A 68002-nucleotide genomic window follows, 5' to 3' on the forward strand; every position below is an offset into this window, starting at 1 on the left:
CCAAATTATAGGGGTGCCAGAAGAAGAACAACAACAGCAAGAAATTTAAAACTTATTTGAACAAATAATGAAGGAAAACTTCCCCAATCTGGCGAAGGAAATAGATTTCCAGGAAGTCCAGGAAGCCCAGAGAGTCCCAAAGAACTTCGACCCAAACAGGAACACACCAAAGCACATCATCATTAAATTACCCAAGATTAAAGACAAAGAAAGACACATTTACAGCCAAGATGGAGGCATAGGTAAACACACTGTGCCTCCTCCTACAACCAAAAGAAGGACAACAACAATTTAAAAACAAAAAACAACCAGAACTGACAGAAATCAAACTATATGAAAGTCCAACAACCAAGGAGTTAAAGAAGAAACATTCATACAGACCGGTAGGAGGGGTGAAGTCAGGCAGCTGGGGCAGAGAGGACTCCTTGCAAGGCAGTGGCTGGAGGACCCAGTGAGGCAGCTGATTGTGGAACATGGCACAGCGTGCAAGGCTGCAGCTGACCAGCAAGGCAGAAGCTGGCGGACGGACAGTCCCACATTTGCGTGCAGATAAACCAGGCGAAACTGAGGAGTAGAACAGACTGCACAACCCAGGCTCCCAACACAGGAAAATAAAGCCTCAAAACACCAATTGAAAACACCTGTGTGGGTTGAGGCAGCAGGAGTAACTCCCAGCCTCACAGGAGAGTTTGCTGGAGATACTCACAGGGTCCTAGAATGTACACAAGCCCATCCACCCAAAAATCAGCACCAGAAGGGCCCAATTTGCTTGTGGGAAGTGATGGAAGTGACTGAAATCTGGCAGAGAGCAGAGCAAGAGCCATTATTCCCTCTTGGACCCCTCCCCCACATACAGTGTCACAACCCAGCAATGTGGTTTACCTCTCCCAGGTGAAAACCTAAGGCTCCACCCCTCATATGCAACAGGTGCATCAAGACAAAAAAAAATGGCCCAAACGAAAGAACAGATCAAAGCTCCAGAAAAAATACAACTAAGCGATAAAGAGATAGCAAACCTATCAAATGCACAGTTCAAAACACTAGTAATCAGGATGCTCACAGAAATGGTTGAATTTGGTCGCAAATTAGATGAAAAAAAATAAAGGCTACACTAAATGAAATAAAGGAAAATGCACAGGGAACCAATAGTGATGGGAAGAAAAGTGGGACTCAAATCAGCGGTTGGACTAGAAGGAAGGAAACATCTAATCAGAAAAGAATAAAGAAACAAGAATTCAAAAAAAATTAGGAGAGGCTTAGGAACCTCCAAGCACATTTAAATGTTCCAATATCTGAATTATAGAGGTACCAGAAGGAGAAGAGGAAGAGCAACAAGTAGAAACGTTATTTGAACACATAATAAAAGAGAACTTCCCCAGTCCAGCAAAGGAAATAGACTGCCAGAAAGTTTAGGAAGCTCAGAGAATCCCAAAGAAGTTGGACCCAAGGAGGAACACACTGAGGCACATCATCACTACATTATCCAAGATTAAAATGAAGGAGAGAATCCTAGAAGCAGCAAGACATAAGGGGACAGTCACCTACAAAGGAGTGGCCATCAGACTGTCAGCTGACTTCTCAAAAGAGACCTTACAGGCAAGAAGGGGCCGGAAAGAGGTATTCCAAGTCATGAAATCCAAAGACCTACAACCAAGATTGCTCTATCCAGCCAAGTTTTCATTTAGAATGGAAGGGCAGATAAAGTGCTTCTCAAAGTCAAGTTCAAGGAGTTCATCATCACTAAGTCCTTATTATATGAAATGTTAAAGGGACTTATCTAAGAAAAAAAGATCAAAAATACAAACAGTAAAATGACAGCAAACTCACAATTAGTAACAACCATACCTAAAACAAAAACAAAAGCAAACAACTAGAACAGAAACAGAACCACAAAAATAAAGATCATATGGAAGGTTATTAACAGGGGAGTGAGAGAGGGAATAATAGGGAAAAGGCACAGGTAATAAGTAGCATAAATGGTAGGTACAAAATAGACACAAGGGGGTTAAGAATAGTATAGGAAACGTAGAAGCCAAAGAACTTCTATGTATGACCCATGGACATGAACAAAGGTTGGGAAATGATGGTGGAAGAGGGGGTACAGGGTGGAGGGGAATAAAGGGAAGGAGAAATGGAACAACTCTAATAGCATAATCAATAAAATACATTTAAAAATGATAGAATAGAATAAAAGAAAAAGGACATGAATCACAAGAAAGAAAACTGGAATGTAGGTAATTTTATGCAAACTACATCACTGAATTTCCAGGAAACTGAAACATGGCAGAAAAAGGCCTAAGTTAAATTTGTACAAAATGAAGCAGCTAATGTGGAAGCTGATTTGCCCTCCAAAAAATAGGGGAGGCTCAGGATTTCAAGAGACTCAGTGTGTTGGATGGCAAGGTTACCAGGGACTGGGGGTGTGGGGGTGATTGGGGAAATACTGGTAAAAGGGTATAAACTTTTCATTAAATGTGAATAATTTCTGAAAAACTAATGAATAATACAGTAACTATAATTCACAGGACGGTATTCTGTACTTGAACATTACTAAGAGAGCATATCTTCAATGTCCTCATTACAAAACAGCAATGGGAATTATGTGATATGATGAAGTTGTTGGCTAAAGCTACAGTAAAAATCATTTTGCAGCACACGTGTATCAAATCAACACACTGTACACTTCAAAATTACACAATGGGCCCTAGCTGGCATAGCTTGGGATTGAGTGTGGGCTGCGAACCACATGGTCGTAGGTTTGATTCCCAGTAAGGACACATGCCTGGGTTGCGGGCCAGGTCCCCATTGGGGGCCACACGAGAGGCAACCACACATGGGTGTTTCTCTCCCTCTCTTTCTCCTTCCCTTCCCCTCTCTCTAAAATAAATTTAAAAAATCTTTTTTATATATTTTATTGCTTATGCCATTACAGTTTTCCTATTCCCCCCTTTCATTTCCCTCCACCCTGCAGACCCCTCCCCCACCATTCCCCCCTTTCATTTACGTCCATAGGTCACAAGTTCTTTAGATTCTATATTTCCCATAGTATTCTTGCCCTCCCCCCTGTCTATTTTCTACCTACCATCTATGCTACTTATTCTCTGTACCTTCTCCCTGCTTCTCCTCCTCCCACTCCCCTGTTGCTAACTCTCCATGTGATCTCCATTTCCATGGTTCTGCTCCTGATCTAGCTGTCCTCTTAGTTTGCTTTTGTTTTAGGTGTGGTTGCTAATAACTGTGAGTTTGCTGGCCTTTCACTGTTCATATTTTTAAACTCCTTTTTCTTAGATAAGTCCCTTTAACATTTCATATAATAAGGACTTGGTGATGATGAACTCCTTGAACTTGACTTTATCTGAGAAGCACTTTATCTGCCCTTTCATTCTAAATGAAAGCTTTGCTGGATAGAGCAATCTTGGTTGTAGGTCTTTGGATTTCAAGACTTGGAATACCTCTTTCCAGCCCCTTCTTGCCTGTAAGGTCTCCTTTGAGAAGTCGGCTGACAGTCTTATGGGGACTCCTTTGTAGGTGACTGTCCCCTTATGTCTTGCTGCTTCTAGGATTCTCTCCTTCATTTTAATCTTGGCTAATATAATGATGATGTGCCTTGGTGTGTTCCTTCTTGGGTCCAACTTCTTTGGGACTCCCTGAGTTTCCTGGATTTCCTGGAAGTCTATTTCCTTTGCCAGATTGGGGAAGTTCTTCTTTATTATTTGTTCAAATAAGTTTTCCACTCATGGCTGTTCCTCTTTCCCTTCTGGTACCCCTGTAATTCGGATGTTGGAACGTTTAAAGATGTCCTGGAGGTTCCTAAGCCTCTCCTCATTTTTTTTGAATTCTTGTTTCTTCATTCTTTTCTGTTTGATCATTTTTTTCTTTCTTCTGGTCTACTCCCTTGATTTGAGTCTCAGTTTCCTTTCCATCACTATTGGTTTCCTGTGCATTTCCCTTCATTTCAATTAGTTTAGCCTTCATTTGGTCCTCTAATTTGTGACTAAAATCAACCAATTCTGTGAGCATCCTGATCACCAGTGTTTTGAACTGTGCATCTGAAAGGTTGGCTATTATTTCTTGGTCACTTAGATTTATTGGCTCTGGTGCTTTGAGCTGTTCTTGAGCCATAATGTTTCAGTCTGTTCACACCTGTTATGTATGAGGGGCAGAGCCTTAGGTGTTCACCAGGTTGGGGCAACCCAGTTGCTGGGTTGTGACACTGTACGTGGGAGCGGGGTCAGAGAGGGGCAATGGTGTTTGTTCAGCTCTCTGTCAGATTTCGGTCTTCTCTGCTGCTTCCCACAAGCAAATTGGGCCCTTCTGGTGCTGATTCCAGGTGTGTGGGCTTATGTGCCCTCCAGGACCCTGTGGGTCTCTCCAACCAACTCTCTATGAGCCTGTGATCCTCTCCCGGCACCTCAACCCCGAAAGTCTTTCCAATTGGTGCTTTCAGACTCTAATTCCCATCACTGGGGCCCTAGGCTGAGTGGTCTGTCTCACTGTTCACTCCTTTGCTTGGTTTTATCTGCGCGCAAATGTGTGACCGAGGTCTGCCAACCGCCTTGGGTCCCCACTTGGTCCGCCCATTGCCACCCCGTGCCTGGGATCTGCCAACCGATGCCTGCACTCCTGGGTCGATCCAGCGATCTTTTCTGCCCGACCCCACTTTGCTGCTGACTCCACCCCTCTTACCAGTCTGGCTGAATGGTTTGTTGTTGTTGGACTTGCATACAGTTCAATTTTCTGTGTCTTAGCTGAGTTTTTGTTACTAAAAATTTGTTGTCTTTAAATTTTGTTGTGCGAAGAGGCACAATGTTTCCACCTATGCCTCCATCTTGGCTGAAAGTCCTAAAAAAATCTTTTTAAAAAAAATTACACAGTGGTATATGGCAATTATATCTCAATAAAGCTGGCAAAAGTATGACATATTGCAATATAAAGGAGATAGGCAATAGAACATTTGAGTTGAAATATTTTACTCCCATACTTGAAGAAATAGTGATAGGCCTGAGTCTATCACCAAATTATCTATTTCATCTGTACTCTCTATTCACCCATCCATCATTTATTCATATAAATATAGATTTTTTCCAAGATTTTATTTATTTTATTTTTTAGAGAGGGGAAGGGAGAGAAAAAGAAAGGGGAAGAAACATCAATGTGTGGTTGTCTCTCACATGTCCCCTACTGGGGACCTGGCCTGCAACCCAGGCATGTGCCCTGACTGGGAATCAAACTAGCAACCCTCTGGTTCGCAGGCTGGCACTCAATCCACTAAGCCACATCAGCCAGGGCAGTTGTTGTTGTTGTTGTTGTTATTGTTTTTCCATTGTCTTCATGTTTACCTAATGTCCTTCATCTGCAAGGATCCCATCCTATGTTATATTCAGTTGTTAGTTCTCCTCAGCATCCTCTTGGCCATGGAAGTTTCTCAGACTCTCTTTGTCTCTGATGACCTTGACAATTTTGAGGAGCAACAACCAGATGTGATGTTGGGTGCCCCACTATTAGAAGTTGTCTGACGTTTCACTTGTGATAAGACAGGAACTGTGGGTAATTGTGAGGAAGGCTACCAAGGCACAGAGCCATTTTTTCATGTCAGACCAAGGGTCCATACTATACAAATGAATGTGGGTGTTGACCTTGAGCCCCTCTCTGAGGTCGTGTTTGCCAGATTTCTCCACTGTAAACTTATTCTTTCTCTCACCTACCCTTCCTAAATGAAAGAAAATCACTGTCTACAGCCCACATCTCAGGATTGGGGAAAATATTCTCTTCCTGCATGAGTTCTCAGTGTTAAGGTTTGTTTTGGGGGTGGCCTGGACCCTGTGTTTCTAGAAGGGTGTACCCCAGATTTCCAGGTTCTTCTACCTGCTGACCTTCTTACACAGTGTCACCTACATCCTTCAGCCCCTGGCATAGCTTCCAAGTTCTCAGGAGACCATCCTCTGCTTCCCCAACAGACAGCCGGTGATATTGTGGTTTATAACAAAAAACCTATATTTGGTCTCTACACAGTTCCTGGCACAACACTTTTAAAACCCTTTGGATTTCCTAAAGGGTAAGAGTGACTAAGGTTTCTTGATATTCCCAATAAACCCCTGCTCAACCACACCTAAGTTTATGTTAATGAGGTAAATTTTAGAAAGCACCCAACAATAGGGACTGGTTGCCAGGGGGACCAGCCTTGTGATTGGAGGGTTAGAACTTTCAGCCCCACCCTCCAACCTCACAGGAGGAGAGAGGGGCTGGAGGTTGAGTTCACTCCCCAATGGCCGATGATTCAGTCAACCATGACTATGTAATGAAGCTGCCATAAAAATCCAGGAAGACGGCTCCTTGGTTCTTTTTGGGAGATGTTCAGGGTTGGTGAACACGTGGAGATTTGGGGAGAATGGCATGCTGGAAGGCATGCAAGCTTCCAGCCCCTTTCCCCATACCTGGCCCTATGCATCTCTTTCATCTGGCCATTCCTCAGTTGTATCCTTTTAGAGTAAACTGGCGATCTAGTGAGTAACGTGTTTTTGTGAGCTCTGTGAGCCACAAAATCTGAGGATGTGGTCATAAGAACTTCTGATTTCTAGCTGATGGGTCCGAAGCACAGGGGCCAACCTGGACCAGCAATCAGCAACTGAAGGTGGGAAGAGGGCCATCCTATGGGGCTGAGCCCCTAACCTGGGGGATCTGACATTGTCCCCAGGTAGACAGTGTCAGAAGTGAGTTGAATCATGGGACATCCTGCTGGTGTCCCACATGGTCACTGGGAACAGAATCATGTGGCTTTTCTCACTTTAGAGACCAGATCTCTATCTCTTGAAGATGGTATCTCATCCGAGCTTTGTGGGCTGCTTGTTTTCTCTGCCCTGTCTGCGAGAGTTTGTCACAGAGTCCCAAGGCTTGTGACCGTGAAATGGGATGCTCCCAGGTCCCATCCCCAGGCAGTAGGCAACATCAGCCTCTTCTCTTCTCTTCTCTTCACATGGATCCAATATCAGTCACGGAAATAAAATCTTCCTTAAGGCTCACTCTTCTTTCTCTTTTAGGCTTGTATGGCAAACCCATCCTCTCCATTGATCAGGGGTTTTTGATGACAGCAGAAGATACTATTTCCTTCTGGTCTGGTTCAGCACACATCCTGTTTGATGGATTTTATACTGACCAAGGAAGGACTTGCCACCATGCCCCAGGACCAAAGTGGAGGACCCCAGGGCAATTTCACTCTGCATCCTGTGAATCGCAGCTTCTCAGGGAACCACAGCAACCTCTATGCGTGGTGATCCCCCAGGGACACCCTGGAGCTTGTGGTCATGGTAGGTGCCCCTCCTCTGAGGGGCTCCAGCTGGCTGTCCAGGGCCTTGGCATTGAGCAGGAGCACAAAGAGATGCATGAGGAAACAAGAGTGGGGCAGTAGAGAGTCATTGCTCAGAAGACTGTGAAGAGAGAAGCACTTGTCACCTTCACCACATTTGACTTTCACATCCTCTCCTACAGTTCTCCACACAGTGCCCTTTGAAAGCACGGGGTCTGCTGAAAAAAGGAGAAGCCAGTGTTCAGAATTACCTTAAGGGGTGCTGTTGAGACCACAGATACCTGACACATCTTTAGACGGACCCACCTCCGATTTTCCTTAATTTTTTTAGATTTTATTTATTTATTTTTGGAGACAGGGAAGGACAGAGAAAGAGAGGGAGAGAAACATCAATGTGGGGTTGCCTCTTGAGCACCCCCTAATGGGGACTTGGCCTGAAACCCAGGCAGGTGCTCTGGCTGGGAATCGAACCAACGACTTTTTGGTTCTCAGGTTGGTGCTCAATCCACTGAGCCACACCAGCCAGAGCTAATTATGAACAGCATTCTGGATGTCACTTAGCCTCCAAATGGTTGAGTCATGACTTGACATTCATCATTTCCAACAGAGCTTATGGTCTGTATATGAGGATGGTATCAGCAAGGATAGATGGTGTGGTTGACCTTAGAGTATGGTGTCCAGGAAAGACACTCAGGTTTAGAGGTGATCACCAGATGCCTCTAATCCACTGGGTGAGACATGACATGGATTTATCTTCTTTGGGCCTGGTTCCTTATCTGCAAACTGGTGGAACAAATGCTACCACCTTCATCAAATTAGTATGAGGATTCAGTGAATGAATCATTGCCAGCCCCCCAGAACAGAGCTTGACATAAAGAAAACAACGTTCAAGTCTGTTTAACACAAATATGCCTTGAAAGATAGTTTTCTTTCTCTTCAGGGTTTTACACATTGTTGGAATCTGTTGTTCCACCTTGAGAGGCCCCAGATACCCAAGGTCTACGTTGCTAAGTTTTGTAGCAAAAGTTGGGCAGGACTAAGAATTATTAATAATATATGCTCTCTCCATTTCCACACCGACATTAAAGACTTACTATAAAACTACAATAATCTAGACAGTGTGGCCCTGGATGCTGTTGCTCAGTGGATTGGGCACCAACCTGAGAACAAAAGAGTCACCAGTTCAATTCCCCATCAGGGCACATGCCTGGGTTGCAGGCCAGGTTCCCATAGGGGGCGTGCGAGAAGCAACCACACACTGATGTTTCTCTTTCTCTTTTCTCCCTCCCTCCCTATCTCTCTCTCTCAAAATAAATAAATAAAATCATTTTTTAAAAAGACAGTGTGATGTTGGCAAAAGAATAGACAAATAAATGAATCGAAAAGAATAGGAAGCCCACCAGCAGACCCACACAATGTAGTCAACTGGTGTTTGACAAAGAAGCAAAGACAATGTAATGAAGCAAAGATAGTCTCTTCAACAAATGGTTCCAGAACAGCTGAATATCCACCTGCAAAAAAAAATAAGAAGAATAATCTACACACAGACCTTACGGCGTTCACAAAAATTGACTCAAATTAGATCAGAGACCTAAATTTGACATGTAAATTATAAGGCTCCTACAAGATAGGAGAACTTTTTACTATTCCAGGGTGTCTATTTCTTCACATCTGACCCAGACATTCATTCCCTGGTAACCTTACCTTCATGCTATGGATGAAGTTTAGGTTTAAAAAGATGAGAAATTTGGCAGGAGGTAGAATGAATGTGGGAGGTTGGGGTGGTGGGTTGGGTGGAAGAGAATAACAGGAGGGGGAAATGGAGACAACTGTAATTAAACAAAAAATAAAAATAGAAAAATAAAAAGATGAGAAATTGGCCCAGGCTGGGGAGTTCAGTTGAAGTATTGCCCCATACACCCCCCCAAAAAAAAATTTGTGGGTTCAATCCTGTCAGGGCACATACCTAGGTTGCAGTTTCGACCCTGGGTCAGTGTGCATATGAGAAGCAACAGATCAATGTTTCTCTCTCTCTCTCTCTCTCTCTCTCTCTCTCTCTCATCAATAAGCATATCAGGTGAAGATTTTTAAATAAAAATTAAAAATTAATTAATTAAAAATCAAAAGATGAGCAGTTGTGCTGGCTGGGTCACTCAGTTAGTTAGGGTGTCAGACCGACACACCAAGGTTGTAGGTTTAATCCTCAGTCAGGGCACATACAGGAATCAACCAATGAATGCATCAATAAGTGGGACAACAAATGATGTTTTTCTCCCCCTTCCTCTCTCTCTCTCTCTCAAAATCAATAACAAAATTTTAAGATGAGCATTAAGATATCTTATGGGGGAGGAGAAAGACAAAATGTCCTATGGGTCTGGAGATATCTTTCTCATCTACAAGAGAGCTTGCCCCATCATCTCCCTCAAAGGAGCTACCCCTGCCTCCCCACCCCCCATGAATTGGTATATAACTGTTTGCGCAGGCTGAGTGTGATTGAAAACTTAGCACATACGTAACCAGCTTCCTCACACACGCAACCTGTGGTCAACATGGAAACTGGTGGGTGGCCCCGGGTTCTCACTCACTACTTCCTTCATGAGCACTTCCTGTGTACTCATCAAGGCTAAGGTTTCCAAATCATGGAAAGTTGGCTTGAAGCACTCAACTTTATTCTTAGCAAGTCCTATAGATTGGAGGCCCGAGTATGGAAGGATAAGACAGTAGCAATCAGACAGGGACCCTGGACCCAGGGAGAGCAGAGCTTCCAACTTCAGGTCAGAATATGCCAAGGAGTTTGATTGACATCCAAGCTATCATTTAAATCAAGAGTGGACATCGTTGCAGAGACAAGTATAAAGGATACATGGACAATAACAAGGGAGGGTTGGAAATGGGAGAGAGTTGGGGAGGGCTGGGGGCGTGGGCTGGGATGGGGGTAAAAGATAGAAAACTGTACTTAAACAACAATTAAAATAAAATAAAATAAAGAGTGGACATCCCACTTTAGCATTTCTTTTCCAGGATAGCTTCTTTTTTTTTAGTTTTTAAAAAATTTTTAAATTTTATTTTTAGAGAGGGGGAATAGGAGGGAGAAAGAGAAAGAAAGAAAAATCAATGTGTGGTTACTTCACATACACCCCTACTGGGGACATGGCTTGAAAATCAGGCATGTGCCCTGAGTGGGAATCAAACCAGCACTGCTTTATTTCACAGGCCAGCGTTCAATCCACTAAGCCACACCAGGGCTCCAAGGTAGCTTCTGACTAAAATGTTATACACACATGAGAATGACATCTTCCCTCAAAATGTTAGAAAACAGCCCTGACCCATACTACTCAGTGGATGGATCTGGAGATTAATTTGCTCAGTGAAATGAGCCAGTTAGAAAAAGGCAAATACCATATGATCTCACTTATATACGGAATCTAATGAGCAAAATAAACTGATGAACAAAACAGTAACAGAGGCATGGACACATGGGACAGACAGACAACTGTCCAGGGAGAGGGGGGTTGGGAGACTGGTTGAAAAGAAAGCTAAGGGATTGAGAAAAATATGTATATGTATATATAAATACATAGACACAGCCAACAGTGTGGTGATAGTCAGAGGGAAAGAGGATGAAGGCATAGGAGGAAGTGAGGAGGTGGAAGTGGAGGGGCGGGTAAATGGGAACAGAAACAGACTTTGCTTGGGGTGATGGGCTCATGATGCCCTGTGCAGAAAATGTTTTATTGAGTTGTACACTTGAAACCTGCACCCCTAAATTCAAGGTGGATAAAAGACTTAAATATAAGCAGTGACACCATTAAAGTCCTAGAGGAGAACATTGGCAGGAAAATCTCAGATATTTCACGCAGCAACATTTTTACTGATATGTCCCCTAGAGCAAGGGATATAAAGAAAAGAATAAACAAATGGGATCTCATCAAAATAAAAAACTTCGGCATGGCTAAAGAAAACAGCATTAAATAAAAACAAAGATGTTTCTCTCCCTCTCTCCTTCCCTTCCCCTCTAAAGATAAATAAATAAAATCTTAAAAAAAAATAAAAAGACAACCAATTGTATGGGAAAACATCTTTGCCAATGATATCTCAGACAGATTTAATCTCCAAAATATACAAAGAACTCAGACGACTTCACTCTAAGAAGACAACTAACCCAATTAAAAAATGGGCAAAGGACTTGAACAGACACTTCTCCAAGGAGGACATACAGAGGATCCACAGACACATGAAAAGATGTTCAATGTCACTAGCTATCAGAGAGATGCAAATTAAAAGCACAATGAGATACCACTTTACATCAGTCAGAATGTCTGTCATAACACAACAAACAACAAATGTTGGAGAGGTTGTGGGGAAAAGGGGTCCCTAGTTCACCGTTGGGATTGCAGACTAGTACAACCACTATGGAAAACAGTATGGAATTTTCTAAGAAAACTAAAAATGGACCTGCCTTTTGACCCAGCAATTCCACTGCTGGGATTATATCCTAAACCAAAACCAAAAAAAGGCAACGAAAGAAAAAAAAGAACCCTAAAACACCAATCCAAAAGGACCTATGCACCCCAATGTTCATAGCAGCACAATTTACAATAGCCAAGAGCTGGAAGCAACCTAGGTGCCCATCAGTAAATGAACCGGTCAAAAAATTGTGGCACATATACACATGGAATTCTATGTAGCAGAAAGAAAGAAGGAGCTACTACCCTTTGCAACAACATGGATGGAACCGGAAAGCATTATGCTGAGTGAAATAAGCCAGGTGTTGAAAGACAAATACCATATGATCTCAGCTTTAACATAAACCTAAACAACAAAACAAACAAGCAAGCAAAATAAAAACCAAGACACTAAAATAGAGAACAGGGGGACAGTGACCAGAGGGAAGAGGGGAGGGAATTTCAGGGGAAAAAGGGGAAGGATTTACAGGAACTTATGTATAAAGGACACATGTACAACAACTAAGGGGGGTGGAAATGGGAGAGAAGTGGGGAGCACGGAGTGGGGTGGGCTGGGATAGGAGTAAAAAACAGAAAACTGTACTTGAACAGTAATTAAATTTAAAAAAAGAAAAAAAAGAAACCTGCACCCCAACAAATTCAACAAAAAAAACCACTGCTAATAATAGACACACTCAAGTCAAAAAAAATTTAATATGAATGTAACATTTTAATCCTAATTTTTTATTTTATTATATTTTAATATTTAATTTCTCCTGTATAACAGACTAACGCAATGTATTTATGCAAGAAACAGAACAGTTTTTTGCTTAAAGAGTTGCATTTTATTGAAACACTGTAACAAATCTTTATCTTATCATGGTCCTCTCACTTTTTTCATTTTATTTACTCTGAAAAAAATTGTTATTGTTGTCACAAATATTTTTAGAAGATGGAGTTGTCACTCTGTTCTGATGAAACCAATTGACTTACCCAAGTACGTACACGTTGTACACAGGGAGCCAAGGTTTTCTTTTTCTTTTTCCATGATCCTAAGGTTTTTGCTGGAACACTGCCCCATTCCTTCCCTGGGCATAATGTCCCCATTTCAAACTTTAGACACTGAGGTTCAGGCGGGGCAGATGATTGTCAGAGGCCCTGGTTTGGCCTCAGAGAGGATCAGACTGGTCCTGAGCACCCTGCCCCTCCTCACGCCGCCAGGTCAGAGCTGGAGGAAGAGCTACAAACCTTCTCATAACACAATTCACAGCAGAAGTCCCACGGCGACTTGTGCTGGGCTTCGCACACCACATCCTGTGCTGCATGGGCTGCCAAGCTCAGTCCCCACCCTGCTGCCCCACATTCACCGGCAGACTCTGCTATGCTTTCCACACTCGCTGCCCTGCTGGGTGAGTGCCCACGTGGAAGGGAGCTGGAATCCAGGGCACCTGCTTCGGTAACGTGTCTCATTATTCCTGTCTTCCAGGGCTGTGTCTGTGCCAGTGGATCGGTGCCCAGAAACGTGAGTTTTTTCCTCCAAAAGCCCCCGAGTCCCTCTTCTGGGTTCAGACTGGGCGTGCTGTCCCCATTTCAAAATGTAGGCGCCGACCCGGAAATGAGTTTCAGGTGGGGCAGACAAAATGCACCCACTCGAGAACAAGTGTCAGAGGAGACAGGGGCTCTGGCTGGCTAGGAGGGCTTGAGGCTATGGGCTGGGTAGAAATGAGAAGGGAAGGGGCTCCATCTAGAACCCCAGCCTCCAATCCCCTTCCAGAGACCCTCTCGAAACCCATCATCTGGGCCAAGCCTGGTTCCATAATTCCAAATGGAATGGCGGCGATCATCTGGTGCGAGGGGACTTACAGGGCCATTGAGTACCAACTGCATTTTGACGGACATCTTTCCACCTTGGAGAGACCAAACCCCCCTGGAATTACAAACAAAGTCAAGTTCTCCATCCGGCCCATGACCTCACACACTGCAGGGCAATACAGGTGCTTCTACAGAAAGGGGGAGCTCTGGTCAGAGCCCAGTGACCCTCTGGATCTGGTGGTAACAGGTAACTACCCTATTCTCTACCTTTCTGTCTCTTCCAAGCCTCGCTCAGATACTGTTCATCTTGGGGGTCAAGGGTTTGATCGTTTCCTGTAGGCGTTATCTATTGAGAGTTATCTGTATGTCCTGGGGCAGAATTTGTCTTAGGTCACGTTCTTTAGGTAAGAGACTCTGAGGTGGATGTTTGTGGGCAGGGAGGATGACCCAGGGAGTGGCCTCAGAAACAGCACCTGTCACGGATGAGGGACACAGACTGGGCAGAGGAGGCTGGACTGTGATACTTAATCTGAACCCAGCCAAGCACATGGGAAACTCTAGATCAGAGATGGCCCTTCAAAGTGGTCTCAGAATGCTGCTAGGGGACCCCCAGCATCAACCAGTGATTGGATGAGAACCATTCCTAAGGAAGTTCCAGACAGAGACCCTTGCTCTTGTAGCGTTCGTAGTCTTCATTCTTTTAATCCTCAGCTGAGGGTGTGTTCATCGATTTTAGAGAGAGAGAGAGCAAGGAAGGAAGAGAGAGAGAAACATCAATCTGTTGCCTCCTGTATGTGTCCCAACCAGGGATTGAACCCATGACTTAGGCACGTGCCCTGACTGGGCATCAAAGCTGCAAACTTCTGGTGTATGGGATGACGCTCCAATCAATTGAGCCACCTGGCCAGGGTGGCACTGGCATTCTTGTAGGAGGAAACAGGCCACCAGTCAAACTCCAGATACATAAATCACTTAGATAGAGCATGAGGAGAAAATGGCGGCATAAAAGTAAAGACAACATAGGATGGAGTGACAGGGACTGGGAGGGAGAATACACTCAGGCTCCCTTCACCTGAGGCATGTTTACAAACTTAGGCAAACATGGGGTCACCTGGAGTGCTTGTAAGATACAGGTGATGCTAGAACACTCACATGCATGGGATCTCCATTCTCAGTCCCAAAAGGGAGAATTAACCCAAGTGTCTCTTGACAAATGAAGGGGTCAACATTGGGACCTACTCATACAATGAAGTACTATTCAGACTTAAAAAAGAAGGAAACTCTGTCCTGGCCAGTGTGGCTAAGTTGGTTGGTCTTCCAGTAAACCAAAGGTCATGGGTTCAATTCCCAGTCAGGGCACATGCCTGGGTTTCGGATCTGGTTCCCAGTCAAGGCACAAATAGAAGGCAACCAATTGATGTTTCTCTCCTGCATCAATATTTCTTTCTCTCTCTCTTTTTCTCTCTCTCTCTCAAATCAATAAACATATTTTTGAAAAGGAAGGAAATTAAGAACAAACTGACAATAACCAGAGGAGAGGTAGGAGGGGATAATGGGGGGAAAAGGGGAAAGGGTTTTCAGGAACATGTATAAAGGACACATGGACAAAACCAAAGGGGGGTAGGATGAAGGGTGGGAAGTAGGAATGGCTGGAGTTGGAGGGGAGTGGGGAAGGGAAAATGGAAACAACTGTAATTGAACAACAATAAATTATTTTTGAAAAAGAAGGAAATCCTGACACATGCTGTAATGTGGGTGAACCCCCCATTGAAATAAGCCCGTTGCAAAAGGAAAATTACTGAATGACTCCTCTTGTTGGAGGCACCTAGAGTCATCAAACTCACAGAGACGGAAAGTAGAATGGTGGGTGCTAAGGTGGGGGAGGGAAGAGGAAATTATGGTTTAATGGGGACGGAGTTTCAATTTCACAAGGTGAAAACAGTTCTGTGGCTGGATGCTGGTGATGGTGGCACTTAACACCACCGAACTATACACTGAGAAGTGCTTAAAATAATACATTTTATGGCACATGTATTTTACAACAATTAAAAATAACGATTTTTTTTTTTACAACAAGGATGGCTGCCCCACCCCTGAGTTTCTGATGCAGTAGGTACAGGGCAGAGCCTGAAATTTTGCATTTCTTTTTCTTTGTACCCTCAACTGAGGACATGCTTATTGATTTGACAGAGAGAGAGAGGTAGGGAGGAGACATAGAGAGAGAGAAACATCCATTAGTTGCCTCTCTCAGATGACCAAACCCACAGCCTAGGCATGTGCCTTGACCAGAAATCAAAGCTGCAAACTTTCTGTTTATGGGGTGACACTCTAACTAACCAACTGAGCCATGTGGCCAGGCCTGAGGATTTGCATTTATAACAAGCTTACAGATGATGCTGATGTTGCTGGTCCCAAGGACCAAACTCTGTAGGGAACCGCTGCTGTAGGGCAATTCCCAGAGAGAGAGAGACTTGCCTGTACACCCCTGCAAGCTACGGGAGTATCTCAGTCCTGAAGGGAGAGATCCTAGTGGGTACATCTACGACCGAGACAAATTTAGGACACAGAAGAGACCAAAATTCTGGGGAGTGACTCCTGGCCTTAAAGACAAGGGGTGGCAGGAGGTGTAGGAGGCAGGTAAAGATGCCCTTCACCTTCCACAACCTTCTCTCACAGGAATGTATGACACACCCACCCTCTCGGTTCATCCGGGGTCTAAGGTGATCCCGGGAGAAAATGTGACCTTCCATTGCCATCTAGAGACTACAACAGGCACATTCTTTCTGCTCAAGGAGGGGAGAGCCAGCAGCCCACAGCGCAGTAATGGAAAATTTCAAGCAGAGTTCCCTGTGGGGCCTGTGACCACCGCCCATTCAGGAACATACAGGTGTTTTGGTTCTTACAACAACTACATGTGGTCTTTCCCCAGTGAGACTGTGGTGCTCCTGGTCACAGGTGAGGAAACCCCCAATTTTACCCCGTGGTTTTTTGTAGAGAAGAACAGGAGAGAAATAAGGAGGGGAGGGCACACAGAGGAGGTGGGAAGACCCAAGGAAGCCCCCAAACCCTTACTTGTGTCCTTGTCCCCATTGTCAGGAGACGTCGAGGACACCAGTCTTGTACCCACAGGACAGCCCTCTTCTGGTGAGTAACAGGGAGGACATCAAAGCCCCCCAACCACCATGACCTGTGGGTCCATCGGTCAACCACACAGACACCCTTGCCCTTGAAGCACTTGTATTGTTTTGCAGAAGATAGACCATGAGTCAAAGTCAGGGGATGTAAATCAATCAGGTAGTTCATGAGAAAGACACGGTAGTGTGGGGGAAAAGTCCAAACAGAACGCGTGGCGTTGAGGTGATGGGGAGGGCAGGTGGCAATGTCCAAAAGACAAGGAGACATCTGAGTGAATACTGTGGCTGTTGAAAGAAATAAGCTTCCTTTGTAAAAAAAAAAAATTATTTTTAGACAGAGGGGAAGGGAGGGAGAAAGAAAGGGAGAGAAACATCAATGTGTGGTTGCCTCTCACACACCCCGCACTGGTGACCTGGGCTGCAACCCCAGCATTGCCCTGACTGGGAACTGAACAGGTGACCCTTTGGTTTGTGGACTGGCACTCAAGCCACTGAGCTACACCAGCCAGGGCGAAAGAAGCTTTCAGAGAGAGGGAATAGCCATGCATATGCCCTGTAGCAGGTAGGTGGCCAATGGGATTTTTAAAAACAAACAAACAAGGAAGGAAGGAAGGCAGTGGGACTGGAAATCATACCAGGTGGGCATGAGAAGGGGTCAGAAAAGCTCATTTGGGACCTTGAAAAAATGGAAAGACTGAATTCTACTGTGTGTGAGGAATAAGTGGGAGAAGAGGGAATAATTTTCAGGAACATGGATAAAAGACACATGGACAAAACCAAAGTGAGGTAGGATCGAGGGTGGGAAGTGGGGATGGTTGAGATGGGTGGGAGGGGGGGGAATGGAGACAATGGTACTTGAACAACAATAAGAAAGTTTAAAAAATAAAGGGAAAGATTAAGAAAAGAAGTGGGATTGATTGGCCTAGTGAGGAAACTGAGGCTCATAGAGAAGACAGGCCTGGCGTGAAGACACACATGTATTAATCCCAGTGCTGAGTTCTTGCTCACACTCATCTGCCTTTTAACTCTCCCATTCTGCTGGTCCAGTCAAGCCACTGGGCCCCGAGGGTGGGGTGGGGACCTTGAAAAGCAATATACAATGTCGTGGGACATACCCCAGGGACAGAGAGGTTGGAGTGCAAGAGGCCAACACCATCCCTTGTCCTCACTTACCCACTTTCTTTACCTTCTGCAGATGCTCGGGAGCCCTCCTTGTTCACCACAAAGGTGGTGGGATTCCAGAAAGGTAAGCAGGCCCCCAGGCATGTGGCCAGGACAAGAGACAGGATCTGATGACACCGTTAGGCTCTGGTCAGTGACCACTGTTCTTCTGGTCTCAGGTGGTGCCATCTGGAATCAGCGAGCTGACACTGTCCTACGGGTGGGTCTCATGTTCCTGGTCCTGGTGGCCCTTGTGTGTGTCCTGACTGAAGACTGGCTCCGCAGGAAGATGACAGAAGAGAGAGCCAATGAGGCTTCGAGTCAGGAATGCAGGGTGAAGTTCAGGACCCAGAGAGCCCTGGAAAAATGACCGAGAGATGCAGTGGCCATCGGTAAAGCTGAACTCTGACCTTGACCTTGGGCCACATGACCTCCGTGTTTGGGGGAAACCAAGGGGTGTGTGCGTGGAGTTCGATGCACCATCCTGGGGGCAGCAGGAAGGGAGGATGAAGATGCTAAGTTCTTCTGCAGGCAGATCCCACTGTCTCTTAGAACTCTGGGTTCTAAGTATTTGTATTGTTGTTGAATTTATTAGGTTGATATTGATTAATTAAATTATACAAATTTGGGGTATACAATTCTACAATACATCACCTGTATGTTGTACTGTGTGCCCACGCCACCTCAAGCCAAGTTTCCTTCCATCACCATTTATTCCCCCTTTTCCCTCTCCTACCTCCCAACTCTCCCCTTTCCCTCTGGGAATCACCATACTGTTGTCTGTGATGGGTTGTTTGTTTGTTTGTTTGTTTGTTTGTTTGTTTGTTTTTGCTTAATCCCTTCACCTTTTTCACCCAGCCCCAATCCACCCCCCTCTGACAGCTGTCAGTCTGTTCTCTGTATCTATGACTCTGTGGAATAGTACTTGGCTGAAAAAAAAAAAAAAAAAAGAAGAAGAAGAAGAAGAAAGTCCTACCCTTCGGGACAACATGGATAGACCTGGAGAGTATCACGTGCCATGGAATGAGCCAATCAGAGAAAGACAAACACCACGCAATTTCACTTTTATGTGGCATCTCACATGTGGCTTTAATGAGTGCTTTTTTCTATCACTTCCTCCTGGGTCCCTAGAGGGGGCAGGGAGGGAGGAGGAAGTGAGAACGGAGGGGCTGGCTGATTGTTTGTTACAAAGGTTTCTTGGGAACATTCACGTAACATTTCTGTTAACTTCTCAATGGTCAGAACTTAATAGCTTAAGAAGCAAGCTATAATGGGAGGTTGAGCAATGTAGCCTTTGTTCTGGGTGGCTCTGTGGCTGGCTCAACACCAATAAAGTCATGAGTAATGTCATAGGGTCTCCCTAGACTACCGCAGTCTCTGTTACAAGCCCCTGCTCTGCGTTGGGCCCTGTCGAAAGTATCACACACTGAGGCAAACATGATCCCTGACATGACAAGACACTGCCAGGAGGAGTACAGACCTTAAAGAAGCAAGTCAATAAAAAAGGGGGTAAGTCTTGTGATAGAGGAAATACAGAATGCGCTTAGAGCCCATTCCTATGCAATATACCATTTAGTAGACCTGGAGAAGCGGGTAGGGGTGATGTCTGTTGATGCAAAAGGTGTCTGTTCATGATCCCAACTCATGCAAAGGCTGAGGTGCAAGACAAAGGGTGAAAAACATTCAGTGTAGCTAGAGGTTTGTTTGTTTGTTTGTTTGTTTGTTTGTTTGTTTCAAATACAGTTGTCTCCATTTTCCTCCCACCACTACCCACTCCCACCCCAGCCATCCCCACTCCCCACCCTTGATCCTACCCCCCTTGGGATTTATCCATGAGTTTGGATTGTGAGAGAAAGAGTGGGAGATGCTAAGCAAATGCAGAAGACAGATCAAGCATGGTCACGGGCCCCACCTAATAAATACACATTTTATCCTGGAGGCAATGGGAATTCATTAAGCCATTTTTATCAAGGATGTGATCTGGTGAATAGTGCATGGTGTAAAGAGCCTTCTGGGGGAAATAAGAATGTGGGAGAGGAAAAAAACATGAAGAAAAGGGAGAAGAGTTGAAGATGGATCGTCTATTTCTAGATTTGACAACCAGGGACATACGGATGCCACCAGTAACCCAGAGGGATGTCCAGCTAGGGGGGATGGGTACACAGTCTTAAGAGTTGGCAAATATATATTCTCCTGTTCTCATACTGCGAGATTTCCTTGATAATTTGGGGAGCTTTAGGTTTCAACGTTCGCTTTAGAATTAGCCAGTTTTCACAAAATACCCACCTAAGTTGCGCATGAGATCATATTAAAGCTACAGATGAATTTAGGGGAAGACCATCATCCTGTTGATCTTTCTGTCCATAGAAGACTCAAACCAGAGAGGTGGTATGTTTCACCGTTCAGTTACATGTTCACTGATTTCTCCAAATAATATTGTGTTGTCTTCCATGCAGAGAATGTGCATGTCTTTTGTTAGCTATCCACCAGGTATATCCACACTAACATGATTCTTTTCTTAAGATGTATTTATTTATTTTTAGAGAGAGGGGAAGAGAGGGAGAAAGGGAGGGAGAAAAACATCAAAGTGCGATAGAAACATCAATTGGTTGCCTCTCGTATGCACCCCAGTCAGGGACCTGGCCTGCAACCCGGCATGTGCTGTGACTGGGAATCGAACCAGCGACCTTTTGGTTTGCAGGACGGTGCCCAACCCACCGAGCAGCACCAGTCAGGGCCACAGTGCTGTGATTCTTATTTCATGAGTGGTATCATTCTTTAAATAATGTTATTGCTATGGGTGGTTGCTGGTCTTATAAAATAAAATCTACTTGTGTCTGTTAAAGTTCACATCTTGATTTTAGCAGTTTTAGGTTATGTTTAATTCAAAAATGTTTAGGGTTTTTTGTTCTTCTAACATTGATTTTTCACAGTCTTACTACTTAGAACATCTGGGACATGAATAAAGTAGAAGTAAAGATAGCAGATACCTTTTTCTCAGTACCAATATTGAGGGGAATATTTTTAATATTTCACCATTGTGTAAGCTAGTCACTCTAATGTCTTGTCAATATTGTCCCAGTTAGAAAACACCTTTGTATTCTTCTTGTGCTAAACTTTTTTTCCATTTGAAGATAACAAAGACATCCAATGAGACTAGTTGAGAGGCCCCTGCATTATTCCAGGTAAAAGTTGATAATTACTCAGAGAAGGTGGGCACCCCTGACATATTTTAGGCACAGAAGCCAAACTTCATTTTATTGTTTAGAAATAGCTCTGGCTGGTGTGGCTCAGTGGATTGAGCACCGGCTGGCAAACCAAAGGATCACTGGTTCAATTCCTGGTCAGGGCACATGCCTGGGTTGCAGGCCAGGTTCCTGATGGGGGTTGCATGAGAGGCAGCCACACGTTGATGTTTCTCTCCCTCTCATCTCCCTCTCTTCCCCTCTGTCTAAAAATAAAATCTTTTACAAAAATTTTTTTTAAAGAAATGATGGCTGAGCATGTGGCTGAGTCAGAAAAAACTCTGAAGTTTGTAAATTGGGCAACTGCATGAAGGAAAGGGACATTTTCCTCTAATTCACACTCATACCCATTGATGTTAATACAGTGGATAAACCTTGAGAGCTATGGCAGGAAAAAGATATTTGGGGGCAGAGTCAGAGACACAAAGTAGCGATTCATCTTCCCAAAGTGAACTATGCTTCAATTGAAATAGGACTGACCTGTAACATTGTGTAAGTTTAAGTTGTGAAGTGTATTGATTTGATACATTTACATATTATAACATGATTGTAGTGTTTGCTAACCCTTCTATGGTGTCACGGAGTTACTCCTTTTTTGTGGTGAGACAAATTAAGATCTAGTCCCTTAGCAAAAATAAAATATTGTTGTCTGTCTCCCTTGAACTGTGCATTCGACCTCCAGGACTTATTTATCTACTACTTGCAAGCTTTTACCCTTAAACATCATCTCCCCATTTCCCCCACCCCCAGCCCTTGGTAACCACCATCAACTGTGTTTCTACAAGTTCAGCTTCTACAGATTTCACATACAAATCTGCAGATCATACAGTGTTTGTCTGTCTTTGTCTGACTTATTTGACTTTGCATAATGCCCTTCAGGTTCATCCGTGTCGTACCAAATGCAAGATTTCTTCCTTTCGTATGGCTGAATAGTGTGTGTGTGTGTGTGTGTGTGTGTGTGTGTGTGTGTGTGTGGCAGGCACAGTTGTCCCTTTACACCACAACACTGCTCAAGCCCATCTCCTTTGCTGAAGGACCATCTGGCTTTGCAGGCCAATGCTACTGTACCTCAGTATCATGGATATAGAAGAGGTGACATGTAAAGACTTAGCAACTGTATTCGAATACCAATAAAATTTTTTGTCTTTTAAAGGAAAGAAAAAAGAAAAAAACTTAACACAGCATCTCTTTCCTGGCCTCACCCAGCCTCTTTTCCTTCTGCATTGACCTCAGGTTCTTGTGAATTCCCAGTTACAACAACAAGACAGGATCTCCAGTCTGCCTTCCTGGTCTTTCTTCATCCCATTTCATACAACAAATCTATTGCAGAATCAGGAGGCCCAAATTTGATCTCTGTAAAAAAAATAATAAAAATAAAAATAAAAAACTGTGTGCCTGTGGCAACCCATGTCCCCTCTATCCCCCCTTTCCATTTGCCAAAAGGAAGGAATGTAGATCCTTCTTACCAATGTTATGAGGACAAGATGGCATCCCCACCCCAGGGCAAAGTTTCCCAGCTCTGACTTACAGACAGGGTTTCAAGCTTCGGATTATTGAGCCAATTCTGCAGATGAAGGTGCCTCTCTCTGGTCTCACTGGCCCATGGATGTGGAGACCCACTTCCCCCGAGTAATTTCCCGACACCTCCTGTCCCTCCTCAGCCCCTGGGAACTGGTTTCTCACCCCCTGGTTGTTTTCGTGACAAACGCTATGGGCTTCCTGAAACTTGCAGTGGACATTTCTGAACCTTTTTATCTGTGTTCCTCTGCTGGCTGCCTGTGACCACTTCCTCCCTGCCTTGTCACTTGGCTGGCTTCCTCTTCTCATTTTATGACTGTTCTTACAACACCAGGGTTGCAGCCTCTCCAACGCCAGAGCTCTGGGGGGTTTCGGCCAGCAGGCCCTCCTTTCTCCGGACACAAGTCTGGGGGGATCTCATTGAAGTCCGTGGTTTTAATTTCTCCAAGATGCATACCCAAACCTGTTTCACTGAACGCTAATTTTTTCCCCTGGAACTTCAGGTCATTTTATGAGGTGTTTTCAACTAATCTGAACTCACCAACTTCCTACCCACAAAACTTGTCCTCTAACTTGCAAAACTCCCCACCGTGTTCATGGTCACTTTGCTTTCCTCTCTACACCTACACTTACGCTTCTGATCACTGTGAGGAAAATGTGTCACACGAATCAGCAGGTAATAATACAGTTGAATATTTATGGGTTGTGGATACAAGTGTATAGTTTTATCATTTCTCCCCACAAGTGTTCTTATGTCTATTTATCTTTTGACATTCTGGTCAGGTACAGGTCATAGAAAAACATTATTTTCCAGGAGGTTCAGTACAAGAGTGTGTGATGCATATTTTTTTTCACTTTTGTTCTTTAAGTTGATAGAATTTAGTGAGCTAAAGCTTGCATCATCTTATTCACCAATGTCACCCCAATACATTTAATTAAAAGATAAATGTTGATTATATGTAAGCATTTTAAAAGATTATCTGTCTTCTGTAGGAGTGTATTATATATAATACATATAAGACAGTATAATAGTTTATTTTTTAATGTCACATGTTTTCTGTGACACACATATGTAACACTTGCAACTCCCAGTATTTTTACTGACATGCAGACATTGGTAAATACTTTTGCCTTCCATGTTCCTGCATGTCACTTGCAAGATATCACAAACCCTAACATGTATTGTCCTCACCTTTTCCATTAATCTTTTTCTTTAGATTGGCTACAACATACATATCGCATATGTTTATATGGTACAAGTTATTTATTTAATGTAACAATGTAATTGTTATGCAAAATGTTGCATTATGTAACAGTTAGTGTAAGAAAACCAAGATGAGTCAGTTATGCAGGAGGATATCTCTCTATTTGCACATTGGAGATTTTGAAAATCAGCATGTTAGCAGGGTGTCTCCACTCCAGCACTAGTGCCATCTGAGGCCAGGTAACTCTGTTTTGTAGAAAGCTCTCCTTCCTGTTCAGGCGGCCATAACAAAATCCACAGGTGGAGGGCTAACACAACAGAGATTTATTTCTTCACTGTTCTAGGCCTGTGCAGAGCTGAGCCCTGCAGGGGTTGGTGCTGGAAGGTCAGGTAGGGTTTCAAGGGTGTGAGGCATGGGGAGGGGGGCAGGGCTCCCCTGACAGGTGAGGCTGAGGTTGTTAACACCTGCTGTGCAGAAAGCAGATGAGAAAGCATAGCCCCTTCCTCTGTGTCTGTAGTTGCCCAGCAGGGGACCCCAGGGAAGCTGTCCATCTCGAACACACCCCATCAGACTAGAAGCCTCACCTGCTCTCAGCAGTGGCGTTTTCAGCCTGGGGACGCTGGAACTGCTAAGGAGGAAAGACAGAGAAAAATCCTTTAGGGGCCAGCTGTGTTTTCTGTCCACGATAGCCTGAGATGGTTACTAACAAGCTATGCTGTTACAGAAGACAGCTCAGCCTCTTTCGGGTGTACAGAGTGGAACTTTATTTTATGCTCGCGGACCCAGAGGAGTCAATCTCCAAATTCTGGGCCCCGATCAGTGGGGAACAATTGTCTATAGAGGGTGAGGGGCGGTCTGACTCTCTAACTGTTACTTCTGGCGTGAAAGCAACAAAGCAGAACTGCTGAGAAGAGTTAATATGAATTTCTTTGTTCTTACTCCTCAGTTACTTGGTTACTTGCTCTCCCCGATCCTGTTGACTCAGCTGCGAGCCCCCTCCTGGGCAGGCCACTACAATGCCACCAATTAATCAAGTGGATATGTGTAACCCTAACTCAAGTGGATATGTGGAAGCTGATCCGAGGCGTCGCAAAAACACCCAGAAACACCGGGATGACGCACACCAGACCACCACTTCACTGGCTTTGAGAGGCTTATCAGAATCCAGACCCTTCTGCTCCAGGAACCAGTAATAAAGATGTTCGTCCAGACCAACACCCCCACGAGGACTCAAATTCCAAAGACCGAACTTCATCAGAACCCTTTCTGTGCCCTTTTCCAAATTCTCTTCCCATGCTGCTCCAATAGCGACTTGCTCCTGACAAGCTTGAGGGAAGGAGGATGTCAGGGTTTGTACCCGCCACCTTCTCAAATTCCGGCATCTGATATTCATAAAGGCGCAATTACAATCCAGTCCAGGTCTCTCCTTTTGGCTGAGTAGTGACGGGCGGCACCAGCCTGTGGACATGGCTGATCCCCGGTTTCAGGGTGACTTATGGGGGCTGTCGTGTGTGTCATGGGGTGCTTAGCAGAACCCTGGCCTCTCTGCACTGAACGCTAGCACCACACTCAGTTGCCAACCTAAAAGTCCAGAACTGTTTCAAGTTCACAGACAGGAAGTACATTTGTGGCTTCTGGGGTGGGGGGCAGAGGGGGCAGGGCAGGAGGGAGGAGGACTGAAGAGTGACTGCTTCATGGGCAGAGGGTTTGTTTGAGGGGAGGGAGGTGAAAAAGTTCTGGAAACTAGACAGTGGTGATGGTTCCACACTACTGTGACTATTCCAAATCCTGCTGAATTGCACACTTTAAAATGAGTAAAAATAGTACTTTGATGTTCTGTGTGTTTTGCCACATTAAAAACAAAAAACAAAACATATCTCCCACCCTAGGTCAAGTCTCCTTCCATCACCATTTATCCCTCCCTTTCCCTTCTTCGACCTGAAGATTATCATGCTCAGTGAAATAAGCCAGTCAGAGAGACAAATGCCGCACGATCTCACTTATACGTGGAACCTAATGAATGAAATACGCTGATGAATAAAATAGGAAGAGGCATGGATACATGGAACAGACCAACAGCTGTCAGAGGTGAGGGGGGCAGACTGGATGAAAGAGGGTGAAGGGATTACCCAAGAGCCGATATGCATGACCCATGGACACAGACAACAGTGCGGTCATGGCCAGAGGGAAGGGGAGTTGAAGGCAGGAGGGAGGTGGGCAAAGGGGGTTGGGAAATGGAGGAATCTGTCATAGTGTCAACAATAAACATAAATAAATAAACAACAAATTGACAATAATAATCAATAAACACCGCTTGGGAGAGGGGGAAATAAAGCTTAGCAACTCCTGCATTAGAATACCTTCATTAGAAAGCTGATGAAGAAAACCACAAACCACACCCATCATGTAGCTTCATGGGGCTATAATTAAGTTAGGCCAGGAAATACCTGAGGTAGGGCAGAACACTAGGGGGCAAAAATCAACAATCATCTATAAACGTGGGGCCTATTAATAAATGCAGCTTCAACCCTGGCTGGTGTGGCTCAGCGGATTGAGCGCCGGCCTGTAAACCAAAGGGCTGCTGGTTTGATTCCCAGTCAGGACACATGCCTGTGTTGAGGACGAGGTCCTCAGGTCTCCAGGTCCCCAGGAGATGCAACCACATGCTGAAGTTCCTTTCCCTCCCTTTCTCCCTCCCTTCCCCTCTCTCTAAACAATTAAAATCTTTAAAAACATAGTAAATGCAGCTTCAAACATAATGCTTTGCCTTTTATTGTTCTGTATCCTCATGAACAAAAACAGACATTTGACATAAAGTGGGTGTGTGAGTTGTGCCAAATTTACTGTAAACCAGAGGGTGTAAGCCAGTGCTCAATTCTCTATTTTGAACCGGTGATTAACGTGTGACCATTTGGTCTTCGTCAATGTCAGAGAGACAAGTAATTTACTGGAACGTTTTCTCAGGATGTCCAGAAAATGAAGTCACCATAGGAGGGGTCCGGTCAACCCGGCATTCTGATATTCGATTGTCAGCCCGGGGTTGCTGTCTTTCAGTTCCTGCAGCAGCTTCTGGATTTCCCCATTGGGCTCATCCATCTTCAGCCTGAGGATCATCAATGGACCATGACTGTGTTTCAGCGCTTCCAAGAGCACCATTATTCCATCCCGCCCCAATGTGTTCTGGGCCAGGTCCAGAACCTCCAGCCTCTGGTTGCTCGGGAGAGCAGAGGCAAGATCCTGGCAACAGAGAGTCGAGATGGAACAGCCACGGAGCCTGTTGAGAAAGAGAACGGGTGCCGAATCGCTGGCTGAACAAGTCCTCATGCAGAACCTACCAGTTGCTGGCCACATTCTGACTTGCTAGGGACCTGTAGTGAAGAAATGGGTGGAGGGGGGAACCTTTCAAAGAAGCAAAGCACCTACCCCAGGCATTTTAGGCTGCAATCTGGCTTCTTCAAAGCCTCACAGAGAAACCGCAATCCTCTAGCTATGGGATTGAGACCCAGGTCCAAGTACGTCAAGCAGGAGTCTCCTTGGAGAACTGTTGCAATATATTTGCAGCCACGTCTGGTTATGTTGCACTTATACAACCTACCAAGACAGTCATACGGTGAGAAGTCTTGTATCCATCCGTGGCACGTGCCTGGTGAGGCAGCTGTTACACCCAGTACCATGTAGCTTCTACCTCAAGCGTCCTCATTTCAGGCAGGTTTATACATAGCATACACATGGGATGATGGTTACGTTATCTCCATGTGCCTAGGTGGTGGGGTGGGGGATGCAGGGGTGGGGCTGGCCCTTGACTGTTGCCTTTTATCATGAATAAACACACACACACACACACACACACACACACACACACACACACACACACATCTCCTAAGATACAGATGTTCCTGAAATGGCAGCATAGCCTAACTCTTTCATATAGAGCTGTCTACCTAGCAACATCATGTATGAAATTTCATTTTCTTCTAATGAATACTTGTTTTGAAGATATAGAATCTTTCTTTTCATTTTTCTTCTATCTACCACTATAACCAGAATACTTGTTTTTCCTTTGAAAAGGAAACTAGTACCCCAGACTTAAACTATTGGGGTATGTCTAGATTAGCATATATCATTTGTTTCGTTTTCTAATTTTTTTAATTTATTTTTCAATCACAGTGGACATACAATATTATGTTAGTTTCAGGTGTACAATATAGTCAATAGACATTTATATGACTTACAAAGTGACACCCCCAGTAAGTCTGGCACCATACATAGTTATTACCATATTATTGGCCATATGTCATACTTCAGTCCCTATGATACACATGAGACATCAGGTGTTTCTAGAACCCACTAGAAGCCATAAAAATAACTGGCAGACAGCAGTTTTCTAGGAGAGCAAAAACCCCAGAAAAGTCAAAACCAGATAGAATTTCTGAGCAGAAACAGGCCTCCAGCCCTACACAATCTTTTGAACATTACCCTACCTGTGATTCTAATGGGCACAGGTAACCCGTGCTGGGCTTGTGCCCAGGTAACAAGGTCAGAAAACTCCAGCCCATAGGTCAAATGCATCCCACTACCTGTTTGGGATTTTTTATAAATAATGTTTTATTGCAACACAGCCACACTCATTCCTAGCCTACCCGTTTGCAGGACAGTGCCCGAGTTGGATAACTAGAACAGAGATCAGAGAACGGGCCCACAAAGCCTAAAATATTTACCATCTGGCTCTTTGCAGAAGAAAAACAAATTTTCTGCAAAGAAAACCCTACGCTATGCTCTATACCCTATAACTCAATGCATTCCCAACTGCAGGAAGAAGTATGTCATGTGACCTCAAAGAAGATACGTGAAATGCCAGACCTGAAAACCAGTCCGGCCAAATTCCCAAAATACAAAGAGGCCAGAAGGTAAACTCAGCCCTGAAAGGCAGGCAAATATTAACATCTATTTTTGTCTACCCAGTCTTTCCCTCATTTCCAGCAGGCGGTTGCCAGATTCATTCAACAGGAATCGCTAAGTGGTCTCCTATCTGTTCTTTGCATCCAGCACGCCCACACACACAGCCCATAGGGACTTACACCAGGATCTGTAGTTGACAGTCAGGGTAACTCAAGCCCTCACACAGCAGCTGCACTCCACCATTCCCAAGGTCATTGTTGGCCAAGCACAGGTGTGTCAGCGTTTGGTTGACAATCAAAGCAGAAGAGAGCTCCTTGCAGCAGGCTCCCGTCAGGTGACAGTTTTCCAACCTGCCGAAGCACGCCACCCATGGCCAGACAGTGAGAACATTTCCAAAGCCCAACCTCCTCAGCTGCTAGCTCTTCTTGCAAACTCCCCACCTATTCTATCTTGCACCATGAAGGACCAGTGATGAGAGAAGGGTGTGCGAAAATGTATGCTTCATCTACGTGAAGCAAAAACGGAAACCCAGAGTTGTCTACCTCAGTAGGAGGTCCCTCACCAATTGCACTGTAAGTCCAGCATTACCACTGTTCTCTGTGTGACCCAGAACTAAACAGAGATGGGCCACAGAAGAGAGACTTACGACAACCTCTGCAGGAAACACTTCGGGTGTTTCAGCGTCGCACACAGCAGCGTGACACCCTTATCCCAGAGCTCACTGGCGGTGAGGTCCAGAAACTGCAGGGACTGGTTGATTATTAGGGCCAAGGAGAACTCATCCCACTGTGGAAGGATGTCAGAACAAGACCCCAACCTATGGAATACATGGAAGCAAGTCATTCTCTCGGGAGGACAGAGAGAGACCCTATCAGCTTAGTACGCTTCCCCAAAGATTGTATCCTTGATCTTCATCATATTTTGCTCCAATATGTGTGCAAACTTGGCCTGAACTATTGGAGATCATTGACCTCCTTTGCTTCTTCAAGTATCCCCATGGTCATTTGATCAACATCCAGCCTCATCTCACATTTGTAATACAATTCTATGTGAAGTTTCAACAACATCATTTTTTTTAATCCTCATCTGAGGATAAGATTTTTTTTTTGCATTGGTTTTAGAGATAGAGGAACAAGGGAAGAAACATTGAAGTGAGAGGAAAAACATCACTGGGTTGCCTCTCGGACATGCCCTGACCAGGGACCAAACCCACAACCTAGGTACATGCCTTGACCAGGAATCAAACCCATAACTTTTTGGCATATGGAACAATACTCCAACTAACTATCAACAGACTCACCTAGCCAGAGCATCTGCTCAGTCTCACTTAGGTCTAGATATGTGATTCTATAGAGTAAAAAATGATGCCTGATACTCAAAAAATCTAACTTCATAAATTATTAGGGAATATTCAAATTTAAACAAGGAGGTACAGCCCTGGCCATGTAGAAGATGGTACATGTTCTGTGTCAGCCATTTCTTCTTTTGAAACCTCAATGTATCTTTTAGAAACATCAGCCCTGGCTGGTGTGGCTCAGTGGATTGAGCACCAGACTGCAAACCAGAGGGGTCACCAGTTCAATTCCCAGTCAGGACACATACCTGGGCTGCGGGCCAGGTCCCCAGTTGGGGGCACATGAGAAGCAACTACACATTGATGTTTCTGCCCCCCTCTCTCTAGAAATAAATAAAATCTTTCAAAAACTTTAAAAAATGAAACATCATTTATATCAGCAGTTTTTCCAATTAAATGAAAAGAGCACCATCATCAATTATCAACAGTGGTAAGAGCTACCCTTTGTGCCTGGCCCCTAGGCAAAGCATTTCACACATCACGTTTCATTCAATTCTCAAAATCCATTTTATGGATAAAGAGATCGTATAGGTCATTAATATCAGTAAAAAGATTTTAGCTCATTTCCAAATTCAAAATCCTGCCCTGTCAGCCACTACCTCAGGTTGCTACTGTACTGAGTGGAGGAGGGGATGGTGTCCTAAAGACGGGTAATGATAATCAGAGCCTTTGTTATGGGCGTTCACTGAGGAAGCGGGAGTGTCTCAAACCAGTGGGCCACCAGGAACCAGGACCCTCGAAGCTTTACGGGGATCACTGAGTGGCCAATCTAGGTCAATGGCTGCTCCGAAATTATAGCACAAAGGCAACATGCCATCTGAAATACCACGTCCCAAACCCAGAGGCTGACACAAAATTTTGGGATTTCTTTGCATTTAGGACTCATGATTCCATGCAGGAGATCAGGTTCTACCGGAGAATACACTCGCCCCTCCCCCATGTGGCCGGATGCAATGTCCAATCAGAGCAGCTCCCTGTTGTGTGTCGCTCACGCAGCGCACAGCAGTGATGTGAGATCTACCTGAGATACTGCAGGTTGCATGTCTTGTGCTTCAGGACCTCACACAACAGCAGGAGCAGCATCGTATTGCTGTGGGCACCACCTTCCAGGGTCAAGTGGGTCAAGGTCTTCTTACCAACGAAAGCCAGACAGAAGTCCCGATATGCATCCACAGGGCAGATGTTCTTAATCCTAGGAAACATAGAAGAAGGGAGGGATTCCACCTTGGGTACCCAGGGGGTTGGGGCTCTGAATGCCTAGTGAACTGAGAGGTCTCCAATCAGGATAGAAATGGGGAGGGTGGTCAATACACTGACCTGAATTGAAGGACCAGTCAATGGAATGACAGATGGAAAAGAGAAAAATGAGGGCTATGAATAGAAGAAGTACATGGTGTTGCATGGAAGGTGGAATCAGATGAGGAGCTTAGCACACCCTTCTCTCAGCTCATGCTTTTCCCTAGATCCTTATGTTTTGTATTATATCATTTCCTTCCACATTCATCTCACAAACTTCTTCAACACCTCAGTGCCTACTGCCTTTTTCTAATAACAAAAAAAATCACTTATCCCTATACCCCCATATAGAGAGACATGTGGTCTCTATTTCTGCAAAGCACTGCTGATGTAGGCTACTGTAAGTTCTGGTTTTGAAGTTAGCAAATAAATTGCAGGCTCCTTGATGATATGGATCAAGAAGATTTTTTTTTGTTTTCTTGTCAGCTAGCATGATTGTGGAATTTTTAAATGCAATTAAAATAAATTCTAGATAATGTATAACATGGAAATTTTTTCTAATCAAACTCTGGGCTTCAAGAATGGCAAAAACTACATACACATCCATAATTTCTTTGAATGTAAATGAGTTAAATGTTCCAATCAAAAGACATCTTGATTGGGTAAGAAAACAAGACCCAAGTGTCCACTGATAGATGATTGGATAAAGAAGATGTAGTACATATATAATGGAATATTACTTAGCCATAAAAAAATAATGAAAGCTTACTATTTGCAACAGTATGAATGGACCTACAGGGTATTAATGCTAAATCAAATAAGTCAGTCAGAGAAAGACAAATGCCCTATGATTTCACATATATGTGGAATCTAAAAAAATAAATAAATGAACAAACAACATAGAAACAAAAAAAAAAGAGAAACAACTCTGTGTTTAAAATATTGTCGACTCTTCCAAAACCAGCAACTGGTCTTACAATTCTTTACCCTTCATTGTTCGATAATGAATATTCCTGGTGGCTCATCCAAAAGAAGCTTTGAAATTAAATTTTCAGCACAGAGAGACTCAGAATAGGGAAAATGCCACCTGTCCAGAGCCCCTCTTTAAATTGTCCTAAATGCTTAATGATACAAATTAGAGGTGTCTTCTTTCTCTTTTTTAATTTATTGATTTTTTTAGAGAGAGACAGACATTGATATTTTTGTTCCACTTCCTTATGCATTCATTGGCTGATTCTTGTATGTGCCCTAGCCAGGGAGTGAACCTGAAACCCTGGCATATGGGGGCGATGCTCTAACCAACTGAGCTACCCGGTCAGGCCAAGAAGTGTCTTCTAAGCCTTGTTTTCTGTAGTCCCTTACAAACCAGGGCAATGTAAGCCTTTGAAGACCATATGGAATAAATTGACACCTGTGCCATCATCAGTCTGTGTCAGGTTTTGTTGCTGTTTGTCACCTGACATCAGCAGGTACAGTCCATCGCTGTAGGGCACAACTATTGCTACATTTTCAGTGACTTCATTAAGGCTTCCAAGGCATGATGGTTGAGGGGAAAGTTTCAGCAACAGAGAAGGGGTATCCCTTTATCCTGCATTGGTTGAAAAGGGTGTCCTCATAGTCACCTGCCCAGGTGGCCCACATCACAATTCACATTCACCACCGCCTACCTTACTCAGACTCACTTCTCAATCCCAGTCCACATGCAAGTTTTAAGGTCATTATTACCTCATCAACACATTCTCCTTTCTTACTTTCTTCATTTTTTTTTGCTTATGTTTTTGAAGTTTTCTATTACAGAAGACATTCATTAGTATATTAGTTTCAGGTGTGCAACACAGTAATGAAACACATGTGATTTATGAAGTGATTCCCCCAATAAGTCTACCACCACCTGACACTCTACAGAGTTATTGCAATATTGTCTACTAAATTCCCTATGCTGTACTTCACATCCCTGTTAACTATTTGTACTTCTCAATCCTTTCGCCTTTCTCACCAATCCTCCCAACTCCCCTCCCATCCATGACTATCATTCTGTTCTTCTGCATCTGTGAGTCTGTTTCAGCAACAACTTCTTATCTGTGTATTTGAAACTTTTCTCTCTCGAGTATTTCCACAAACCCACCTAGGTCTACTTCAGTCATTCATGTACCTCTATTTCCCATGGGCCAAGTTTCAAGCAGCCTCATAGCAAGTGTATGGAAGGATCCAAACTCTTGGCCAAGTTTCATGAAAATGACTTCATGTTGCATCACTCAAATGTATCCACAGTGGATGTTTGCAAACATCCAAACTCCTGGACAGATTTCATAAAAATGACTCAATGTGATAGATGATTCTCCCACTGGACACCTTTAAAGACAGGAATCATTTCATTTCTTTGTATCCTGAGCACCTGGCTGGTCAGAGCCTGGTAAGATAATAAAATATTGATCTCCCAATCAAAACGCTTGGGGACAGCCCTGACCAAGTGGCTAAGTTGCTTGCATGTCATCCCATACACCAAAAGGTTGCTGGTTCGATCCCCAGTCAGCGCCCATATGGGATGCAACTGATTGATGTTTCTCTCCCCCACACCTACCCTGCTCTCTCTAAAAATCAGTAAACATATCCTCAGGTGAGGACTGAAAAAAACAATGCCTGGAAACAGCCTTTGTAAGGTTAGCTTCTACTTACACCACCTTCTGGAGATGACAGGCGGCACGGGTTATCTGGTCACAAAGAATCCTCACAGAGGAGGAACTCAGGAAGCTTTGACTCACATCCAGAGAGCTCAAGTTCTCACTGGAACTGAACACAGAGCAGAGATCCATCCAGAAAACAAGAATATGGTCATCGTGCTCATACCTGGGAGGAAAGAACCAAAAAGAGCACCTGTTAAAACTACACATAGGATTCCACATATGAGGCAGACTGTATTGTATTTGTCTCTCTCTGACTGGCTTATCTCACTGAGCATAATATCCTCCAGGTTCATCCATGCTATTGCCAAAGATAAGAATTTCTCCTTTTTTACAGCTGCATGTGTAAACGTACCACAGCTTTTTTATTCACTGATCTACTGATGGGCACTTGGACTGTTTCCAGATCTTGGCTATTGTCAATAATAGGAACATAGGGATGCATATGTTCTTTTTTTTAATATTTTATTATTTATTTATCTTTAGAGGGGAAGGGGGGGAAGGAGAGAGGGAGAGAAACATCAATGTATGGTTGCCTTTTGTGTGTCCCCTGCTGGGAACTGGCCTGCAGGGAACCGGCCTGCAACCCAGGCATGTGCCCTGACTGGGAATCGAACCGCGATCATGTGGTTCGCAGGCCTGTGCTCAATTCACTGAGCTACACCAGCCAGGGCTGCATATGTTCTTTCTGATTAGTGTTTCAGGTTTTTTAGAATATATTCTCAGAAGTGGGATCACTGGGTCAAAAGGCAGTTCCATTTTCAATTTTCTGAGGAAACCCCACACTGCCTTTCATGGTGGCTGCACCAATCTTCATTCCCACCCTTTTCTCCACAGAATCTAAGGAACCAAAAAAAAAAAAAAAAGGCATGGATACATGGAACAGACTGACAGCTGATAGAGGGCAGGGAGTGGGAGGACTGGATGAAAGAAGGTGAAGGAGTTAGCCAAAAAAACAAATACATAACCCATGGACACAGACTACAGTGTGGTCATGGCCACAAAAGAAGGGGGAGAGGGGCAGATGGAGGTGGGCAAAGGCAGGGAAATGGTGACTGAAAGAGACTTTGCTTGGGGCAATGGGTGCCTGGCACAGGGTGCGGTGATGTTTAATTGAGTTGTGCACTTGAACCCTGTATGGTCTAACAAACCAATGTCACCCCAATAAATTTAATTTTTTGAAAAATTGCATATGGAAAAAGCAATGAGAATTAATAGGTGGTCCTGCAAAGGGAACAATAACAAAATGAAAAAGGAACCTACAGAATGGGAGGAAACATTTGCAAATCATACATCTGATCAGGGGTTGACATTCAAAAATATATATCTAAAGAATTCATACAACTGAACAGAAAAAAATGCAATTATAAAATGGGCAGAAGACCTGCATAAACATTTCTTTCAAGATGACATACAGATGGCCAACAAGGACATGAAAGGGAGGTCAATGTCAGTAGTTTTATCTAGGAAATAGTCAAAACCATGATGAAATCTCACCTAACACCTGTTAAAATAGCCACTATCAAACAAGATGAGATAGCAAGCATCAGTGAGGATGTGGAGAAAAGGGAACCCTCGTGCACTGTTGGAGAAGAATGTACATTGGTGCAGCCTCTATGGAAAACAGTATAGAGGGTCCTCAAAAAAATTAAAAATACAGCCCTGACCAGTAGGGTGGGGTGTTTTCCTGCAAAGTGAAAGGTCACAGGTTTAATTCCCAGTCAGGGCACATGCCTGAGTTTTGGGTTCAGGTCCCAGACAAGGTGCGTACAAGAAGCAAATGATCCATGTTGCTCTCTCACATTGATGTTTCTCTCCTCTTTCTTCCTCCCTTCCCTTCTCTCTAAAAATCAATAAACACATCCTCAGGTGAAGATTTAAAAAAAAAGAATTTGGAGGGAGGGAACATATGTGAAATGTTGAGAGAGTCTAGGAACTACCTGAACTCATTCACTACATGAAAACTTAACACTAAAACAGAAGGAGGCCGATTCCGGGTGGTGAGCGCACAAGGGTGTAGACACTTCGTACTATAAAGGTGTACACCTGAAGTTTATATCATGTTATTTTTAAGCATTTTTTAATTTAATTATCGTTCAAGTACAGTTTTCTGTCTTTTGCTCCCATCCCAGCCCACCCCCCCCAGTGCTCCCCACCTCCCTCCCATTTCCACCCCCCTTAGTTTTTGTCCATGTGTCCTTTATACCAGTTCCTATGAATCCTTCCCCTTTTCCCCTGAAATTTTCTCCCCTCTCCCCTCTGGTCCCTGCCAGCCTGTTCTGCATTTCAGTGTCTTTGGTTATATTTTGCGTGCTTGTTTGTTTTGTTGCTTAGGTTCTTGTTAAAGGTGAGATCATATGGTATTTGTCTTTCACCGCCTGGCTTATTTTATATTGTGTTATTAATCAGTTACTCCAATATACTTCACAAAAAACTTATAGGTTCCAAAGCCCCCATTGCTAACTTGAACATCGTACTATGTGTCTTGAATGGTGAAACTGGTGGGGGGTTGGAATTCCAGCAAGAAGGAAAGACTGACCTTAAACCCCATGGAGCAGGCTACTGTCTTCTTCAGCAAAGCATGGAGGAGGTGAAAGGTGGAAAAAAGGGAGAGTGAGAGGGGACAGTTCTTACCTCTCCTCCCAGGTTTCTGATTCCAAGATTCTCTCATCCTCCAGGAATATCCACCTCTCCACCTGCAGCGAAAACTTCTGCACGTACTGACAATGCTGGAGACAGAATGCTGAGTGCACAAGGTCCACTTTGCTTTGCAAATGCAGGGACATTTCCCTGACATGAGCCATGGCCTCCTTCACGAACAGCTCATCCTGAGATTCATAGAGACAGTAGAGCACCTCCTTCACATCCGTGGTCGAGGAGAAGGGTTCACTCTCACCAGACGATGACCTCCGTAATTCACCAGACAATGACCTCAGTAACTCCTGCTTGACCCACAAGGACACTGGGCAGCCAAAGGTCATCTCCAGCTCCCTGGATCTCTGCTCATTGGAGAGGCCAAATAAGAAGTAGCCCACATGAGTCAGGTTGGGGTTCTTCAGTCTTTCTTCCTTGGAGAGCAGCATCTGCAGATTCCCTATGTTTGGCCTGCGGCTGCCCCCATAGTTCTGCTTCTCACTGTCCAGAATGTAGAACACAGCAGCCAGAAGCTGCTGGACACTGAGGTGGATAAAGGTGTAGTAGCCTTCACAGTCTAGGTTCTCCTGGATGATGTTTTTGTCCAGGAAAGGCCGGAGGTCAGACTCCTTGAGCCCCAGACTCCTGAGATCTTCTCTATCCAGCACGGACGTCTGCTCCCAGAGGCCCTCAGCAGCCAGAAGACACGCTGACCTCAGTGCAGCTTGCAGGGGCCCTTGGGGGCAGCTGGCAGAGGTGGATGTGAACTGGCCACACAGGAAACGCAGGAAGAGTGAGGTGGTGGTTTGGCAGGTCAGGTCTAGGTCTTGTTCCTGCTCCATCTGCTGGCTCAGGCAGGTGCAGGTGACCCAGCACACAGCAGGCATGCAGCCCATGTGGAACAAAGCCGGGTTGCTACTCATGGCCTCGAAAGCTTGCAGGGCTTGGTCCTCATCCGCAAAGTGCTTCAGGAAGTAGTTCCTCCTGCCCTCCTCCGAGAGCCCCTCCACCTCTATGAATACAGGTTGCTCAGTCAGGAGCCGGAGGTCTCTCAGGGCCCTGGGGCGTGTGGTAACCAGCAACGTGGCCTTGGGGAGCAGTTTCCTCTTCAGCAAACTGGCCAGCAGGATGGGCACTGGCTTCTGCTTCTTCCAGTCACAACAAATGTCATGGATGAGTGACTCTGAGGGGACCCTGAGCTCATCAAAGCCATCAATGACAAACAAGATGTTCTGGGCTTGGTCTGGGATCTCGGCTTCCTGCATGTCTACCCTGGTCTTAGATACCAGCTCTGCAAAAGTGCAGGTGCCCTGGCGGTTCATCTCCTTACAGCTGAGATAGAAGGTTAACTTGAGTGTATTGGGGAGCTTGTCCTGTCTCCACTCGAGCATCCACTTCTTGGCCAGTGTGGTCTTCCCAATGCCCGCAGGGCCATGCAGCACCACGGTCAGTGGCCTTAACTCTATGGGTGCTTTGGGACTCCAGAACGATGTGAACTTTTGGCTCCTCGAGGTGACTTTGTAGTGAAAGTCATCACCATCTCCAGGCCAAAATGTATGCTTCCAGATAGTATAAACTTTCTCCATGGTGTTTCTCTCTCTCTCTCTCTCTCTATTTCACCTGTAAGGGTATGCAATAGGCAAAAGTTGGGGCAGCCCATGATTATGCTTAACTGGAAAATGAGAAAGACCAGGAAGAAACAAAGTATCTTGCACTGTACCAAACATCAAATGTATGACTCTAAGACAGTATTTACCCACCTGGGGTTTTTTGGTTATTAATTTTAGAGAGAGGGGAAGGGGGAGAGTGAGAGAGAAAAGCATTGATTTATCATCCCACTTACTTATGCATTTATTGGTTCATTCTTGTATGTGTCCTGATGGGGGATTGAACCCACAACCTTGGGATATCAGGACAGAGCTACCCGGCTGGGCATCCACCTGGCTTTTCTCACCTCCAAGAACCCTTCTTTCTCACCCAGCTTCCAGTTATCTACTTTTCACACTTGTGTGCACTTTGTAAAATACTCATAGCTGCAGCTTGGCCCACGGGATTATTTGTACTCCCTAGAGCAGACACTATCGCAGACAAAGAATACTACAAATATCCTTCAATCTACTTTCTTTGTATTATGGTAAGATACACATAACATTTTTTAGCTGTTTTAAAGGGTATGATTCAGTGGCATTGAAAATATCCACAATGGTGTGCAACCATCATCATGAGCTAGTTGCAAGAGTTTCGCCACTCCTAACAGATACTCAATGCCCATTAAACACTCACTTCCCTCTTCCTCAGACCCTGGCAACCACTAATATGCTTTCTCTCTCTGTGGGATTACCTATTTGGGACATTTCACACTGCTTGATTAAAGGAACTTCTAATGTCATAGGGGCTGAAGATACATAAACACCTTTCAATGTAATGGAATCAAGTCTATGTGCCAGGGGGTAAGTTTTATAAAAATACCAGACACCTAAGAATAAGTCTAAGACATGTCATGTCTCTCCCCAGAGATCCCCAAGTTTGTAAATAACATCAAAGAAATTAGCAGTTAATGGAGAAAGAACATCTGTGGGTTGGGAGGCTCTGTATGATAATATCAGTTCTTTCCAAATTGTTCTACAGTTCCCATGAATTTCTGTCCAATATCCCAGCATGTTTGGGTGCTTGATTGGCTAAGTCTGAAGTTTACATGGCCTGGTCAGGAGCTCATTTGGTAGGGGCATCATCCCATGCACCACAAGGTTGTGGGGTCAGTGCCCAATCAGGGCACATACCTAGGTTGCAGGTTTGATCCTCAGTCAGGCATAAAACCAGGATGACAAAAATCGAACCATTGCTTGATCGGTTTCCAGGTCCTTATCCGAATGTACTGTGCTCATCTGCACAGAGAACTTTTCAACCCCCTCCCTCAGTCTCTTTGCTCTGCCTTCCCTCTCCCTCCTTGTAAAAACCTCTGCCTGCACTGAAATATTAAGATGGGCTTTGGGACACGAGTCCCCTACTTTCTCAGGTGACTGGCACTTAAATAAACCACTTTCCTTTTCACCAACACCTGTCTCCTGAGCATTGGCTTTCAAAGCAGCAGGTAGCTGAACCTGGGTTCAGTATAAATGACATACATGGGTATACACATATGCATGTAATCACTAATCAGATTGCTGGTGTTAATGACGCTCCATGTGTAAAACTAGTAAGAGATTATATGTATGTACAAGGTGAGCAAAAATAGGTCTACAGTTATGAGAACATGAAACAGTTTATTCTTGTGTTATTTATTAATTATTGTATTATATTCCATATGAACAACTATAAATCTACTTTTTATTGAATTTCTTGGAGTGACATTATATAGGTTTCAGAAAATAAATAAATATTAAAAATAATAGTAAAGACCACATATAATAACCTACAGCCAACATCATACTCAATGGGCAAAAACTAAAAGCATTTGCCTTAAGATCAGGAACAATACAAGGATGTCCACTTTCACCACTCTTATTCAACATAGTAAAGGAAGTTCTAGCCACAGCAATCAGACAAAAAGAAATAAAAGGTACCCAAATTGGAAAGGAAGAAGTAAAACTGTCATTATTTGCAGATGACATAATATTGTACATAGAGAACCCTAAACACTTCGCAAAAAACTACTAGATCTAACAAGTAAAATTGGCAAAGTAACAACCTGCAAAATTAATTTAGAAATTGGTGGCATTCTTATATATTAATAATAAACTCTCAGAAAGAGAAACTAAGAAAACAGTCCCATTTACTATTGCAACAAAAAAAATAAGGTAGTCATGAATAAACTTAACCAAGGAGATAAAAGACCTGTATTCAGAAAACTGTAGGATATTGAAAAAAGAAATTGAGGAAGATACAAATAAGTGGAAGCATATACCATGTTCATGGATTAGAAGAATTTATATCATTAAAATGTCTATACTACCCAAAGCAAGTTATACCTTCAACACAATTCTTCTTAAAATACCAATGGCATATTTCACAGATCTAAAACAAATGTTCCAAAAATTTATTTGGAATCCAAAGAAAAATATCTCGATTAGTCTCAGCAATTTTGAGAGAGAAGAACAAAGTTGAAGATATCACAATACTTGTTATCAAACTCTACTACAAGGCCATGGTCATCAAAACACCTTGGTACTGGCCTAAGAACAGGCACACAGATTAATGGATCACAAGAGAGAATCCAGAAAAAATCCACACCTTTATGGACAATTAATATTTGACAAAGGAAGGGAGAACATACAATGGAGTAAAGGCAGTCTCTTCAATAAGTGGTGTTGGAAAAATTGAGCAGGTACATACAAAAAAAATAAAACTAGACCAGCAACTTGCACCATACATAAACTCAAAAATGGGTTAAAAAACTTAAACGTAAGTCATGAAAACATAAAAATCCTAGAGAAAACATGGGCAGTAAAATCCCAGACATCTCTTATAGTAATATTTTCCCAGGGCAAGGGAAACAAAGAAAAAATAAACAAATGGAACTACATGAAGCTAAAAACTTCTGCACAGCAAAAGAAACCAACAAAATGAAAGGGAACCCAGTGTATGGAAAAACATATTTGCCAATAAAACATCTGATAAGGAGTTAAATTCCAAAATATATAAAGTACTTATACACTCAAAACCAAGAAGACAAACAATCCAATTAAAAATGGGCAAAGGACATAAATAGACACTTCTCCAAAGAGAACAAACAGATCGTCAATAGGCATATGTAAAAAATCTCAACATCACTAATCATCAGAAAGATACACATTAAAACCACAATGAGATACCACCTCACATCTGCCAGAATGGCCACCATCAATGAATCAACAAACAACATGTGTTGGAGAAAAGGAAACCTTTGTGCACTGTTGGTAAGAATGCAGATTGGTGCAGCCACTGCGGAAAGCAGTATGGAGTTTCCTAAAAAAATTTTAAATGGAACTGCCTTTTGACCCAGCAATCTCATTTATGACAATATATCCTAAGAATCCCAAAACACCAATTCAGAAAAATATATGCACCCTATGTTCATAGCAGCATTATTTACCATAGTCACTTATCTGGAAATAGCTGAGGTGCCCATCAGTAGATGAGTAGACAAAAAACTGTGGTACATATACATGATTAAATACTAGTCAGCCATAAAAAAGAAGGAACTCTTACCTTTTGCAACAGCATGGGTGGACTTGGAGATTATTATGCTAAGTGAAATAAGCCAATCAGAGAAATACAAATACCATATGATTTCACTTCGATGTGGAATCTGATGAACAAAGTAAGTTGATGAACAAAACAGAGGCAGAGGCACAGATACATGGAATAGACTGACAGCTGTCAGAAGGGAGGGGGACTGGATGAAAGAAAGTAAAGGGATTAGCCAAAGAACATACATGCATGACCCATAGACACAGATGGCAGTATGGTAATGGCCAGAGGAAGGGGGAGCAGGGGCTGGGTAGAGGTGGGCAAAGGTAAGGAAATGAGGACATTTATAATAGTGAAAATAATAAAAATAAAGAAAAAAACAATAAAGTAAAATAAATAATATTATGTTATAAAATTATACATGTAGGTTTTAGGGGTACAATTCTATAATACATAATCTGTATATTGTCTTGTATATTCACCACCCAAAGTCCAGTCTTCTACCCACCTCTGCCTACTTCCCCCCTACTCCCTTGTACCTGCCCTCGTCCCTTCTTGCCCTCTAGTAATCACCATACTGTTCTGTGTCTGAGTTTTAGGGGGGAGGGTTGTTTGTTTAATCCCTTCACTATTTTTACCCAGCCCCACAATTCCTTTCTCTCTGAGAGCCATCAGTCGGTTCTTTATCTATGAGTCTGTTTCTGTTTTGTTTGTTAGTTAATTTTGTTCATTAGATTCCACACATGAGTGAAATCATGTAAACCTACTTTTGCCCCACTTTGTATACCTCGTAAATACATAATAAAGCTGAGACAAACATATTCAATCTAAGATTGTGTCCCAAGTATACTTCAATAATAAATAAATAGGAAGTTCATGTAGCTTTTTGACTTAAAAGTCACAGAATTCAGGTAAAGGACAAAATATGAGTGCACGAAATGTTCACTTTATAAGCATAACCCCTTTATCTGGACAATCCCCCCTATATTTTTCTGTCACCCCTGTCCAGTTGGTATTCAATCTTACACTGGTTATATTAGTTTCAGGTGCACGATATCGTTGTTTGACATTTATATACCTGACACTGTGATTCCCCCAGATTTGGTGACCATCTCTCACCCTGTAAACCTGTCATGATGTTGTGTACACTTGTCACAATGCTATTTATGACACTCCCTTTCTCCTCTCCACTCATCCCCTATCCCCTCCTTTCTGGTAATCATCTCTATGCAAATTCTAGCATTCAGGCTCTGTGCTTTGTACACTAAACTTGAATCCAAGGGCGGTGGTTCTCCGAGTGTGGCCTCTAAGACCAGCAGCAGCATCTGCAAACTTGTTTGAAATGCCGGTTCTAAGGCCTGACCCCAGACCTACCAAATTGGAAACTCTTGAGATGGCCCAGGAAGGTGTGTTTTAACAAATCCTCCAGGTGATAATGATGAGGACTGGTCTCAGGGCCACAGGCTGAGGGAGAAGAAAGGCCCAAGTTTCCATGGCCAAGGTTATCACATTTAATGCAAGAAGCGGAGACTGAGGCTTGCCAGACTGAGGATTGCCAGCAAGGAATTGGAGGGTGGGGTGGAAAAGGGGGATTAGGAAGAATAAATTGGTGGTTACAAAATAGTCATAAGGATATAAACTATACCACAGAGAACACAGTCCATAATGTTGTCATAATGGTGTATAGAGTCAGCTGGCAATTGGAAATACCAGGGAGATCACTGTAAAGTATATGATTGGCTAATCACTATTCTGTACACCTGGAACTGGTACAAAATAATGTTGGATGCAAACTGTAATCGAAAAATAGAAGTTAAGGAAAAAGAACCTGTGCGCTCAATCACAGATACATGGCCTCAACCAATTAAATAAAAACAAATTAAAATCTTTACATTCTAATAGGAAGGACACAGGGACGAGAACTAAGGGGGGTAGAAATGGGAGGGAGGTGGGGAGCAAGGGGCGGGGGAGGCTGGGATGGGAAAAATAGACAAAAAACTGTACTTGAAAAATAACTAAATAAAATTAATTTTTAAAAAAATCTTTACATTCTCAGGCAATAGTAAGGATTAGTCACCAGATGAAATACAACTGCTTAGTAAAAACAGAGGGGATAGTACCATATTTTGCTGTATATAACACACACTTTTTTTTCCAAATTTTTGAGGGAAAAATGAGAATACACATCGTGCATGGGTAGTACTAATTCTGTATCTATATAAATTGTTTTTAATTCTTTTATTTATGCTTAGGCATTAAAAGTATGACTCTAGAAAGCAATAATGGCATCTGTATGCAAAAGAAGACCCTGGAATATAATCACTGGTTTTGTTTCTAAATGTAAATAAATAAATAAATAAATAAATAAAATTTTAAAAATTGAAACAAAAGATTTTTTTCCTGAAAGTGTGAGCCAAAAACACGGGTGCATATTAGACATGGGAGCGCATTATCTACAGCAAAATACAGTACATCTGTTCAGATGAATGCATGGTGAAAAATGTCTCAACACGCAATGGATAATAAGGGCTCTTGGCAGTTCTGAAATAGTAAGTGTAAAAATGCTCATGCTGAAAGGTAAAGTCAAAAGAGAATAAAGGACAAGTGACACACCCAGTGTACCAATGGGAGCAAGCCCTCCAGTCCCTCAAATGGAAAAGTCGTAAAAACATATAATAAACCTCTGGAATCCAAAGACTGTGCTTGAGTGTCAATCAATGTCATGGATAATTTGGGTCCAGATATTATCCTTTTTCAGTGCTGTCTTTGATCCGCGTGCATTTGGTCTCGAGAGGAAAAACAGGCAAGGGAGACTGAGTCACCCAGGTCACAAAGAGTCGGAGAGTCGTCAGGAATCTCCATGGGGAAGGGGGAGGGAGAAGGAAGACGTCTGTCCTGTTTTCCAGTTAAGATGGAAGGAAGCCACCTAGGGAAGGTGGTGGGGAGAGGGGGATGGGAGCTAGACTTGAGAGGACAGACGGGGACAGAGTCGAGTGGACAATGAGGACTTGGAGACTCCTAGAAACCCCAATGCCAGAGTCAGAAACTAGGTTCCTGCTGAAAGAGCCCACAGGGTGATGAGAGGAACGAGGCTCTGACAAGCAGTGACCCACATGAGAAGAAAATGAGGTCTGGAGGAATTTTTGGTAAGACAATGAGGAAGAAGAAGTCTTGCCCCTACAGGCAGGACGCACAGAAAAGTGTCCGTATGAAGCAGGCCACAAAAATCTCCATCTCTCCACAGGTCTGCTTACAGATGGATAATCTGGTCGTTGGGTGACTCCAAGGAGGCCAGCCAGGCTGGGAGTTAACCCCAATGGAGACAGGCCCACTTTCTAACCCGGCAGCCCAGCACAGGTAAACCACACTGGATATTGGAGGCACATGGGTGCACCCAGGCACAAGCTCTCCCAGAGCTCAGGGGATGGTACTCAACTCCCTGGGGGAGAAATGGGGCGGAGTCAGGGGAGGAAGCAAGAGAGGAAATTCGGGTTTCCTACCGCCAAGTGCGGACGAGTGTGCATGTCTGAGAACCCCTGCTGACCCTGCTGAAGTAGCTGTGGGTGACAAGTCATTCATGTCCAATTCCCACCCATACACCCCACTGTTCCACCAACAGCTGCATGAGGAGTCTCCCAATGACAGTGCGCAGAGGCCACTGGCTACTTACATCACTGTCTCTGCTCTTTGAACAGGGAAAACAGACTCGTTCCCAGCCTGAACAAATGGGTGGGGAAGAAAAGGGGGTCCCTTCGAGAGCAGATAAGGGCGGGACTTGAGAGGGAGGCTTGGGAAATGACTGCTAGCAGCCAGCCGATGATGGGACCAGGTGGAGAGCTTTACCTGGGAGGGGATGAAGAGCTGGTCTTTCTTTGAAATAGGTCTGAGCAAGGAAGGAAGAAGGCCAGAGAGGATAAGTCTAGAAGCTGAGCAGAATGAGCCTGAGAGGCTCCATTGCCATCGCGAAATAAAAATAAATAAATAAAGGTGCCTACTCTACTGTGCACCTGAAACTAATACAGAACGATATTGAGCCTTGGCCCGCAAAGTTGCAGGTTCGATCCCGAGTCAGGTACATACCAGAAGCAACCAATGAATGTATCAATAAGGGAAGCCATAAGTCGCTGTTTCTCTCTCTCCCCACTCCCCTCAAATCAATATTTTTTTATTAAAAATATAATATTGACTATCAACTCTAACAGATATATAAATAAAGTCAGCTGTGCTATGCCAAAAAAAATTAAACCGAAGGCACCTGCTGGAAGGAAGTGTTGCATTACAGCCTACGATGACAGTGATATTCTGTTGTCATAGCTTATTGGGGGAGGGCGGAAATACAAGACTGTAAATTCCATGACGACATCACTCTCCTGCAGAAGGCATTTCTGTGATGCTTGCATCTGTCTTTTGGGATCCAGAAGGAATGTCACCCCGACCTACAGATCTGACAGATGGAAGCTCAAGGTCATGCATGGCACAAAATGGTGGTTAGGAGTGTGTACACCACAGAGGGGCGGGTGGGATCTCTGCAGGGCCACAGAAATGTTCTGAAATCAGACTGTGGGCAGTGGTTACACAACCCTGTAAGCCTACAAAAAATCATGACATGCTTAAAACAGGTGGATTCTACAAGATGGAATGATGCTTCCATGGAACACTTGAAAATAACATGAGAAGGGAAAAAATGGCCTGTGGCATCCTAGGCAGCTGTCTCCTCCCCATCTGTTCTCTTCTCATTGCAAAAGAGAGCTCAGCCCGGGGACCTCCAACCCCCCTCTAAAACCCTCACAGTGAGCGTTAAAGCTTGCCCCGCTGGGTGTGGTAGGGACTAAACCAGTAGTTGCTGTTTACTGAAAGGACGAGGCAGAGAAAGAGCTAGGAGGGCTGATACTCACCTACCCGAGTCTGGGACTTCCTTGTAGCCTGAGCAGATCCCAGCCAATGAGTTCTCCAATAAGAGGAGTTCTTCTGCCGGCCCACGCTTCATGATTGGCCTGTGGCACCCCCATGGGAGCCGATCTTTCTGCCCTGGTGGAATAACCCCTCTGATCACCAATGGGTGCTTGTCAACCTTCCAAATGAGACTCACATTGAAAGGACCTGGGCCCTCTTCATGGAGAGATCCTAATTGAATTGGTCTGGAGTAGGCAATAGAGAACCAGGAGCCTTCAGAAGCTCCCTGGTGATTCTTATGTTCAATCCGGTTCTCAGACCATCTAGGTGAGGGTTTTCAACCTCAGCACTGCTGGCCTTTGAAAGTGGGTGGTTCTTTCATATGGAGAGCTGTCCTGTCTACGGTAGGGTGCTCAGCAGCATCTGTGGCCTCCACCTACCAGATGTCAGTAGCATCTCCAGTTGTGACAATCCAAAATGTCTCCAAATAGTGTCCAGTGTCCCGTGGAAAATGAACTAGCCCCCTCCTGAGAACCACTGACGAGGTTGCAATTAATGGCTTCTTCCCATCATATCAGTTATATTGAAATGCGTGCACATTCTATGTTAAATAAAATTGATAGCTCTGGCTGCTGTGGCTCAGTGGATTGAGTACTGGCTTGTGAACTAAAAGGTCACAGGTTCAATTCCCAGTCAGAGCACATGCCTGGGTTGCAGGCCAGGTTCCCCAGTTGGGGGCATGCAGGGGGCAACCAGCTGATGCATCTTCCCTAGCACATTGATCTTTCTCTCCCTCTCTTTCTCCCTCCATTCCCCTCTCTCTAAGAAGAAAATAATAAAATCTTTAAAAAATTGATAGATCAGCCCTGGCTGGTGTAGCTCAGTGGATTGAGCGCGGGCCTGCGAACCAGACAATCGCGGTTCGATCCCAGTCAGGGCACATACTGGGGTTGCAGGCAGGTTCCCTGCAGGCCAGTTCCCAGCAGGGGATGCATGAAAGGCAACAATACATTGATATTTCTCTCCCTCTCTCCTTCCCTTCCCCTCTAAAGATAAATAAAATCTTTAAAAATTAAAAAAAAATTGATAGATCAAAACAGCCAACCTCACTTGTTCTACAGCTGACGATATTTATTTAGATTGACATTTAAATATGACAGAAATTTAAATAAGATAGTTCAGTGCGTATTAGCTTGACTTATTTCGTATTAATTTTTATGTGTATTAATTTTGACTCCTTTGCCAATTTGAAAGCCATCTCCCCCCCAGAAGAAAAAAACTTGAAAACTAGTCAGGTGGCTCAGTTAGTTGGCACATCTCCCATATACCAAAAGGTTGTGGGTTCAATACCTGGTCAGGGTACATACCTAGGTTGCAGGTTCCATCCCCAGTTGGAACACATGCAGGAAGCAACCAAGTGATGTTTCTTTCTCAGATTGATTTTATTTCTTTTTTTTCTTTTTTTTATTTATTTTTTTAAATTGATTATGCTGTTACAGTTGTTCTATTTCCCCCCTTCATTCCCCTCCACCCTGCCCCCCCATCCCCACCATTACCCCCCTTTAGTTTATGTCCATGTGTCTCAAGTCCTTTAGGTTCTATATTTCCCATGCTATTCTTGCCCCCCCATCTATTTTCTATCTACTGTCTATGCTACTTATTCTCTGTACCTTCTCCCCCCATCTCCTCCTCCCACTCCCCTGTTGCTAACCCTCCTTGAGATCTTCATTTCTATGTTTCCACTCCTGATCTAGCTGTCCTTTTAGTTTGCTTTTGTTTTAGGTGTGGTTGTTAATAACTGTGAGCTTGTTGTTCTTTCACTGTTCATGTTTCTTTAACTTCTTTTTCTTCGATAAGTCCCTTTAACATTTACCACGCCCCCACATACAGCGTCACAACCCAGCGACCTGGGAGTCCAAGGCGCCGCTTCTCACATTTAAAGGGCCAGAACAGACCAAAAATGTCGCAGGAAGACCTCAAAGCCCCAGAGATAAATCTAAGCGACGAAGAAATAGCAAAACTCTCAGACGCACAGTTTAAAACACTGGTCATCAGGATCCTCACAGATCTGGTTGATTATAGCCACAAATTAGAGAAACATATGAAGGCTAAACTAATGGAAATGAATGGAATTCCACAGGAAACCCATAGCGATGAAAAGGAAACTGGGACTCAAATCAATGGAGTGGACCAGAAGAAAGCAAATAATGGCCAAACAGAAAATAGTGAAGAAGCGAGAATTCAAAGAAATGAGGAGAGTCTTAGGAACCTCCAGGACATCTTTAAACGCTCCAATATCTGATTTTATTTCTTTAGTTTCTCTATAAACATTTGGGTTTATCTTTCTCTTTTATTACTTAATCATTTTTATTTTTGTTCTATTACACTCATCTCAATTTTTCCCCTATTGTCCTCCTCTGCCCATCCCACACCCTCTCCCATAGTTGATTCCCACACCGTTGTCCATGTCCATGGGTTATTCACACATGTCCTTTGTTGAGTTTCTTCCTCTTCTTTCCACCATTATCCCCCTCCCTCCTCTCTCTGATCACTTTCGGGCTGTTTCATGTTCCCATGCCTGTGGTTCTATTTTATTCGTTAGTTTATTCTGTTCATTACATTCCTCTTATAGGTGAGTATGCAGCAGAAAGAAAGGAGGAACTCCTACCTTTTGGGACAGCATGGATGGAATTGGAGAATATGGCGCTAAGTGAAATAAGCCAGTCGGTAAAAAACAAAAGGCTTATCTTTCTTTTACAAGTCTGTTTTTCTTTCCAGCTTTATTGATCTGATTAACAAATGGAAATTGCATATATTTAAGGTGGACAATGTGATGTTTGGGAATATTATGTTTACTATATCTATCAATTAGCCCCCACAAAGGGGAATTCAGTTGAAATCAACACAGTTTGTAAAAGGTACCTTCCACATTGCTGCTTTTATACTCACACATAAAACACTCCCCGCAAGCCATCACTTCCTTTACTCAGCAAACAGTCATGCCTTTTCAAAACTCACCCTGAAAGTTCAGAAATACTGCAATACCAATCCAGCATGTATATTTATAATTAATCTCATCCATAAACACCAAGCATACATTAAACTAAAAATGGCATTTATCAGGAACACATCTGATAAGGAATAGGAATATTTTCATAGGCACCCAGGACAGGTGAGACTTCTGCAAATCAACCACATGCCCCAGAATAAGACAGAAGCAGCTTAGGTTAGCCAGCTCCCAGGTATCCAGCACCACGCGACATTTTAACAGGACAATTGAGCAGCCTGTGCAATGAAAAGAAAGTATCCACAATCAATTTTAAAATGAAAAACTACCTTTAATAATAATTGAATTACTGAGCAAACTATTCCTTTGCATGTGCTACATCCTTTATTCCTCATAAAACTTATGAGGAAAGTACTATTATCATCAGCAATTTGGCTGATGTTAAGAACTAAAGCTCAGTTACAGAATTATAGTCAGTGGATCTAAGATTCAAATCAAGACAAGATGACAGTCAGTATCTTCTTGCACTACTAGTGAATAACTAACTCGCAGCTAACTAAGTGAATCAATCACCAAATGCATAAATTAAAGTATACAGTTGCTTATTCACAAACACATATTCCAGGCTTCACAAAAATCAACTAGAAGGCAAAATAACCACAAACACATTGATGGATTCATAGGTACCATGATCCAGTTATTACCTTATTTCACTTAATCACCTATAGCCCTATAAAATGTGTTTACACTTAACATCCCTGTTTACAACTGAAGAAATTGACTGAAATATTGAGTGACTCCTCCCCAAAGTTCACAGAACTCACAGGTGGCAGGAGGAGAGGGACAGATTTAGACAGGCTTCCAATGGAATAAGTGAGTTTGGATGGGGTAGACAGAGCCTGAAACAGTGGTTAAATATGAAAAAGAGGAACTACCTGGTGAGAACAGAGCACTGGATGAACTGATAAGAAGCCACAATCGAGAATGCCTTAACAGGAATGTCCCGTGTTGTCAGAACAGATCTAAGCCAGGCCAGGGGTCTCTTAAGGGGGCAAGTGAGTAACATGAACAAGACTATCATGTGAAGAGGGAGAAAGAAAAACCACCCTTCAAATCACCTGCTTGGAAATGAGCTGTCTGGCATTGTCTGGTGTGGCTCAGTTGGTTAGAGAGTCATCCTGCAAAGCAAAAAGTCAGTGGTTCAATGCCTGTGTTCAGGCCCTGGTCGGGGTGTGTATGAGAGGCAACCAATATTTCCTTTCCTTTCCTTCTCCCTCATTCTCCTCTCTCTAAATATAAATAAATAAATAATTTTGAATGGGATGGAGGGTGCATAGGGTAGGGGAGACCAACAGGGGAAAAGTTGAGACAATTGCAACTGAACTCAATTTTTTGAAAAAAGAAAATAAAATATCTATTAAAAACATTTTAAAGAAATAAGCTCTCCAAATCCTGCCACATGTGACAGCAGGGATGAACCTGGAGGAACTTGATGAAGGCTCCACCAGTGCGCAGGTTTAAGCACAAAGGTGAAGGGGCATAAAGATCGGGGAGAATGCAGAAGGAAGGGGTGTCGAAACCACGGTGACAAAGGGAAGCTACATGTTGGCTGGTCAGCACAAAATGCGATATACAGATGATGTTATAGAAAATGACACACTTGAAACCTCTATAATGTTATTAACCAACACCACCCCAGCTCATTTAATTTAGAAAAGGACAAAGGTGTGACTTCAACCAATGGGATATCTCCTTTAGGTTTAATGTTGACTGAGTTCCAGGGACAGAATTCATACCAACAGCACCTTGGAGAAATACACAGCAACAGGACAAATGATAGTTCCACAATGGCCCCTCCAGGGAGATCTGTCTGGGACACTTTGCACACTCAGCTGTTAGCACTTCTCAGGAATTCATTGTCATTCCTGCCATTTCATACATGAAGAATGGAACACAGAATTGACAAAAGAGGACCTTGAGTTCACACAGTATTTCAGAGCAGACTTCAGGTTGGAAATTGTTTATTTCCTCTTCTTTACCCTGTGGTTATCTTACCCCATCCACTACAAAAAAAAAAAAAAGATTGAAATGGAGCACAGAAAATACAAAATCATATTAGATGAACTCTTTTTATGAGCACAGTGGCAAGGCACACCCTGGCATTTAGAATCAAGAGCCATGAGCTCACAGAGTATTTCAGAGCCCATCTTGGGAACTACTTCTGATCTGCTTTTTATCTATGCTCCCCACTCACTGTGCACTTTAAACAGAAAGATGAAGTGCTCCTGAGGAATTGGGGACAGAAATAGGGACCAAGTTGATAGATAGCATTCTGAAAGTCAGATGACTATCATCTTCATGGCTGAGCTGCATCTGCAAGACTCACCCAGAAGAGGTTGTGAAATGTCTTCTTTCACTCTGGGGTGAAACCCAAGGCCACTGCACCACTTCCTGTTGCCTTAATCTTATAGATTAAGGCAAATCTGTGCCTCATACTGCAGCATAGCTGGGGCAAGCAGCCAGCTGAACCGTCAATCATGTCCCTGATCCTGCCTACTCTGCTCTGTCTTGGTGAGTCTGGGCAGAAGGGTCAGAGTGCAAAAACAAGGCTACAGGGGGTAGGTCAGTGGTTCTGTAAGATGGGGCTGTTCTCCAATAAAAATGAAGAAAACAAAACAGAAAGGAACCCATAAACATAGAGAGCTGACTGATGGCTGCCAGAGGAGAGGGAGATTGGAGGACTGGGCAGAAAAGATGAAGGCATTGAGAAGGTCAGGTTTGTGGCTATAAAATAGTCATGGGATATAAAGTATGGCATAGGAAATATAGTCAATAATATTGTAATATCTGTGTAGGTGTCAGATGGGTGCTGGAAATATCAGGGGGACACATTATAAAGTACATGATGGTCTGACCACCATGCTGTACACTTGAAACTGATACAAAATAATATTGAATGTGAACTGCAAATGAAAAAAAAATTAAGTCTCAGTTGTTCTCATCTGTTCTTTTCTTCCAGAGCTAATTCTGGGTCAGAGCATACAGGCTCAGAAAGGTAAGTATTTTTGTTATATTATTTTTTATTATTATCTTCTTTTCTAATTATGAAGTGAGTTTTTTTTTTGAGTTCCAAAGACTGAGTTGGGTTTGGCTAGATATCAGCTCTTTTGGCTCCTGGGAAAAGGCATCTTTGCTTTAACCTTGTGGCTGTAAGCATGGAGGCAGTGGGGAGTGGCACGAGAAACAGATACACCTGTACATTTCTCACCTGTTCTTCTAGGAGGTTTACCCCAACCTAATATCACAGCTCATCCCAGATCCATAGTTCCTTATGGTAAGCATGTGACCATCCAGTGCTGGGGACCTGCAGAAGCTGGAGCATACAAGATATTTAAAGAGGGAGGACCTGAGCCTAAAGAGGCTAAGACATCCACTTTATATATCCAAATTATCGAACTAGACTGGACAGGACTGTACCACTGTTCCTACAGGAGTAGAGAACTCTGGTCCCCACACAGTGCCCCCCTGCCAGTGGTCTTGACAGGTGAGTGACACACAGGCAGCAGGGCCAGGTGGGACCCTTTGCAGGGGGAGAACTGGGCTCTCAGACAGGAAGACTTGGTCTCTAGGAAGGAACCAGGGTGGTGCAGAGAGGGCTTTCCTCAGAGTGGGGCAGGGAGTGTCCAGAACCCAGAGTCATATCTCTTGTTGGGAAACAGAAAGGACAATGAATGTACATGACTTCCCTTTGTCACTGAACTTTCTTTCTCAGGAGCTTATAAGAAACCCTCACTCAGCAGCATGAGTGGCACTGTGGTGGCTTCAGGAGACAAAGTGACATTGAAGTGTTTCTTGAAATTCAAGTTTGATAGATTTATTCTCGTCAAAGAAGATGAATTTCACACCATCCAGAATCAAAGCGCCACATGCCAGGACAGTCAGTGCCAGGCCATCTTCAACAGGGGCCCTGTCAACTCCACACAGGCAGGGACCTACAGGTGCTATGGTGCCTTCAACGATGACCCCTATGTGTGGTCTCGCCCCAGTGACTCATTAGAACTTGAGGTCAAAGGTGAGCAAGCTTGTTTGTCTTCATGTTCCCATGTGAGGCTGATGATGTCCAGTTAGAGGGGGGTGGGAGGAAAGAGGGCAAATAAGGAGGTGGGGGTGTCAACACCCTGTTCTTGGACAGGAAGCTGTGAGGTCACCCTCACCCCTCACCCACCCTGCAGCCCTCCTACCCTGTGCTCAGGCCTGTGTGGGCATGTGGGTCATTGCAAGTCTGTGCACAGAGACCCTGAGTGGAGATCATGAAACCAGCCCATTTTGTCTCCATTTGCAGAATTACCTGATGGTTCCACCAGACCCACAGACCTGGGACCTACACAGGGTGAGTCACTGGTGTATATAAAGAATTCAAAGTACAAGTTTTCATTCCTCTTCTCTCAGACTTGGAGTAAAAATATTGGGTTAGCCAAAAAGTCCATTTTTTTTTCATGAAACAAAAGCCACATTTTTCATTTTCACCACTGACTTTGTTGACTTAGATATTTTGAGTATATCAGCTCTCTCAGGCTATTAGCTAGTAGTGGATAGAGGCAGGGCTGCTACTCAACATTTTCCAATGCATGAGACAGCCCCACAGCAGAGAATTATTTGGACAAAATTTGAATGGTATGAAGAAACTTCACAAGCCACTTTTGACACATTCAATCAAAGCACCTTCTTCATACACTGCACAAATCTTTTTTTTCTTTGCATTTCAGTTGCATTTTTACCTTTCTTGAAATAATAAAGCATAATATGCTGGAAATCTTCCATCTTCATTATTAAAATGGCTGCACAAATTTTACCAGTTTTGGTAAGTTTGTTTTAAATGCACACTGATACGACAACTGTCACAATACAATCTAACAAAATTGTTTCAAATGAAGTTAAAGACAACTAAACAGTACTAGAGCCATCATAAGGAAACTACTAAAAAACAAAAACACTTTGGCCAGCCCAATATTATTTAACAGAGACAGAGTCAGCTTTTTAAGAGGACTTCTGGCCCTGGCTAGGTTGCTCTGTTGGTGGAAGTGTTGTTTCAGTATACCAAGGTTGCAGGTTCGATCCCTGGTTGGGCACATAAGAATCTACCAATAAATACAAAAATGAATGGAACAACAAACCAATTTCTCTCTCTCTCTCTCTCCTTCTTTCTTCCTCTTCCCTCCCTTTCTCTCTCTCTCTAAAAATTAATAAATACATTTTTATAAACAGAGGTCTTCTGATGGCTGGAGGTAGAGAGCCAATAAAGGAGATGGGGCTCTTTTCCATTGGCCAGAGCAGAAGGGTAAGCAGTGTGTGGATGGCAAATAACATCTGTAGGGTCCATTGATACCATTTGTCAAGGGTCCGTGCCCACTACTCCTGAGAGCATCTAAGATTCAGAGCTCTCCTGATGGAGGTCTCCCGACTCCAACAGGGAGGACACTCATTCAATCTTCTCTAAGTGATTGAGATCATCAGATAACCTCTTCTCTGGAGGCTCATCCCTGTACTTCGCTGAGGACACAAAACTCATGAGAGCTATTTCTGCAACAAATTCACAGTGTCCCCTGCTACTCTTTTCCCTCCTCTGAACCTCAGTTTCTCCACAGACAAGGAAGTAAATTCTGTGTAGAATTAAGAACTGTTGAGCCCTGTGTGATGTGGCTCAGTTGGTTGGAGCATCATCCAATAGACTCAAAGTTTACAGGTAAAATTATTGGTCAGGAAACATGGCTAGGTTACAGGTTGGTCCCCAGTTGGGCCACATAAGAGACAACCAATCAATATTTATCTCTTGCTCTCCCTCCCTTTCCTTCTCTCTTTAAATTAATAAGCATGTCCTTGGGTAAGGATAAAAATATAAAATATAAAGCAGCCTCCCTGTTTTCAAAGAAAGTATACACTGGAAGAAATTAAAAGTAGGTTGGTGATGCAGAAGGTCGAATCAGTAAGTTAGAAGACAAGGTAGAAAAAGAACACCAAATAAAAAAGGTCAGCAAAAATTTTTTAAATAATTAAAAAGAATGAAAATATTTTAAGAAAAAATTGGACAACACGAAACATAAGAATATCTGCATCATAGGGGTACTTGATGGACAATAGAGTGAGCAAGAGATAGAGAACATGTTTGAAGAAATAATGGCAGAAAACTTCCCTAACATGCAGAAAAAAAGTCACATGAGTTCAGGAAGCACACCAATCCCCAATTAATATGAACCAAGAAGCTTACACCAAGACACATCATGATTAAAATGGCAAAAGTTAAAGACTGAGAAAAAATTTTAAAGGCTGCCAGAGAAAGGCAGTCAGTTACCCACCAGGGAGCTCCCATAAGGCTGTCAGCTGATTTTTCACCAGAAATACTTTAGGTCAGAAGGTACTGACATGATGTGCTCAAAGTAATGAAAAGCAAGTATCTGAAACCAAGACTACCGTATACAGCAAGGCTATCATTTAAAACTGAAGGAGAAATACAGAGCTTCCCAGACAAATACATGTGTGTGTGTGTGTGTGTGTGTGTGTATATATATATATATATATATATAAATGTTTATTATCCCAAAACCAGCATTGCCAAAAAAATGATAAATGAACTACTTTAAAAAAGGATAAGGAAGAGAGAAAGTAAAGATATGTTTTAAAAAATGATAATAAATAAGTACATATCAATAATACCCTTAACTGTAAATGGATTAAATGATCCAATCAAAAGACATACAGTAGCTGAATAGATAAGAAAACACGACCCATATATATGCTGTCTACAAGAGACCCACCTCAGAACAAAAGATTCACACAGGCTGAAAGTGAGGAAATCCAAAAATATTCCATGCAAATGAAAACAGAAAACCTGGAATAGCAATGCTTATATCTGACAAAAGGCTTCAAAACAAAATCTGTAACAAGAGACAACGAAGGTCACTACATAATACTACTTAATGACACTCTAGAATGAATGGATTTCATTGATATTTACATAACATTTTATCCTGAAGCAAGACATTAAACATTCTTCTCAAGCGCACATGGAATATTATCAAAGGCAGACCGCATGTCAGGACATGAATAAGTCTGAACAAATCCAAAAAGACTGAAATTATACCAAGCATCTTTTTGGATCCCAAGGGCATGAAACTAGGAATTAACTACAATAACAAACCCCAAAACATTCAAACACAGGGAGGCTAGACAGCATCTTTTTAAACAATGAATAAGTTACCAATGAGTTCAAGGAAGGAATAAAAAAATTACTCAGAAACAAATGAAAATGAACACACAACAAACCAAAATCTGTGGGGCACAGTGACAGCAGTTTTGAGAGGGAAGGTAATAGCCTTACCAGCCTGCCTTGGGAAGCAATGGAAATATGTAATAAACAGTCTCAAACTACACCTAGAATAACTGGAAAAAGAACAACAATAAAAGCCCGGAGTAAGTAGAAGAAAAGAAATAATAATGATCGAAGCAAAAATAAATCACATAGAGACAAAAAAAAATACAAAAGATCAATGGAACTAAGAGATGCTTCTTTGAAAAGGTAAACAAGATTGATGAACTTTTAGCCAGACTTATCAGGGGGAAAAAAAAAACCCAGATAAGTGAAATCAAAAGTAAAAGATGAGAAACACAACCCCTTGTTGATATCAGAAATGCAAGGGATTGTACAAAAATACTGCCAACAAACTGAAAGAGGTGGGCAAAATGGACAAATTCCTAGAAACATACAATCTTCCAAAACTCAACCAGAAAGAATCAGAAACCCTGAACAGACTGATAACAACCAAAGAAATTGAAGCACTAATTAAAATACTCCCAGCAAAGAAAAGTCCTAAATTGGATGGCTTTACAGGTGAATTTTATCATTCATATAAAAAAGAACTAACACCTGCTGTCCTCAGACTACTCTAAAAATTCAAGAGGAGGAAAAACTTCCACGCTCTTTTTACAAAGCCAGAAGCATCTTAATTCTGAAACCAGATAAACACACTTAAGTAAGAAAATTATACACCAATATCCCTGATGAACATAGATGCTAAAACCCTCAATAATATTAGCAAATCAGATCCAACAATGTATTAAAAAGACCACAGCCAAGCAGGATTTCCAGAGATGCAATGTTGGTAAAATATTTTTAAACCAATCAATGTGATACATCACATAAACTATATGAAGAGTAAAATCACATCATTGTATCAATAGATGCAGAAAAAGCATTTGATCAAATCCAGTGCCCATTTATGATTTAAAAAAAAACCAACAAAGTGGGAATAGATCAATCATACCACAATATAATAAAGGCCATGTAAGATAAACCCATAGCCAACATCATACTCAAAAGCCAAACACCAAAAGTATTTCCCTTAAGATCAGAAACAAGACATGGATGTCTGCTTTCACTTTATTTTCAGCATAGTACTGGAAGTCCTAGCTACAGCAATCAGATAATAAAAAGAAATAAAAGACAACCGAATTAGAAAGGAAGAAGGAAATCTGTCATTATTTGCAGATGACATTATATTACACATAGGAAATCTTAAGGACTCCATCAAAAACTACTCGCCTTCGAGTCTCTCCTCTCTTCCTTCCCCTCTCTCTGAAAATAAATAAATAAAATATTTAAAAAAAAAACTACTAGACCTAATCAATAAACTTGGCAAAGTAGCAGGATACAAAATTAATAAATAGGTGGCATGTTTATACACCAATCATGAACTTTCAAAAAGAGAAAGCAAGAAAACAATTCCATCCACTATTGCAAAATATATATATAAGGTACCTAGGAATAAACTTAACCAAAGAAGTAAAACACCTACATTCCAAAAACAATAGAACACCAAAGAAAGAAACTGATGAAGATACAAATAAGTGGAAGCACATACCATGTTCATAGATCATTAAAAAGTTCATACTACCCAAAGCAACTGTAGATAGAGTGTCATTCCTATTAAAATACCAATGGTTTACAGGAACAAGTATAAAGGACACATGACAAAAACTAAAGTGGTGGGGGAAATGGGAGGGAGGTGGGGAGCACTGGGGGGGGTGGGTAGGGTTGGGAGTATAAGACAGAAAACTGTACTTGAACAATAATTAAATAAATCTAAAAAATAAAAAAAAATTAAATACCAATGGTACATTTCACAGATCTAGAACAAATTCCAAAAATTTAGATGGTTCCAAAAAAGATACCTAATCTCTTCATCAATCTTGAGAAAGAAGAAAGAAGTAGGAGGGATAACAATACCTGTTGTCAAACTGTACTACAAAGCTACTACAGTATCAAAACAGCCTGGTACTGTTTGAAGAGTAAGAACAGGCATAAGAACAGGCATGTACATCAGTGAAACATAGCTTGAGAGCCCAGAAATCAGTCTACATCTGTACAGTCTATAAATACTTGAAAAAGGAGGCAAAATCATACAATGGAGGAAAAAATAGTCTCTTCAATAAATGATTTTGGGGAAATTGACAGGTACATGCAAAAACAATAAAAATAGACCACCAACTTACACCATACAGCAGCATAAACTCCAAAGGAATAAGAGACTTAAATGTAAGTTGAAAATTCATAATCCCTGAAGAAAACATAAGCAGTAAAATCTCAGACATTGCTCTTAGCAATATTTTTGCCAATATATCTCCTAGGGTGAGGGAGACAAAGGAAAAAATAAACAAATGGGACTACATCAAGCTAAAAAGCTTCTGCACAGCAAAAGAAACCATCAGCAAAATGAAAAGGAACCCACTGAATGGGAGAACATATTTGCCAATAATACATCTGATACAGGAATAATTTCCAAAATATATGAAGTATGTACTTATACACTTAGCACCAAGAAGACAAACGATCCAATTTAAAAATCAGCTGCCCTGCATAGAAACATGGAACAAGACTGACAACTGTAAGAGAGAGTGGGGAAGGTGAGGATGGGTTGAAAGAAAGGGAAGGAATCAGCCAAAGAACATTCACCCATGACCCATAGTCACAGACAGCAGTGTGGGGAGGGCCAGCAGAGGGGAACACATTTGCCAGGTGAATGGGGGCAAATGGGGGACGTCTGTAATAGCATCAATAATATATACACATATAAATAAGTTAAAAGAAACAGAAAAAAAGATGGGGGTGCTCTGGGTGGACATCCTGGATCCTGGGGTAACTTTGGCCTGCCCTGAACTCTGCCACCTCTTGTCCACATTTCCTAGCCTCCCGCGCCCAAGACTACACAGTGGGGAATCTCATCCGCATGGGCGTGGCTGCGTTGGTCCTGGTGGTCCTCGGGGTGCTGCTGTTTCAGGCTCGAGACAGTGAGAGAAGTGTCTCCAATGCAGCCAGAACGTGCGCACAAAGGGGACAAGGCACCGTTCAGAATGTGGGAGCTGTGGAGCCCATCTGATGACCCAGGGGGAGATGAAGGACAGTCCGACCACAGGTGGGAAAACTACCTGCTGATGTGTCCAGGGCAGTGAACAAGCATTAGGTGCAGAGAGTGTCTGAGTGCTCCCTGTGCAGGTCTCTTCCTCCATTAAATGTCTGTTTTCTCTGCCTTCTTGTTGACTTTCTGTAATGACCCCCCTTCTTCTCTCACCCCTGTGACATGAGGGACCTTCACACATGGCTGTTTCAGTCCACACCTCTAAAACTGTCTTCCACTTTTATGTAATAAAATGTCCTTTATTTCTAATCACTACATGACCAGATGGACATTATTGAGTCATCTCCTCAGTTAACCTGAAATCAGTAATTACATAAATGTGCAAAATTAGATATGACCCTGGAAAGATTAATACAACCTGATTTCTATCAGTCATGCTGGACACCAGCATCCTTCCCGTCTGCATCAGATGCTACATGTACCATTTCCTCAGAACTGTCGTCAGTCACTTGGTACTGGAAGGGACAGCCGAGTGGAGGGCTGCCTCTCAAAATAACCATTGTTCATAATGATACGATTTGTAGAATTGTCCAGACTCTGAATATATGAAATGGAATATAATTCAACCTCGAGAAAGAAGGAATTCCTGTCACTTCAGACAACACACAATGACCTCAGGGGCATTTTGTTTAGTGAGACCACTCACACAGAGAAATACGGAATGATCTCAGGTATATGTTGAATCTATAAAAGCCAAATGTGTAGAAACAGAGAGTGAGATGGTGGGACCACGGGGATTGTGAGAAAAGGAAAGATGTTGGTCAAAAAGCACCAACTTTCAGTGGTACTAGACCTAATATGTATTATGTGGGAGACAGATTTCATATTTCTCCTGAAAACAGATTTATATAATTTACCAGTTTTATATATTAGCTTGACCAAGGAATAGTGAATAATATATACTGAATGAGTATGACTTTCATTCAGTCATATTCCTTCTGTGATTGTAGAACTCAGGAAGACGAAAGGTGACACCTTAGACATGAGGGGTGTTGAGTGATGTGGCTCAGGTAGTCCCACAGCACCTGCTATTTTAGGATAAAAAGAAGCTGGTCCTCTACTTGTGAGAGAGGCCTCTTGTGGACAGTACAAATGTGGTGTGGGCACCCCGCCACAACATCCTGTGAAGTTCTCGGCTTAGCTCAGCCCCTCCTCCTGTTCAATGGAAGAACCATGTTCCCCAAATTCCTCAGCCTCGGAAAGTACAGGTAAAAAGTGACACCTCATTGGAGCTGACTATGGACATAGTGCTTGTGAATTCTTGCTCCTCGCATTCTTCTAAGGTGAGAACAGAAGGGTCACTCACAATCATCAGGGAAGTAGAAATAAAAGCCGCCATGAGACAGCTCACACCTGTTAGAATGGCTGTTTTCAGAGACAAGAAATAGTAAGATTCAAGATTCAAATCAAGACCAGAAGGCAATCAGTGTCTTGAACTACTAGTGAAACTCAAAAACGAACTTGCATCTAACTAAATGAACCAATCACCTAATGCATAAATTCAAATACACAGTTGCTTATTCACATACACATATTTCAGGCTTCACAAAAATCAACTAGAAAGCAAAATAATCACATACACATTGATGGATTCATAGGTACCATGACCCAGTTAGTACATTATTTCACTTAATCATCCTGTAGTCCTATGAAGTATGTGTACAAATGTTTACACTTAACATCCCTATTTGCAACTGAAGGAATTGACTGAATATTGAGTGACTCCTCCCCAAAGTTCACAGAACTCACAGGTGGCAGGGGAGAGAGGTGGATTTAGACAGGCTTCCAATGGAATAAGTGAGTTTGGGTGGGGTAGACAGAGCCTGAAACAGTGGTTAAATATGAAAAAGAGGAACTACCTGGTGAGAACAGAGCACTGGATGAACTGATAAGAAGCCACAATCGAGAATGGCTTAACAGGAATGTCCCGTGTTGTCAGAACAGATCTAAGCCAGGCCAGGGGTCTCTGAAGGGGGCAAGTGAGTAACATGAACAAGACTATCATGTGGAGAGGGAGAAAGAAAAACCACCCTTCAAATCACCTGCTTGGAAATGAGCTGTCTGGCATTGTCTGGTGTGGCTCAGTTGGTTAGAGAGTCATCCTGCAAAGCAAAAAGTCAGTGGTTCAATGCCTGTGTTCAGTCCGTGGTCAGGGTGTTTACAAGAGGCACCCGATGTTTCTCTTCCTCTTTCTCCTTCATTCTCCCCTCTCTAAAAATAAATAAATAAAACATTTTTGAGCAGGGGATTGTCTGGGGCAAGGGAGAGCAAAGGAGGGAAAATTGGTACAACTAACTGTAACTGAACACAGTGTTTTAAGAAAACAAAAGAAAATATCCATTTAAAAAATTTTAAGAAAGAAATAAGCTCTCCAAATCATGCCATGTGGGACAATAGGGATGAACTTGGAGAACATTATGCTAAGTGAACTAAGTTGGAGAAAGTTAAATACAATATGATATCCCTTCCAGGTGGACTCTAAAAACGTTGAACTCACAGAAACAAAGAGTAGAGTGGTGGTTAGGGAGGGGGTCAGGGAAGGGGCCAGGGAGGGGGGAATGGGGAGGTGTAGGTCAAAGGCTACCAAGTCCAGATGTAAGGTGAATGAATAAGTCCTGGGCTCCAATATACAGCATAGTAATTACAGTTAACAATAGGACATTCTGTGCTTAAATGTTGCTGAGAGAGTAGATATGAAACATTCCAACCACCAGAAAAATAATAATTATATAAAGTTCTGGCCATGTTAGCTAATGATACAGTGGTAATCATACTGCAATGTTCAAGGGTATCTGTCAAATCAGTACACTGTACTCGTCAAACTTACTCAATGTCATATGTCAATTATAAGCCAGTTAATAAATACCAAGAAATGAGGTGCTGATGCATGCTACCACATGGAAGAAAATATTATGCCAACATGCAAAAGATCATCTATTGTGAGATTCCACAGCTATGAAACTTCCAAGAAAGTCCAACCTGCAGAGACACAAAGCAGATTGCCTGGAGCTGGATGTAGCAATGGGATAAATGGTAAAGAGCAATTTGAGATCTTCTTGGGGCTCTAGAAGGTTCTAAAGCTGCACTGTCTGCATAAATGGAGAGATTTAGTAGAAGTCATTGAATTGTGGATATGCATTACTCTCTCTGGAAAGTTTTTTCTGAGTGCCTTCCTCAGACTCTGCTAGTTGTCATTGTCTTTCTAAATCGGGAACCAGCGAACTTTCTGTAAAGGTCCAGTATGAAGGTGGAAGACACTTGGTCTCCATTGTGACTAAGCAATTCTGCTGTTTCAACAGAAAACCGTTCTGTCGAGGGCAAACCGCTTCCCCACAGCTACTGTGACTACAAATAACACATCAATGAATAGGTCCAGCTCTGTTCCAGTGCAACCTCAGACATCGACACAAGGTTTTGAATATCAAAACACTTTCATGGGTCACAAAATAGTGATTGGCTTCTGATTTTTTCCCCACCACTTAAAGACACAGAAGTCATTCTTAGTCCTTGGGGCCATACAAAAGCAGACAGTGGGCTCAAGAACTCAGTAATCCAGTCCTATGGCCTGTGCTGCCAAAACCTGAATCCAAAACCAGTTGAGAGCTAAGAAATGCTAAGGAGTGTTGTTCTTAAGGTCTCTCTTAGAGGCTCTGGAAGGTGGAGATAGATTGGATAGATAAGAGATTAGTGGATGGATGGTTGGATCATAGATGGGTCAATGGATAGATGGATAGATGGATGAGCGGAGGATGGATGGCTGGAATATGGGTGAATGATGAATGGATGGGTAGATGGACAGATGAATGATGGATGGATCAACGGGCAATTTGATGAACTGATTGACTGATATGGATATTCTCCCCTACCTCCAGAGAGAGGAAACCCTGTCTAATCCCTAGTTTGACCTCTCTGCCTCTGAGTAGAATGTTCAATTATCTTTCTGTCCTGGGAAAACCCCTTCTTCTCAACCACAGAGAGCTCACACTGCAACCTCTGCACCAGGTTTTTCTATGCCCAGGGCATGACCCAAGGACATAAAAACACAGCGACTGATTCATTCAGACCTAACTGACCAGGCCATGGTGATGTGTCTACCAGAGGCAAACCCTAGAGGAAGTGGAGCAAATTCTCACTTTGAAGATCTGTATATGATCCTACCAAGGTCCACAAAGGCCATGGATGCAAATCGATCAAGAGCTGAGGAATGGGGTGTGTGGATCTGGGCCTGGGAGTTTAGCAAGAGGTGTCCAGTGTCTAAGAGGGCATAAGACTTCACATTACACAGTTAAATAAGCATGGAGGTATTTTAAATAATAGGTAAAGGCCTCCCCTAAATAGACAGTAGCACAGCTTTGGCAGCCCTACTACCAAACAGGCCAGCTCACCTCTGTTCTGATTCTGTGCTGATGGCATAGAGTCTCTGAGGTAACACAGTGAAAGAAAATGCTACGTTGATGGCACCCACATGTATGTGTAACTCACACACAGGCTTGTTCTTTCCTTGATTGTGGTACCAGACTTCTATCACTAACTCACGTAACCATCGCAGTGGGGGAATTCATCTTTACTTCTTCCCTTCCCTATGAGCTCAAAACCACCACTCATTAAATCTCTGCTGTTTTTACATTGATATTACACATCTGACAAAACTTGTTAATGATAGTCCATGTCGCTGAACAATATCTCATTATGAATGTCTTTATATTATTTTGCTTATTTATTTTTTAAATTATTTTATTGTTGTCCAATTATAGTTGTCTGCTTCTTATTTTAAACTACTTCTTTTTGACTCATTACCAAGAGAGTTTCATTTTGATTTTTAAAAACGATTTTAGCCCTGGCTGGTGTAGCTCAGTGGCTTGAGCACAGGCTGTGAACCAAAGGGTTGCAGGTTTGATTCCCAGTCAGAGCACATGCCTGGGTCATGGGCCAGGTCCATGGTAGAGGGTCCAAGAGAGAAAACCACACATTGATGTTTCTCTCCCTCTCTTTCTCCCTCCCTTCCACTCTCTCTAAGCCTGTAGCTAAGCCTGAAATATGTTTTCTAGAATTTTCCTCCTTCTGTGGTCCCAGATGGGGAACGGCCACCACAGGTATTGGAACAAGACCTAGAAAATTGAAGTGAAGCCACAGGTGTGTCTATCCCTAGGCAGCAAGTGTGCACATGCAGGCTCAGTCATGTTGTGCCCCGCACACATGACAGGACCCCCTGTCTCAGCCTTGGTGTAGGCCACAGCCATGTCCATGGTTCTTCTCTCCCCTCAGCTCCTCCTTCCACTGGGCTGTCACCAGCACCAGCACAGGCATTTCTGATGCTCTGTGGTGAAGAGCAACACCACACGTCATTGAGGTTGGAGAGCGTAATAGACAGACTGAACCCAGTGTCTCTGGATTCGGCCATATCTTATCCAGCATCTCCTCTCAACACTCAGTCCAGCATCATGATGACAACCACAAGACACCACATGACCTTGCACAGGGTTCTTCAGCTGCCACCACAGCCTCACAAAGTCTGATGCCCTCTGTCATCCACATCACTCACATGGCCCTGACTTCTGATGGAATCCCATACCAGAAGCTGTCATATCTACAGGAGGATGACCCAGATGACTGTATATCTTGGGACAGTAACCCGAGCTACCACAGTTTTTGTGAAGATTAAGTGCAAACTCCCTCCAAGGACTCTACCTGTCTAGAATAAAATAAAGACTCAGTAACAGCTTAGTTATACATTGTTTTAGATCTGGAGTTAAGATCACCACATGAAGGTGGAATGGGGGAAGATTCTAAATCAAAGCTACATGTTTATCCAGGAAAAGAGTGGCTGTGAGAACGTAGTAAGCTTCAACCGGCATGCCAATTTAAGTACGATGATGAAGAAGGGTGGGAGTAAGGGACGATGAAGAAGGTGAAGGGATTCAAAATCACGGTGACCCAAAGAAGCTACACGTTGGCTGCTCAGCACAAAATGCAATATACAGAGGATGTTATAAAGAATGACACACTTGAAACCTATGTAATGTTATTAACCAACACCACCCCAGCTCATTTAATTTAGGAAAGGACAAAGGTGTGACTTCAGCCAACATGATATCTCCTTTAGGTTCAACATTGATTGATTTCCAGGAGCAGAATTCATGCCAACACGACCTTAGAGAAATACACAGAAAGAGGATGAATGATAGTTCCACAATGGCCCCTCCAGTGAGGTCCATCTGGGACACTTTGCACACTTGGCAGTTAGCACTTTTCAGGAACTCATTGTCATTTCTGCCATTTTGTACATGAAGAATGGAACACAGAATTGACAAAAGAGGACCATGCATTCACATGGTATTTCAGAACAGACCTCAGGTTGGAAATTATTTATTTCCTCTTCTTTACCCTGTGGTTATCTTACCCCATCCACTGCACGAAAAAGATTGAAATGGAGCACAGAAAATACAAAATCAGATTAGACTCTTTTTTTTTTTTTTTGAGCACAGTGGCAAGGCACACCCTGGCATTTAGAATCAAGAGCCATGAGCTCACAGAGTATTTCAGAGCACATCTTGGGAACTACTTCTTTTTTTTTTTAATTTTATTTAGTTATTTTTCAAGTACAGTTTTTTGTCTATTTTTTCCATCCCAGCCTCCCCCACCCCTTGGGAACTACTTCTGATCTGCTTTTTATCTATGCTCCCCACTCACTGTGCACTTTAAACAGAAAGATTAAATGCTCCTGAGGAACTGGGGACAGAAATAGGGACCAAGTTGATAGATAGCATTCTGAAAGTCAGATGACTATCATCTTCATGGCTGAGCTGCGTCTGCAAGACTCACACAGAAGAGGTTGTGAAATGTCTTCTTTCACTCTGGGGTGAGACCCAAGGCCACTGCACCACTTCCTGTTGCCTTGCATTCCTCTTAGAGAAGTCCGTGCCTCATAACGCAGCATAGCTGGGGCAGGCAGCCAGCTAGGACCCTGAATCATGTCCCTGGTCCTTCCCATTCTGCTCTGTCTTGGTGAGTCTGGACAGAAAGGTCAGGGCGCAAACACAAGGCTACAGGGGGCAGGTCAGTGGTTCTATAGGATGGGGCTGTTCTCCAGTAAAAACGAGGAAAACAAAACAGAAAGGAACTCATAAGCACAGAGAGCTGACCGACGGTTACCTGAGGGGAGGGATACTGGAGGGCTGGGTGGAAAAGGTAAAGGGATTGAGAAGTTCAGGTTTGTGGCTGTAAAATACTCACTGGGTGCAAAGTATGGTGTAGAAAATATAGTCAATAATGTAATAACTGTGTGTACGGTACAAGGTTGGTGTTGGAAATATCAAGGAAACCCTTTATAAAGTACATGATGATCTGACCACCATGCTGTACACCTGAAACTGATACAAAATAATATTGAATGTGAACTGTAAATGAAAAAAAATTTTTTAAGTCTCAATTGTTCTCATCTGCTCTTTTCTTCCAGAGCTGATTCTGGGTCAGAGCGCACAGCCTCAGAAAGGTGAGTGTGTTTGTTATATTATTTTTTATTATTATCTTCTTTTCTCATTATGAGGTGAGTAGTTTTTTAATGTTCCAAGGACTGAGTTGGGTTTGGCCAGATATCAGCTTTACTGGTTGCTGGGAGGAAACATCTTTGCCTTAACCTTGTGGCTGTAAGTGTGGAGGCAGTGGGGAGTGGCATGAGAAACAGACACACCTGTACATTTCTCACCTGTTCTTCTAGGAGATTTACCCCAACCTAATATCACAGCTCATCCCAGATCCATAGTTCCTCGTGATAAGCATATGACCATCCAGTGCCAAGAGCCTGCAGAAGCTGAAGCATACAAGATATTTAAAGAGG

General features: G+C 43.0%; 4 protein-coding genes across 8 annotated transcripts in view; 3 read left to right on the top strand and 1 right to left on the bottom strand.

The window, feature by feature from the left end:
- Window positions 1-12926: 12926 nt before the first annotated feature.
- Window positions 12927-21768, top strand: NCR1 (natural cytotoxicity triggering receptor 1). The gene is made up of 7 exons (XM_037159835.2): window positions 12927-13157; window positions 13235-13270; window positions 13523-13807; window positions 16237-16515; window positions 16657-16704; window positions 17890-17940; window positions 18035-21768. The coding sequence occupies exons 1-7, from the start codon at window positions 13130-13132 to the stop codon at window positions 18223-18225; spliced, it is 918 nt and encodes a 305-aa protein (XP_037015730.2). The 5' UTR covers window positions 12927-13129; the 3' UTR covers window positions 18226-21768.
- Window positions 21769-26805: 5037 nt separating this feature from the next.
- On the bottom strand, window positions 26806-46783 carry LOC119059975 (NACHT, LRR and PYD domains-containing protein 2-like). The gene is made up of 8 exons (XM_037159842.2): window positions 46692-46783; window positions 36628-38238; window positions 33989-34159; window positions 31098-31268; window positions 29369-29539; window positions 28902-29072; window positions 27247-27414; window positions 26806-27097 (listed from the first exon to the last, which is right to left on the bottom strand). Exons 1-8 carry the CDS (start codon window positions 46781-46783, stop codon window positions 26806-26808), a joined length of 2847 nt encoding a protein of 948 aa, XP_037015737.2.
- Window positions 46784-52187: 5404 nt separating this feature from the next.
- LOC119059973 (leukocyte immunoglobulin-like receptor subfamily A member 2) lies at window positions 52188-60397 on the top strand. 2 transcript variants are annotated; one of them, XM_053656683.1, is made up of 6 exons: window positions 52188-52267; window positions 52716-52751; window positions 52977-53240; window positions 53469-53768; window positions 54039-54086; window positions 59936-60397. In XM_053656683.1, the coding sequence occupies exons 1-6, from the start codon at window positions 52234-52236 to the stop codon at window positions 60124-60126; spliced, it is 873 nt and encodes a 290-aa protein (XP_053512658.1). In that variant the 5' UTR covers window positions 52188-52233; the 3' UTR covers window positions 60127-60397. The 2 variants fall into 2 exon arrangements, with proteins under 2 accessions (XP_053512658.1, XP_053512659.1); XM_053656684.1 differs by lacking the exon at window positions 52977-53240.
- Window positions 60398-67080: 6683 nt separating this feature from the next.
- Window positions 67081-68002, top strand: part of LOC119059976 (leukocyte immunoglobulin-like receptor subfamily A member 6) — an 8297-nt gene continuing 7375 nt past the window's right edge. Inside the window, exons 1-2 of one of the 4 annotated variants that reach the window (XM_053656770.1) lie at window positions 67081-67170; window positions 67622-67657. Coding sequence is in view for 3 of the 4 variants with exons in the window: in XM_053656769.1 (XP_053512744.1) it covers window positions 67945-68002 (58 nt within the window). In the remaining variant the exon portion in view is untranslated. Of the gene's footprint in view, window positions 67171-67621; window positions 67658-67699 lie in introns of those variants that run through there. The other 3 variants (XM_053656769.1, XM_053656767.1, XM_053656768.1) reach the window with 3 other exon arrangements.

This window comes from Artibeus jamaicensis, unplaced genomic scaffold (assembly GCF_021234435.1).
Source record: "Artibeus jamaicensis isolate MK-2021 breed Jamaican fruit bat unplaced genomic scaffold, CSHL_Jam_final scaffold_2693, whole genome shotgun sequence".
Taxonomy (NCBI): domain Eukaryota; kingdom Metazoa; phylum Chordata; class Mammalia; order Chiroptera; family Phyllostomidae; genus Artibeus; species Artibeus jamaicensis.

What these genes read in the sequence shown, in the direction of transcription:
- LOC119059973 (XM_053656683.1), top strand. Translation starts at nt 52,234, where the DNA reads ATGTCCCTGATCCTGCCTACTCTGCTCTGTCTTG. An exon ending in GCCTACTCTGCTCTGTCTTG is followed by an intron (nt 52,268 to 52,715) that starts GTGAGTCTGGGC and finishes CTTTTCTTCCAG; the next exon opens with AGCTAATTCTGGGTCAGAGC. An exon ending in CCTGCCAGTGGTCTTGACAG is followed by an intron (nt 53,241 to 53,468) that starts GTGAGTGACACA and finishes TTTCTTTCTCAG; the next exon opens with GAGCTTATAAGAAACCCTCA.
- NCR1 (XM_037159835.2), top strand. Translation starts at nt 13,130, where the DNA reads ATGCTTTCCACACTCGCTGCCCTGCTGG. An exon ending in CACACTCGCTGCCCTGCTGG is followed by an intron (nt 13,158 to 13,234) that starts GTGAGTGCCCAC and finishes CCTGTCTTCCAG; the next exon opens with GGCTGTGTCTGTGCCAGTGG. An exon ending in GGTGGTGGGATTCCAGAAAG is followed by an intron (nt 17,941 to 18,034) that starts GTAAGCAGGCCC and finishes TTCTGGTCTCAG; the next exon opens with GTGGTGCCATCTGGAATCAG.
- LOC119059975 (XM_037159842.2), bottom strand. Translation starts at nt 46,783, where the DNA reads ATGAAGCGTGGGCCGGCAGAAGAACTCCTCTTATTGGAGAACTCATTG. An exon ending in GAAGTCCCAGACTCGGGTAG is followed by an intron (nt 38,239 to 46,691) that starts GTGAGTATCAGC and finishes CAGGTGAAATAG; the next exon opens with AGAGAGAGAGAGAGAGAGAA. An exon ending in TGTCATCTCCAGAAGGTGGT is followed by an intron (nt 31,269 to 33,988) that starts GTAAGTAGAAGC and finishes TATGTTTCCTAG; the next exon opens with GATTAAGAACATCTGCCCTG.